Source organism: Triturus cristatus, chromosome 5_2, assembly GCF_964204655.1.
Source record: "Triturus cristatus chromosome 5_2, aTriCri1.1, whole genome shotgun sequence".
Taxonomy (NCBI): Eukaryota; Metazoa; Chordata; class Amphibia; order Caudata; family Salamandridae; genus Triturus; species Triturus cristatus.
Genome location: NC_140588.1, coordinates 951,983,210 through 952,055,298, shown reverse-complemented (window position 1 = coordinate 952,055,298; position 72,089 = coordinate 951,983,210).

The window sequence follows — 72,089 nt, the reverse complement described above, 5'->3', positions numbered from 1 at the left end:
ACCTATATTTCCCCTGCCTTTACACGACATAACGGTTCTTGGTACTAACCTTTTACCTAATTACGGTACTGCTTACAGGACGTGGGGTTTTCCATAACAACTAGCCTCATTCATTATGCATGAGGATTCTTGGAATCTCAGCAGGACTACCATCTCCTGCATAATAACTATGTATAAGGAGCATTCCTTCCATCATCCTAAGTCTGACATGAAACAGCAAGGTAGATCCCCTGAGGGTGCCACTTTGGGTATATAAACACAATATCTTTGCTGAGGCAGGGGTAGGAGAAAAAGGACTTCCATGCTGACAAACTGATGCAAGACGCTGAGGTTCCTGCACACAGACATTCCAGCTCGCAGTGGTCTGACACCCCTCGTGGGATGTCCATCTCGAGACCAAGACAGGGTCCCACAGTCTCTCACATCAGGTAATGGGGTCGACATTATCCTAGAGGGATTCTTGGCTCTACACCTACATACATGCTAGGTACACTTAGGTACGTCTAGTTAGGGTCGCATCGCAGGGGTACACATTAATACTGTCATGTATTTTTATACCTGCCTGTATTCATTGTTTTAGCATTATGGTAGAAATCTACCATCCTTTTACTCTGTTGGTGCTTATAATCATTTATATCAGTTTCTGTCTAATGGTTGTTTCAGCACACCTATTTTACACTACAATGGCACAATGACGCTGTTTCAGTAAATGCTTATTGAAAAATTGATAGTGGTAGCAGTTAGTTAGCATTGTTTGGTAATTTAGCCGCCTGCATGACGCGTCCTCTCACATGACTTCTGTCCTAAAGATCCTTTTGTAGTTTGTATAGTGAGTGAATACTAGCATCGAACCAATTTGGTGTATGTAATATGCAAGCGTCCATCTATGCATTTAAGAAGAATAAATGCAGAATTAGTAAGTGGCCCATGAAAGGGGGTTGGATTTGAGACACAGAGATGATTACAAATGAGATCGGAACTTAGAAGTGAATATAATTTTTTTGCAATTCATTCCAAAGTCTGGAATAGGCGGGGTAGGTATGTTTAGGATTAAAGAATCGAAATGGAACTGTGGAATAATAAAGATAGGATGGTCCGCGACTGCGATACTAGTCTACTACTAGTCGATCTGATTTAGGAGAGGTTATTTATTTAACACAAATCATTTTTTGTCTCTTTAATTATGTATCACATGATCAGCATCCAAGGGCAAGAAGAAGAACACTGGGTCTGCTGAGGCAGGTGCGGGAGTCGGAGGGGCATCTCTAGGACAGCAGGAAGCGGCCTCCGGCACAGATGGCTCTGCTGGCCCCAGTATGTCCTCCTGGTGTTATATTAATATTTCCTTAACTTTTACCACTCTATTATTTCCATTTCCTAATTTTAATTTGCCCAAATCCTCGTTTTTTTTACATCAAATCAAACAGCCTCTGACTCTGTATTAGTCTGTCTGTAGCTTGCTTTCTTCTGGTTTTCCACTCAGCTTTCCCTTCCCCGGTTGGTTTCTCCAAAGAGAGTAAGTGAGGCGAGTCCTTGGTGACTAAGTGTATGATCGCTTGCGGAGGTCTTGTTATGTTTCATACGGGTACCCCAATATAGGCTCCGGTAGTAACCAAACCTTTAACCTATATTTCCCCTGCCTTTACACGACATAACGGTTCTTGGTACTAACCTTTTACCTAATTACGGTACTGCTTACAGGACGTGGGGTTTTCCATAACAACTAGCCTCATTCATTATGCATGAGGATTCTTGGAATCTCAGCAGGACTACCATCTCCTGCATAATAACTATGTATAAGGAGCATTCCTTCCATCATCCTAAGTCTGACATGAAACAGCAAGGTAGATCCCCTGAGGGTGCCACTTTGGGTATATAAACACAATATCTTTGCTGAGGCAGGGGTAGGAGAAAAAGGACTTCCATGCTGACAAACTGATGCAAGACGCTGAGGTTCCTGCACACAGACATTCCAGCTCGCAGTGGTCTGACACCCCTCGTGGGATGTCCATCTCGAGACCAAGACAGGGTCCCACAGTCTCTCACATCAGGTAATGGGGTCTATATTATCCTAGAGGGATTCTTGGCTCTACACCTACATACATGCTAGGTACACTTAGGTACGTCTAGTTAGGGTCGCATCGCAGGGGTACACATTAATACTGTCATGTATTTTTATACCTGCCTGTATTCATTGTTTTAGCATTATGGTAGAAATCTACCATCCTTTTACTCTGTTGGTGCTTATAATCATTTATATCTGTTTCTGTCTAATGGTTGTTTCAGCACACCTATTTTACACTACAATGGCACAATGACGCTGTTTCAGTAAATGCTTATTGAAAAATTGATAGTGGTAGCAGTTAGTTAGCATTGTTTGGTAATTTAGCCGCCTGCATGACGCGTCCTCTCACATGACTTCTGTCCTAAAGATCCTTTTGTAGTTTGTATAGTGAGTGAATACTAGCATCTAACAAATTTGGTGTATGTAATATGCATGCGTCCATCTATGCATTTAAGAAGAATAAATGCAGAATTAGTAAGTGGCCCATGAAAGGGGGTTGGATTTGAGACACAGAGATGATTACAAATGAGATCGGAACTTAGAAGTGAATGTAATTTTTTTGTAATTCATTCCAAAGTCTGGAATAGGCGGGGTAGGTATGTTTAGGATTAAAGAATCGAAATGGAACTGTGGAATAATAAAGATAGGATGGTCCGCGACTGCGATACTAGTCTACTACTAGTCGATCTGATTTAGGAGAGGTTATTTATTTAACACAAATCATTTTTTGTCTCTTTAATTATGTATCACATGATCAGCATCCAAGGGCAAGAAGAAGAACACTGGGTCTGCTGAGGCAGGTGCGGGAGTCGGAGGGGCATCTCTAGGACAGCAGGAAGTGGCCTCCGGCACAGATGGCTCTGCTGGCCCCAGTATGTCCTCCTGGTGTTATATTAATATTTCCTTAACTTTTACCACTCTATTATTTCCATTTCCTAATTTTAATTTGCCCAAATCCTCGTTTTTTTTACATCAAATCAAACTGCCTCTGACTCTGTATTAGTCTGTCTGTAGCTTGCTTTCTTCTGGTTTTCCACTCAGCTTTCCCTTCCCCGGTTGGTTTCTCCAAAGAGAGTAAGTGAGGCGAGTCCTTGGTGACTAAGTGTATGATCGCTTGCGGAGGTCTTGTTATGTTTCATACGGGTACCCCAATATAGGCTCCGGTAGTAACCAAACCTTTAACCTATATTTCCCCTGCCTTTACACGACATAACGGTTCTTGGTACTAACCTTTTACCTAATTACGGTACTGCTTACAGGACGTGGGGTTTTCCATAACAACTAGCCTCATTCATTATGCATGAGGATTCTTGGAATCTCAGCAGGACTACCATCTCCTGCATAATAACTATGTATAAGGAGCATTCCTTCCATCATCCTAAGTCTGACATGAAACAGCAAGGTAGATCCCCTGAGGGTGCCACTTTGGGTATATAAACACAATATCTTTGCTGAGGCAGGGGTAGGAGAAAAAGGACTTCCATGCTGACACACTGATGCAAGACGCTGAGGTTCCTGCACACAGACATTCCAGCTCGCAGTGGTCTGACACCCCTCGTGGGATGTCCATCTGGAGACCAAGACAGGGTCCTACAGTCTCTCACATCAGGTAATGGGGTCGACATTATCCTAGAGCGATTCTTGGCTCTACACCTACATACATGCTAGGTACACTTAGGTACGTCTAGTTAGGGTCGCATCGCAGGGGTACACATTAATACTGTCATGTATTTTTATACCTGCCTGTATTCATTGTTTTAGCATTATGGTAGAAATCTACCATCCTTTTACTCTGTTGGTGCTTATAATCATTTATATCTGTTTCTGTCTAATGGTTGTTTCAGCACACCTATTTTACACTACAATGGCACAATGACGCTGTTTCAGTAAATGCTTATTGAAAAATTGATAGTGGTAGCAGTTAGTTAGCATTGTTTGGTAATTTAGCCGCCTGCATGACGCGTCCTCTCACATGACTTCTGTCCTAAAGATCCTTTTGTAGTTTGTATAGTGAGTGAATACTAGCATCTAACCAATTTGGTGTATGTAATATGCATGCGTCCATCTATGCATTTAAGAAGAATAAATGCAGAATTAGTAAGTGGCCCATGAAAGGGGGTTGGATTTGAGACACAGAGATGATTACAAATGAGATCGGAACTTAGAAGTGAATATAATTTTTTTGCAATTCATTCCAAAGTCTGGAATAGGCGGGGTAGGTATGTTTAGGATTAAAGAATCGAAATGGAACTGTGGAATAATAAAGATAGGATGGTCCGCGACTGCGATACTAGTCTACTACTAGTCGATCTGATTTAGGAGAGGTTATTTATTTAACACAAGTCATTTTTTGTCTCTTTAATTATGTATCACATGATCAGCATCCAAGGGCAAGAAGAAGAACACTGGGTCTGCTGAGGCAGGGGCGGGAGTCGGAGGGGCATCTCTAGGACAGCAGGAAGCGGCCTCCGGCACAGATGGCTCTGCTGGCCCCAGTATGTCCTCCTGGTGTTATATTAATATTTCCTTAACTTTTACCACTCTATTATTTCCATTTCCTAATTTTAATTTGCCCAAATCCTCGTTTTTTTTACATCAAATCAAACTTCCTCTGACTCTGTATTAGTCTGTCTGTAGCTTGCTTTCTTCTGGTTTTCCACTCAGCTTTCCCTTTCCCCTTATATATTTTGTGGAATGCCTAGTAGTAGCACTGTAATACTCAGAGAACCCATTGGTCCTAGGCTACTACTATTACTAGTAGTAGTAAGGACTCCTTACTACTAGTAGTACTGGTAGCACTAATCTGCTGTGCAGATTGGAAGCCCAAATAAGGTATTCTATGCAGGTTTGTTGTGATGAGAAGGCTTTCTTTTACTGTCTCATGCTCAATCAGTAATTGGTGGTCACTCACGTTGGACACCCCAATGTGGTGTATTTCACTTTTTCTAATCCAGGCCTAGTACTTTTTTTATTAGCCGTAGTTCATGGTGAATACTGAACAACTGATTACCGTACACCATGGCCGGAAAGAAGTATAAGGAGCAGGATAGCACCATTGTTTTCAAACTAAGACCTCATGTTCGCCCAATTGGCCACTCTTTCTTCTTTTCAAAAAATGAGATGCACCAATAGCTCTAGCCACTGAGTCAAGTCCTTTGGGTTGTCCTCATCTTGAGAGGCTTTTCAAAAATTGCCACCAACAAAATGTCCAACCGGACATTTTATTTTTGATAGGACATACTGTCTACTCTATTCTTGTATCTGAATTGTAGATAGTGATGTGTGTGGTGTTTGTGTTATTATGTATTTTCAATCTTTCTAATATAAAAAATAAATAGGCATCTAAAAAATGTGAAATGTTTTTCCAGGCGTACCGGCCACCAGTGTCGGAGCTAGTGGCAAGGGCCATGCCACTCCGGAGGGAGCAGATGCTGCAGCTGCAGGGTGTGTTATGTTATGTTATGTTACTGAGACTTCTAAAGCTCTCTATTACCCTAGGGTGTCCTGGCGCTGAGGACACGCTAGGGTAACAGAGCGCTTTAGAAATCTCAGTAACATTACATAACATAACACCCCCTGCAGCTAGTCCTAGAGTGAGCCAGCAGCAGTGGCGGACGGTGGTAAGTCATATTCCTTTCTTATTGAGAATGATGAATACAGTTACACTCGCTGCAAGGGTGTACACTCAGTACACTGTATTTCTGCTGAGTCTAAGTTGTTGTGAACACTGAACAGTTGGAGAAGGCACCCTATACTTAACATAAGCATTAGTAGGGGTTGAGTAACTAATGGCCTATATTCTATTCTATCTTCAACTCAGCAGAGAAAGTTTTATGACAAAGACAAAGAGTCAGACGACATGTAATATATTACTGGCAGAGAAGGATGCGTTTGTGAAGGAAGGGGCCCCAGGATGCATATAGGTGGATGATAGGATGCATGATTGATTGAAGGATGGGTGAAAGGTGAAAGAAAGCAGAAAGGATGCCTGCCTGGGTGGGTGAAACTGTATTGGTGAAAGGAATCCTCCGAGGAGCTTGAGGGGTCAAACTCAAGTGTAAGCAAGGACGCATAGGTGGTGGTTAAATGACAAATGTATGTTGTCGGAGAAAAGTTTATGTGATAGCCATGCTTGGATGGCTGGATGCCTGGATGGTATCATAGTAGGTGAAGAGTTAGACTGGATGAAGAGACTGTAAAAGAAAACCGTGCCAGAGTACCAAAGCCAAGGGTGAAGAATAAAATAATGCTAGACGAGCAATGCAATGATTAACAGGCCCTGGGAAGAATAAACAAGCATTTGCAAAGCAATCGCTCTCGCCTTTGGGAACTTATATGTATATAGCTATGCAGCACAATAGCCTGGGTGCTGAAACATCTACTGTTCTTTAACATGGAGGGAAAGTAAGCACCAAACTGCATGAAACGCCAGATATAGGAACACATGGAGAGAAATATTGCCTTTCAGCAGGAAATGGTATAGTCCAAAGCTCTGTTTTTAATATAAAAGCAGGGCCTTCAGTGGTCATATCACTGAAAATACAAGATATGAAAAAAATATTACTGTCTACGGGTGCTCGTGGAAGACAATTTCTATGGACTGGAATCTAGAGAATGCTAAAATGATTCTGGTATTTTACTGAACTCTGTTGGTCATTTTCTATCAAGAAAGTTAAATCAAGGCAGTTGCCAGAAAAATTAAAAAAAGAAAGGCCCTCAGCAGAAAGCAATTCTGGTATTTTACTGACCTCTGCGAGTCGTTTTCTATCAAGACAGTTAAATAGAGGCAGTTGAATAGAAAATAAAAGTTCCTAAGCGGACGCAGACAAGTCCTAGGCCTGATCTCCAGAGCCCACAGAGTACATACAAATATAGGTATATACTAAAGAATATATATTAAAGTATGTACTAAAGTATGTACAAGAGGTCTCAAATGCTTGACCTAAAAAGGATTGGTTTTTATCAAGGTTTTTGATTCAAAGATTTGAGGTTGTATTTCAGAATAGAATACTCCATTGACTCACAGTAGTTTACAAGCACAACGTATATATTGTGCATGACTATGTATTATGTATCCTACCAACCCATCATCAATCGCCTCCCTCCGACTGCAAAGCCCACTTCCGCTCCAGTTCCTACCCATGTCATTTTGACCATGTGAGCCATGGGTGGCCTGTCGGCTGCATAGTTAACTACTTACAAATCAGTATGTCATCATCATCACGTGAGTGACGTGACGTCGTGACGTATATCATCATCTTACCTGGGCATCAGTTTTTGCAATTACCCATTTGCTACTATGCAGTTGTCATTTTTCTCAAAATAAACAGTATTATTTTCATATTCACCTGTGGAAATCCCATTGAATGTATAGGCTAACAGAATACAATATTGTGCAACTGAATTAGCATTTCTCTCTCCCATGACAACAGTGACTCCCATTTGAGCAGATATTCTGGATGTTATTGTAAGGGCAATCAATTTCGAATTTTGGGCTGAGGTAACTACTGAAAGCCATGAAGCTTTGACAACATAGGGGCAGATTTACAAGCCCCTTGCGCCACTTTTGCGTCACGTTTTCCATGTTAAAAGTGATGCAAATATGGCGCAATGGGCTTGTAAATCTGCCCCATAATGTTTAAGGAGCACAGCATGTGCTGCTTTTAATGTGTCATTGTTACCTTTCAAATATGGGCCATCTGCAAAATGGAAATTGTTGGGCTGAATCAGACGTTCACCATTAAAGTCTAACCTTGGCATCATGCATGTATTCATGATATCTAGACACTCATATTCAGTTTCATAACAAACCATTTGATTTACTGGCATTTCTGTGACGTTAGGGTCAAAGGTCATTGGGAAACACATCACAGACCTTTGAACACATTCATGTTTTTAAACAGGCACTGAGAGAGCGCAGCCCTCCCTCTCACTGCAAATTGGTGTATTTTCTTTTAAATAAACTTGCATTCCTAGTGCCGGGGCGCAACACTTTCTCTCTTTCAACTCTAGGAATGTTCTTGTGCAATTGTTGTCCAATGGAAGCGGATCAGACACATCCTTGTGTGTCAGCCTCAGTAAAGGCTTAGGCACTAGGGGAAGGTTTAGTAACCACGCTCTACAGCAGCTAACCATTCCCAAAAACATACTAACCTTTCTGAATTTGAGGTGGATTCATCTGGTGAATTATTTCCACTTTCTCTGGTGACACCTTTCTACCTCCTTTTCCAATTATATGTCCCAGACATTTATTTTCTTTTCGACAGTACTCCTGACTATCTTCATGTAATGACACTGTGTCATGAACTTGACAAAAATCAATAACAGTAAGCCATTCTTTGGCACATGGAATGGGAAAAAATATATTGGCTGGATTCGTTACCACAGGAAAACATGGAAAAGTTATGCTATTAATCTCCTGCACTAATCTGTTCTTTTCATTTAGTTTCTGTGAACCTGTGATCAGAAAGTTACATAAACCTTCAATCAATTCCATAAAAAATCCTTTACTCAGTCTACCTCCAATTATGGGTAACATTTCTGTAACTGATGGTGTTCTTGAATACATGTCATCTGATTCTAATTTGAATAAGACATGTTTTGCACATTTTATTAATCTGACATCTTTCTCTGTGAACTCCCTTACTTCTGTGTTTATTATTTCTTTCAAATCAGAAGGCAATTTTTCAACTGTCTTTTCTGAAAACAATGCTACAGCTGTCTCTTGTTGGGCCATTTTAAAATGTACATCCTCGTCAGCAATCTGATAATTAACATCATCTGGTGTACAGTAATTTGTGCTGTTTAATTTGCAAAACAATTGTTTTCCTGCTAGGCCTGTATCGCAAACAGCAAATTGGTAACTTTCCTCAGACGGGCCTATTTTTTATGCAAATTCTTCTAAAACTGGGTTTGTAATTTCTCATTTTACAATTCCTACAACGCAGTCTGGACCTTCCACTGCTTTCACAACGGACTTGGTAAATTCAGACTTGTTAGAGATAAAACTATCATTTTCAAATACAGCAACATGTTGAAATGGGTTCTGATTTTGTTTCTGGAAGGAATTCACATTTTCTCTGGACACCTTATTTAAATTAATTTGAGCATTTTCCATATTTTGTGGAAGCATCTGAGCTTGAAAAACTCCTGCCATTGATACCTGTTTCTGAACTGACATATACATTTGCTTGGCTTGCACATTTTGCACCTGCATTTCTCTCTGTGTTTGTGCATTTCCACTTGCTGCATCATTTTAAAATGTTCATTTCTTCTTCCAATGTTCGAATTTGTTAAAAAGATGGCAAAAGGACACTTTTTCCAGCAGTACAATATCCATACCTGAATTTGCACAAACCAAAATGCCTTTACTTCCATTCTGTGCTCTTTTAATCTATACCCAATCAACACCCTTTGCTGGCACTCTGCCCTTCAGGAAAGTAATCACGGCTACGTTTTTCTCCATAACAACAGAACATGATGGTGCATTCATGTGAACCCTTTTCATTGTCTCCTCACCTGGCCTTTGCACAGCAACTTTATATTCAAACCACAATTCAGTTTGCATGGCAATGTCAAAGGACATTTCCAAATTAATGTATAACTCTTTTAAATGTTCAACAAATCCATCAACTTGTGGGTACCACAGCATAGGTTTGTCCCTCAATTGTGGGAATGTGTTCAGAAATGCGGTAAGTTCACCTTTGTTCCGTGGCACATGAACATGCACTCCTCCCACCTTTTCTCTCAATGAGTAAGCAAACGCTTCTCCCTCATCCTGTTTATTATTTTACCTAACAAGGTCTGGTGGTTTCTTTTTCTTCTTAAGTTTTCTTGCCCATTTTTCTCCTAATTTCTCAAACCCATTGCATTTAAAATTATATTTTATTATTTCTGCAATGTGCAACTGCATTCCTGTTGAACACATGTTCTCATTTGCTTCATCATTCATATGTACCCTGAAACGTTTCTGAAATAGAAACTTCCTGAAACATCAAGTTCATATTTTTTAGCCAAATCAGTCAGTCTATCATGTGTAGTTACTGTACATGTAGCTGTTTCCTTACTCAGGGAAATTAATTATTTTTCCTGACACTGGTTCACATTTTCATGATTTAAACAGCAGGGACTGTTAAATTCTTCATGTTGAAATGTTGATTTTAAAACACTAAGCTGGTTCTCTTTTCCAGGGTCTGGGTTAATTTGTTCCCCCATGCTCTCTATCTTTTTAAGCAGTGCTGCTTCCTCAAAGCAGGTTAGGGAACTCCCATCTTGAAATATATTCATTTTATCCTGGGCTGCAGATGTTGTAAAGACCATTTCCCCCCCCACCTTTCAGTGCTTGGACTGTCTGGGGTAATTTCTGTTCAATAATCTTTGAATTCTGAGATTCTGAAACAAACCCTGACGTAATTACTATTTCTGTCGCTCTTTGAACCTTTTGAGCAGGGACCATATTAATTGGGACAGTCACAATTGTTCTAGGCACTGCCTGTGCATCTGTAGTTTTTAATTTTTGACTGAATCAGTCACATTTTCAGTAACACCTGGAGATATCGCTGTCAGTGCTGAATCAACAGATAGTGGGTAAATCTGAAAGGCCTGCACAGTTCTTTCAGTCTATGTTTCTCTCTGCTCTACAGAAGCGGTAGTTACTGTAGTACTTACTGGTACACTCTTTTCATTATTTTTAATGGGAACCACATAAAGTGGCGGACACTCAGTTAACAATGCATACATAATTTCATCCCCTGAATCATTATTTATTTGAAGCTTTTTATCATCATTAATTCCCTTCTCCTGCATCTGGAGCTTTACCTTTGTATCCTCACTTACGTTGTTTCTTGCTGTCTTTTCCCACATGCTTAAAGCTTCAAATAGTCCAGCTCTAGATGGTGTCTTTATTTCACATAACACTTCCCTTAATTTGTCAATAATTAGCAATTCAAAAGTACCATCTTTTGGAAACTTCAAAGGACCCTCTTTTTCAGTAATCTTGCACCATTGGTGAACCCACATACATGAATTTTGTCCCAAATTGGTAGATATAAAATGCACGGGTGTTCCTTCAGGAGCATCACCAATTAAAAACACATTTTTCACTATACCTTACAACAGTTTCTTTAAACCTTCAAACAATTTCATTTCTACAATAGTTGAATGCAATTTATTTTCTTCAATGCTGTCAGTTTCAATTGTAGTCAGTTTAACTCCTACTACTGACCCTCTCAAACACAATATTTTTCTCAGTTTTCTTAATCAAAATTCTGTTAGTCACAACATAAAAACATTCACTACTCTGCCTGTTCCACTAAATAAAGGATACATTTATTTTCACTGCGAGTAACACATTCAGCTTACTCTTCATAAAGTAAGAACACTGCTCTTCAAACACTGCGAGTAACTCCCTTCCGTTTACCCTTCACTAAAGCTCAGAAGAACCTGCTACTCCTTCAGTGTTACCCTTTCTAGGTGATATAACCCCAAAGTTTCACCAGCAAACTCTTTGCTATCAATCACTCTCACTTTTACACAGAAAACTAGTCCCTATTTTAACACTGCCTGCCCTGCGTAGCTTCTCACTGCTATTCCAGCAAACGAGTAACCTCACTGCAGTGTGGCTTCCATTTACCACCAGCAATTCCTTCTGGGGATTTCCAGGTATCACTGTTCCTGTGTTTTCAGACAACATAAAACACAACACTAACTTTTCATGTTAAGAACATATAATCAATAATCAAAAATTCTGACCTATGAAATTACCAATATAATCAATAAAACCATCAAGTCAAAAATGAGCAAAATTTTCACCAACAGTCAAAACTCTTAGTATTTTCAACACTTCAAAAATACATCCTAGCACATTAACAACATTTCACAACCCTATTGATACTCACACCATTCCAGCAATCGCCTTCTTGCATCACCATCCAGTACTGCTTTGCCAGTCTTCAGGTTAATTGGAATCAGGAATATCTTTTGAGAATCTGGACATTTATCTAATTTGGGCAATTATTTTTCTAGTGCTATTTAGGCTTTAAACTAAACTATGCTCCTTTTGGTGATGGTGTTAACCATCCTCTGCTACCAGAAACTGATCCAGCTGTTTTCACGGTAATTTCTCAATGCAAAGCCTCATTTACCTCTAGTTTACCGCTTTCAAGGCGATGGACCTTTGCCACCGTGTATCACCTTCAGGACACATTACATAAACATGAAAAATCAAAATGCAATTAATATTTAAGCCATAAAAGAGAGTTGTGAGTATTTTTAAAGGGTTTTATTTTCTAGTTAAAAGTTAAGGTTCTCTGACCCTTTATTCATTAGGCAAATATCAATCAGATTACAGAATTGAAAATAGAAAAAATAGAATTAATACAGAACATATTACAAACTGAATACAAGGCATTCCATAAAGGAAGGGAATGAGGCATCAAATATCAGTCGGAATTCTTTAAAGAGTTCAGGAAAATATAAATCAAGATTAAGTTCTGCAAGTCTAATCAATAATTAATAATTGGCAAAAATCTACCATAAAGAGAAATAAATGCATAAGATAAATATATCTTTTCAAAACCAGTTAATTAGTCAAAGCATACACTTAGAGTTTTAGCATCTAAATCTAAAGCTGTTCCATCAGCTGTTCTCTCTGCCCTGGTCTGTTCAATTTGTCTCTGTCCCTCTCCATTGTCTGACAGAGAGGCTGCTCCTTGAAAATGCCCCTCCTTCACAAGACCAAAGAGGAATGTGATCTGCCTTGCCAAAAATATGACGTGCAAGGACTCTCTGAAAGAAATATGAGCAAGGCCCCCCTCCTCCCTCTGTCTCTCCTCGGACGCAATCTCCTCCCAGGCTGCACCAGCGAAGTTCACGTACCTAACCTATATGATGTCTGTGTCAGATCTGCTTCTTCTCCTCTCCTCCTATCTCTTCTAGTCCGACACGCCCACTTAGGGGTCATTATTTATACTCTAAATCTTGGCTGACTGCACTAATGATGTTGCAGTTTCAGTAGAAACTCGCACTGTGATTGGTTAGCATAGGTGACATGAGGGTCTCACCATCCTATTCTCATTGCAAATCCAACTCATACCGGTTTTAACAACGGAAGCGTTAAGGCTTAATACAGTCATATGTTTCACCATCAATAATTATACAAATATTGCAACATTTAATAGAAAAAATGTATCAGTCTATTTCCTTCTCGCTTTCACTTTGCATGTAGGGATGACACTCTCCCTCAAACACTGGTACATTGGCACGATGACAGGAGTGTTCAGTTCATTGTGGCCTTGACCCATATGTCTTCACTTGAGGCACTTGGCAGTTCATGCAGCTGGCATAATCTTCTGCACATGCATCTCTCATTCAGCACACTGCTAACAATTCTCAGCCATGCTGGATTCCCAGGCAGCCATTTTATGGTGGGCCCAAAAACAAAACAAACACAAAAGACTATTAATTTATTAAATAAAACCCATTATGTGTACCTCCCCATACTAGTACCCTGTATTAGTTATTACCTAACAAAAGCTATTAGTTTAAAGCAGCTTTTCTATTATTTGTGCACATCACGCAAAAATGTGCAATGTACAACATAGCATAAACATGTTCTAGTGCAAATTTTCGAAGCGCAAATAATTAATACATACTTATAGCAACATGCTGTAAAGTTTTAAATAGCTTTTCATGCAAAATGCGTTTACCTCACATGTAGTATTGGTGCATGGTGGATTAATTAATACACATTATAAAAATATGTGTTATGAACTGTATATGCATTGTCTAAATATGAAACAAAGCCAAAGTCTCTTAAGACGGGAACAGCGAGTGTAGATCTTATCTTCAAAGCTAAAGAGGAAACTGAAATCACGAGTTTTCTTCACTGCAAAAACACATGTTAATTCAGCACAATTATGTGCTACTTTAAAAGTTAAAAAAAAACATTCTCTAAATTAAATGTACATTCTATAGTGAGGTTAAATCTACACTAAACACGTTTACCACCCTTGTTTTATCAATTGAGCATGGTTTTAAATGAAAGCATTTCAGACTGAAGGCATTTTGACCAGGCCTCATTTCTTGTCTTTCACTTTGCATGCATCAAAAGTGCCATTTTTAAAAAGCATCTGACTAGACCTCATTTCATGCTTCATGAGCCATTTGTTTTCACTTGCACCAAAATATGCGTGCCATTATAAATGCAGTCTGTCTGAAACACAGAAATAAAGCAATGCCTGAATCCAGATGAAATCTGAGCTACATCAATATCATGTGCCTTATTGTAGTTGTCAGGGTGAAAGTGAAATTAAGCATTTGCCATTGATTTAACAGAGTATGGCCGTAACGGAAAAATAGATAATTGGGCAGTACAGCTGCCCCATCTGCAGAGTGCAGACAGTAGTAAATAACGTGAGTCTGCGACACAAGTGTGTCTGTCTAGGGCACAAGCTGACTGAGCTGGAATGCCTACAAGATTAATTGGGCTAAACAAGAGAGAGAAGAAGAGTACTTGTCTACTCCATAGTGCCTAATGCCTGAAAGTCTAATCATCAATCATCAAATCCAAATCTTAGGGGCCCGAGGAAGTGAGGATACCACAAATGCTATGTACTGCTAGTGCTACTCTGCGGCTATAATTTTATGTGCATACTTTTGTGTTACTGTTTTGAAAAGAGTATTGGTTACAAGCGTCTTTTTTCTTTCTTGATGTAGCTACTCCTTCGCAACCCAAAAGGCAGGAGTTAGCAGCAAGGGCATGGCAACTAAGGGTGGGCGGAATTTGCGAAATTAACCTTCGCAAATTATCGCGAAATAGCACAAAATCTCCACAAGCATGTAAAACTTTTGCAAAGATGCGGAGATTGCTTTTCACGCTCATTTGCGATGTGTTTTTGCGTGCTCGCGGGGAAATATATCTCCAACTTGCCCATGTGGACACTAATGGGCGCAGCCATCTTGCTCGCGATGCTAATTTCCTGTTCGCGATCGCAATGACGGGTTCGCGATCGCAAACTCTCGCTGGATAGCGCAACCGGCTACCAAAAATCCAACATCTTGTGGCGCACGCGAACGGATAGGAAAACTCGTCGGCGAACGCAGGGACCCGGTAAGTCGCAACCGCGCGTGCGAGAATGCATTTTTAAAGCGCAAACAAGAAAAATACTTCTGTTTCGTGGCAGGTTGCGAAAGTTTTGACATTTTCGCGCTCTCCGCGGAACGCGAAAATGTCAAAATATCGCAAATTCCACGAGCGGAATGAAATTTACCTCCCAGGCCTAATGGCAACGCAAGCTGTAGGCCATCTGGGACGAATATCGCCGGCTGGTTATCCTGGTGGAGGAGGAGGTGGCAGCTGCAGGTTCCTCCAATGCCTCTGGCCCCAGCCAGGACCCCGTGTCTCCGGCGGTATGATGCCGTGTTCTGGCAGCCACCCACCACATCTCGTCATCATCAACCACTTCTGCCCACCCCTGTTGTTCCTGCAGGAACTTTTTTCACCACATGCTCTTCCGTATGGCGCACCTAGAGGCCAGGCTGGAGGAGGTCCTGGAGTGCACTAGCGGCACGCCCACCTGCCGCTAGACCTCAGTCTTCTTTACCCTTGCCCCTTTTTAGATCTTTTTTTTGGTGGGTGGGATGTTGGGAGTTGGGGAAACTTTGGGTGCTATTCTTGGACATTTATTTTGGACTTCTTGGAATGACATTTTGGAGTGGAAAATCATGGGCATTTAATTTACTGGACATTGGTTGGGGTTAGGGAGAGGAGTTGGTCATGTGTTGTGGGTTTCTTCTAGTTTATTTTTTTTGGTAATAAATTATTTATAGTTTTACAATACATATGATGCAAATCTTTCCCGGGGGTTACTCTTTTACGTCGCCTTGTTTGTTTCCTCCTTTACTTCAGGGCCGCAGCCAGTTTTTGAAATCTGCCAATCGTGTAACACATCAACAGATAGATGCTGTACCCTCCCTTGTCCTACTACTGTCAGTCTCTCCTCCTAGTCTAAGCATTCTGCAACTAAAACCCCTATGTAGTATGTACTCGGAAGAATGTGGAAGTGTGATTTAATTAATTTCCATCGTATATACCTTATAGCCTCCCCCACACTTCTTGTCTTACCTGTGATTGATGTCTAGATGAAGCGATGGCTGCATGGTGTTGGTTTGGTTTCCCAAGGTGCCATGGTGGGTGGTGGTAGCAGTAGTAGACAGTTGCATTTGCAAAAAAAAGAAAATGAGACAGTCAGTCACCTGAGGGAGACTAGGGAACGAGTAGCAGAAGTACGGTACACATGAAGAAGACTGCCAAACAAGAAACCATGATGATGATAAGCAATGCTGAAGTAAATAATGGTGGCAGGGATAGCCTAGTACAAGTTCCAAACTGAAGTTGACTCGACCTTTAGTGCTAGAAGGATGATAAATCGATGCCGGTAAATAATAATTATGATGGATTATGTTCCTTTGGAAGAAAAAATTGAATAGTGAATACTGACCATGGGAGGGCTATCTAATCTATATGTTGCCAGTGTGGGCTATATATACTTAGAGCAGAAGAAGATCCTCACCCTGCCTTGAGTTAGTGATGCTTTTACCACATCCGCCCCAGTAAGTGTGTGATCAATTAATGGTGTAAATTTATGATTTAGTTACACCTCAATATAAATCACACAGCCCAGGGGAAGAGGGTTAGGGTTTGATGCATGGTTGGGAAGGGGTATTTGAGGGAAAGGTTTGACAAAGACAAACACTACACATGGAAACACACAATCTTGGCAGACGACCATCGTAAATCTGTTAAGGGACTGATGAGGATGAGTAGTACTAGACTAGTTGTAGCACAGGGCAGCAGTATATTATTAATTATTAATATTGTGCAATTGCCTTGCCTGTCTGCCCCTAGAGAGACCCAAGTTACATACATTTTATGTTCTGTTCTACCGGGCTTTCCTTTTAAAGCTAGCAAAGACAATTTAAAAATATCTGTAGTAGTCAAATATAAGCAAACATAATAAATAACAACACACACAGTTATACAGATTGAAGAGAAAAAAATAATCAAATGAAAAGATGATACTATAACTATGTTATGGTCAAATTGGGAGTTGCATCTCGGCAGTCGGCATTCCTCTTAGTCCTTCCTTCTATGGACGCTCCATCGGTCAATCTTGGGTGCCTGCCTGGCGGATGCAGATTGGTAAGGTAAGTGTGAGTTGTTTTTCCCAGTATAGCAGATGGTAAAGGCCTGCCGGTAAGTGTAGATAGAAAAACAAAAGGCATATTGAAAAATCAAGGAGAAAAGTAAAATTAAACTACATACTGAGGAGTGCAACAACAAAACTTTCAGAGGTGGCATGGCTAAATCATGTCTAATCTGTTTCCAGCTTCTACAACAAAAATAGGGGCTGGCTCGCGGCACACACCCAACCTCCACTTAGCTTAGATTTTGAGCAAGACAGCACTGAGCACACATACACGGCAACATAGCATTTTCCAAATTAAGTAACTAAATCAATGCACTCTGTTGGTGATACCACTACACTTGCCTCCACCACTACACAGACATGTAGGTCTGGTGTTGTTGTTTACTTGTTTACCTTTTAGGCCACCTCATGAAATGCACGAGTTATTCCATCAATCATCTCCAATCCTACTGACTGATTGCGAGTATGATATGGTCATCATGGTGTCCAACTCTGTAGTGTACCGAGTGAGTCCAGAATCCAAAAATGCAATGAATCGGCCTGCAGTAGTACAATTTTGTTATTGAACAACAAGAAGGGAAAAAATTGACTTGAGTCACTTTTTTTTTACAAAAACAAGGGCTTTCATGGTTTAGTACTAGTGTACAGTACACTAAGAAAGGATAGGAAAGAAGAAGAACAACAACTAAAATAGAAATGTAACGGACCCTGATTGGCATTGTGCATCACGTGGGATCCTGCATTCAGGGAGCTACAGCTGACAATGGATAGAAGCATTAAGCCAAGAGGAACAAAGGAAAGAGAAACACATGCAGGCCTAATCAGACCCCCCAGGATATAGCGGCATGGATTCGCAAATTTAGCGGCACAAATATGGAAATTTAGCGGCATTTTTGCGGCACTTTATTTTACTCATAATGATTCATTTTCAGCTTTAAATCATTGGAAACTCTTTTAGCAGAGTATTCCACTTTGAATAGGGAACCTGGAATATGGAACAGAGGAAGCAGCCCACAGGTGAAGGCTGTTATCCTTTGGAAATGCAATTCTCCATTTGCTTTAGTATAGCAGTTATCACACCTTTTGACACATTGCGGGACCCCTGTTTTTCAATCTGCAGATTATGCAGATGGTGGATTTTGTGGCAAATCCATAACTATGCGAAATTCGCAGCGGCCGCACAGTCGCATAATTCCAGTGGCACTGACTATAAGTCCCAGAATTCAATTGTAAAAAAACCTGGAACTGGAGCATCACACATGGACCTGGGAAACCTGACAGGATTGATGGTGGCAAACTAGCTAATTTACTGTGCAAGCTATGTTTTTGTCAATAACACTTTGTAATATGTTCATTATGTAAAAACCAAAACGATTATTTCCCCGTTTTCAACTCTTGCTCTTTCTCATTGCCTTTGTTTCCTTCACCCTTTAATCTTTCTCACGTTTTGATGTTGTTTTCCCTTGTAGCACTCGTCCTGAAAGTACAGAAGAGAATTTAGCACTAGTGCTTCTTGTGCTGCAACTCTTGTATGTGCAAGGGAAACCTGTACTGCTGTTGCCAGTGCTGTGCTGTTACTGTGCGACTGTGATGCAAGCATGCACTGCTGCAGACTATGCCTATGTTATACCGGTTAGGCGTGCAAATTGTGCTCTACCTGTTGTATGGGTGTGTCTGTGCGAGAGGTAAGCTTGCATTGCTGTTGCTGCTTGAGCTGGACTTGTTTTGTGTATGGGGTCAACCCTACTGCTGCGGGTTCTATACCTGTTCTCTTTAAGGGAACCATGTACTGCTGCTTTGTAGTTCATGTTGTGGAAATATGACAGAAGCCTGCATTGTTGCTGCTTTGACACTGCCTTTTACTGTACTGTGTGTTTAAGACGCTTGCACATCTGCTTCTTTTAACATACCTGTCGCTATGATAGAAGTTTAATGGCGCTTTTGTGTGCATGAATGAAGCTTGTTCTGCTGCTTTTATAATGGGTGTATTGGGGAAGCTTGGAATGAGCAGCTCATGGTATACCTGTGTGGGTGAAACCGGCATTATTCCTCACCAGAGTGCGAGTTCATGAGGGTGTGCCTGTGTGTGAGTGAAAGGTCGAGAAGAAGTCTGCACTGGTGCCGTATGTTTTGTACTCGTTCTTTCTGTGCACGCTAGACTAGTTTTGAGAGAGGAACGTTTGCACTGCTGTTAGCTGTGTAATAATGTAGCCTTTGTTTGCATCACGAGTATGTCACCTCCTGCGACCCACCCCCTCCTTCACCCCCCCCTTGCTGCTCCCTAGCACTAACCAAGGTTTCCAACAGGGGAGTAGGCCCTTTCTAAGAGCTAAAATTAAAAATAGAAATACTTTTTGTTGATTTCGCAGGCACTTTTGTAAAAATTGCGGCATTTTTACAAAAGTGCCGATTTCGCGGGCACTTTTGTAAAAATCGCGGCATTTTTACAAAAGTGCCGATTTCGCGGCAAGCCGCGAAATCGCGAAATCCTGGAGGGTCTGCCTAATGCAGAAGCACACTGGCTGCCTTCTCAAAAATGGCCACCAGCAACATAGCCAAGCCACAACAACAAGAAAGGGAAGACAGACAATGCAGGCCTATGGCAAAAGCCTTCACAAGATGGCGGCCAGCCACATGGTCAGTCACTCACAACAACAACAAGCAGGAGGCCTGGAAAACAATGAACTCAAGCAGGCCTATATGGACACAGACTTTACACAATGGCCTCATGCCACATGGGGAGGCTCAGCCAAGGCAAATACTGGCCCACTATTACAAGCACACTCAAACACTGGCCAGACCAAGGAGGCATGCTAAACAACACAGCTTTAATACAACAATGCCCAAAACAAAAATCCACAGGTCTAAAAAGGTTTGCAAGTTTCATAACAACCACACACATCCAACAAAGGCATTTATTTAACACACATGAAAAAAGTGAAAACCCCCCAAAAAACGCACTTTGCATTTCAATCCAATGCCATCCATGCTCTAAATGATGTTTAAATTCAACAGACACCACAGAAACAGTTGTTTTACACACCCATGAGTAGCTCTGGGCCTATTGGTTGGAAAACCTAGGCCACATAGTGAATAACTTCAGATCAATAATATTGCAAATTTATTAGAAAATGTAGGGAACTGTGCTACATTTTTTGCTGCATAAAAGAAGAAAAAATTGCATGCAAAACAACAACCAGCAAGATGGCATGGCCACCAATAAGAAGGTTTGCAGGCCTAATGCATAAGCACACTGGCTGCCTTAACAAAATGACAACAAGAAAGGGAAGATCGACAATGCAGGCCTATGGCAAAAGCACACTGGCTGCATTCACAAAATGGCTGCCAGCCATATGGCCAGGGTACCACAACAAGAAGCAATAACCCAAGAGGAACAAAGGAAATAAGACATGCAGGCCTAAGGCAAAAGCAAGCACACTAACTACCACCACCACAAAATGGCCACCAGCCACATGGTCACTCACAAGCAACAACAAGCAGGAATCCAGGAAAACAATAAACTCAAGCAGGCCTATATAGACACTGACTTTACAAAATGGCCCCTGGCCACACGGGGAAGGTCAGCCAAGGAAAATGCTGGCCCACTATTACAAACACACTCACACACTGGCCAGACAAAGGAGACATACTAAACAACACAGCTTTAATGCAACAATGCCAAAAATGAAAATCCACAGGGCTAAAAAAGGTTTCCAAGTTACAACCACACACATCCAACAAAGGCATTTATTTAACACACATAAAAAAGTGAAATACTCCAAAAAACAAATTTTGCATTTCAATCCAATGCCATCCATGGGCTAAATTCAACAGAAACCACAGAAACAGTTGTTTCATGTACCCATGAGTAGCTCTGGGCCTACTGGCTGAAAGGCCTACTGTCAGGAATCAGACTCACGTGGTGTCTGCAGTGCACCATAAATGGCAAAAACCAAAGAGACAGCAAATTCTTGTGAAGCCGCAAATGGTGAATTTATATCGGGACATATAATGTTTCTATATGCAGTTAGACCTTTCAAGATGGCCGCTGCTCTTGCCGTCATTAGCTGTGCATCTTTGACATGACGGTTGAGCGCGCGGCAAACTGCGCACTTCAATCGAGATATCCTGAGAGAAGCTAGTGTTTCCCGTCAGCTCCTGTATCCTGAGGAAGACGGCCCTAGAACTTGAAGAGAGATATTTTCAGAGTAAATTACAGAGCCGAATCTACCGCTAGTAGTCAGAGTCAAGTTAAGCGGTTTTCGGTCACCCTAGATTCGGACAGGGTAGTTGCGGAGTTTTCCAGAGGCTGAGATATTCGTTTGTTCATCTCTAGAGGAAGCTGATTCCTGAGTGGCGGAGTACAAGATTTTCCTGTGAACTATTAGAAGCCGAGACTGAGCCAACGACTAAAGTCAGTAAGCGCGTGCAAGCGCAGTACTCCAGTTTCCTCTCCTCCCTTTGGCGACCTTTCCTTTTCCTTTCCGCCCTATTTTCCCCTTCCCTGTGCCTTTTTGCGCGCTCCTTTTCCAATTGAAGTTGTGGATTCTACCTACGCTGTGTGACTCAACCTTGACATTCTACGCTACAGAGTCTGCACGAGAGAGAGAGAGTTATCCGTTATTCCGCTACTATGTACATACCTAGTTCATTGTAAAATGTTGGAACCTTGTTCTCAAGTTTGAAGATATTGTAAAGTCTGTAATAATCAAAAAGAGAGTACAATGAATATCATCATATAGAAGAGTAGCAAGCCTGCAGGAGTATAAGGTAGGAGTAGAGGGATATATATAAAGTCATTAGGAAGAATAGAAGAGTAGGATGTCTTTGTAATCCCTTTTACCTCTATGCATTAGGTGTATCTCGTTAAGATTTGCCAGTGAAGAACCACACCCTCCAGAAGACTCAGCAGAGAAGGCAGAATCATCACCTTGAGGTCATACACCTTCCTGAGGCAGTCTCTTCTCTTCCACTTCCCCTTTCCCCCGTGCTAGTGCCGTTACCTAGTCTGGTGACTGTACTGATGCAGGGGCATTGGGAGTAGTCATCATCTCTGCTTCTGTGGAACTTGAGGTACATTCTGACAGATTGAAGTGCCCACGAGTTTATTTCCACCCAAGCAGAATGGCGGAAGGTTTTAGTTTAAAATCCTTAGGGGAGATGTTAGAGGCTATTCAAAGGGAATTAGGAGCAGTAAGGGAGGAAACGGTTTTGCTAACACGAAGAGTAGATGGGTTAGTAACGGGAGCCACTCCTATAGCTCAGACCTCTTCCCCCAATTTGTCTTCAGAGTCCAACCCTAGAACAGTTGCACAAGTGGTCCATTCTGTTTCCCCTCTAATTCCATTAGCTCCGCCTGAAAGGTATTCTGGGGATGCACAAAAAGCGCAATTATTCTTGACACAGTGTTCCCTTCATTTCATGTGTCGACCTGCGTTATTCCCTGACGCGCAATCCAAGGTCGCTTTTATCCTCTCTTATCTGAGCGGGGATGCGGCTAACTGGGCAATGCCATTGGTGTCCAAAGATTCCCCATTTTTGTATGACCTGGAGCGTTTTAAGGCCGAATTTTTGAGGATTTTCGACAGAAGAAAGATCTCTCAAGTCACAGACAATGAACTTCTAGAACTTCGTCAAGGAAGTAAGGATTTGATAACTTATTTAACACAGTTTAATAAGTTGGTTGTGGAAACAGACTGGCCAGAAGAGAAGAGAGCGGCTCTCTTCTATAGAGGATTGCGAGAAGAAATTAAGGATACATTAGCACAAATTCCTAACCGACCTACTGAATTATCCACTTTAGTGGATCTGGTCTTAGAAATTGATTTTCGTTGGACAGAACGGAGAGGTGAAAAAAGAAAAGAATTTCGTTTCCAACCTCCTAGATTTGATCGAAGTCGACAAGAGACCAATAAGGCGTCTCCTTCTGATGTGGAACCAATGCAAATTGGAAGGGTAAGAGGCCCTTTGAGTAAAGAAGAGAAGGAACAACGAAGACTGAAAAGATTGTGTATGTACTGTGGAACTTCAGGACACTTTGTAAAGGAGTGTCCAAAAAAGCCTAAGAACTTGGTGAAGGGAAACGAGCAACACCATCAGTAGGTGGGAGCACACTGATGGTGTCAGAAGATAAGATGGCTCCGAATTCCCATTATGTGATGAACACTTTACAAACCATGACACCTCATTTGATTTTGCATATGACTATTCAGTTTCGGGAGCAAGAAATTACTGGAGTAGCTATTATGCTAGACTCCGGAGCCACAGGAAACTTCTGCGACATAAAATATGCACGAAGAATGGGTATAAAAGGCATCAGTAAAGTGAGAAGGGAATTGGTTCGGGCAGTAGATGGAACTAATCTCTCCTCTGGGCCCATCACTCAACACACGGAACCTTTGAAGTTGATTCAAGCAGACGGCCATAGTGAAATGATTCAATTCAATCTTATTGATGCGCCTCAATTTCAGATGATTTTGGGGCTTCCATGGCTCACTATCCATAACCCTACTATAGATTGGGAAAACCGAACAGTATTCATGAATTCCCAATATTGTTTAGAACATTGTTACCATGATTCAGAGGAAAATACCGAACCCTCACAAGCATCCTTGTTATCCGGCGGAGGAGAATCAATTTGTGTCATCAGTACTACAGAAATTCCCTCCGAGTATCAAGAGTTTAAAGAAGTCTTTTGTGAAAAAGATGCGGAAAAATTACCTCCACATTGTCCATATGATTGTACCATCGAATTAGAACCGGGAGCGGTTCTGCGTTGATCAAGGATCTATGCCCTAACTGAAGGTGAAAATCGCTACCTCAAGGAGTATTTGGATCGATATTTGGCTAATGGATTTATTAGACCTTCACAGTCCCCAGTATCCTCTCCTTTATTCTTCATCCCCAAGAAGGAAGGATCTCTTAGGACCTGCATAGATTATCGTGCCCTCAACCGAGTGACCATAAAAAATCGATACCCGTTACCCTTGATCTCCGTCCTCCTTGATCAAGTAAAGGAAGCTCAAATTTTCACAAAATTAGATTTAAGAGGGGCTTACCATCTGATTTGTGTAAAATGGAAATGGAATGAATGGAAAACGGCATTTCGAACTAAATATCGGCTATTTGAATATCAAGTCATGCCGTTTGGCCTTTGTAATGCCCCAGCCGCTTTTCAACATTTGATCAATGATATCATGGGAGATTTGATTGACAAGATAGCAATTGTATATTTGGACGATATCTTGATCTTCTCTAAGATTCCTCAAGAACATGCTACACACGTAAAGAGGGTTTTGGAAAGACTGCGTCTTCATCAATTTAATGTGAAACTGGAAAAATGTGCCTTCAGTGTGCAAACAGTTGAGTTTCTCGGATTTGTCCTTTCCTCAGCAGGAGTGACCATGGATCCGAAGAAAATTCAATCAGTTATTAACTGGCCCTCTCCAAGAAACGTTAAGGAGATACAGCGATTCTTGGGATTTGCTAATTTTTATCGCCGCTTCATTCAAGGATTCTCACAGAGAATTATTACTATCACCAAACTCTTAAAGAAAGGTCAAAAATTTCAGTGGACTGAGGAGGCAGAGATGGCTTTTGAGTTTCTCAAGAAGAGTTTTACTACTGCTCCCATTTTGCTGCATGCAGACCCTGCAGAACCCTTCTTTGTGGAAGCAGATGCTTCAGATTTAGCCATTGGGGGAGCGCTGTCTCAACGCCACCAGACAACCGGACAACTTCATCCAGTGGCTTTTAGTTCCAGGAAGCTTACGCCTGCTGAGATTAATGATACAATTGCAGAGAAGGAATTGCTGGCGGTTAAAGATGCCTTTGAAGAGTGGCGACATTATTTGCTGGGAGCTCGTCATACCGTTACAGTTTACTCCGATCACAAGAATCTACAATTTTTGAAATCTGCTAAAACTTTGACCCCTCGTCTCTTAAGATGGTCTCTCTATTTTGCAGACTTCGATTTTGTGATTACCTATCGCCCAGGAAATAAGAACGGAAAGGCAGATGCATTGTCTCGAATTCAGACAGAAGTTCAAGAGCCTCCAATGACTCAAAAAACTATCATCCCAGAAGCCAAGATCATCTGTACACTTGATTTGGTTAATTTCAAAGAGGAAGTAAGGAAAAGATTGACTCCAGAAGAGATACAGCATTGGGTTCAACAGGATTCTGAAAGAGAAATCTTCGAACAGTTACCCTATGTTCAAGGTGCCCTGTATTTACCAACTACAGAACTTCAACACAAAGCAATGCAAGCATGCCATGATCAACCTTTGGCAGGACATAAAGGTGTTCTAAAGACTCTCAAACTCATTCAACAATATTTTTGGTGGCCAGAGCTTCGGTCCAGTGTCATACAATATGTGGCAACTTGTCAAACCTGTGCCCAAGGGAAGGCCATGAGACAAGCCCCATCAGGACTTTTGCATCCCTTGCCCACTCCTTCCCAACCTTGGCACACAGTCACTATGGATCTCATAGTGGATCTGCCTTCAAGTCATGGACATAACACTGTGTTAGTTTTTGTTGATACCTTCACTAAGATGAGCCATTTCATACCTTTTAAAGGGGTTCCTACCGCTAAGGAGTTAGCAAAACTTTTCAGTGAGCACATTGTCAAGATACATGGAGTCCCAAAAATCTTGATTTCAGATAGAGGGTCTCAGTTTGTGTCTCATTTTTGGAGAGCCTTCATGCAAGGGTTGGGAGTAGAGACCAGATTCTCGACCAGTTATCATCCTGAAACAGACGGGCAGACCGAAAGAGTTAACCAGGAGTTGGGACAATATCTGAGAATGTTCCTTCTGGATCAGGAGGGAGAATGGTCTGATTTTTTATGAATGGCAGAGTTTGCATGTAATAATGCAAAAAATGTATCTACTGGTTTTCTCCTTTTTTCCTAAACTATGGTAGACATCCAAACCCTTTCATGGGACAGGGAGACATGGGGGTTCCAGCAGTAAAAGACCTCATGCAAGATCTTGTCAACACTCGCAAATCGGCAGAATCCAATTTAGTCAAGGCTAAAGCGAGTTATAAGAAACAGGCAGACAAACATAGAAACATGGCACCAGAATACAGGGTGGGTGAGTTGGTGTGGTTATCTACACGTAATCTCCATCTCAAGGGTAATCGAAAATTCCAGCCACGTTTTGTGGGACCTTACCTGATTGAAAAGTTACTAGGTCCTGTCACCGTAAAATTAAAATTGCCCTCTAATACAGGTATTCATCCAGTTTTCCATGTCTCTTTAATTAAAAGATGCACTCCAAACACGAGAATAGTGACACCTCCAGCGCCCCTAGAGATAAATGGACATCCTGAATATGAGGTCAAAGATATATTAGATTCCAAAAGAACTAGAGTTGGGCTTTACTACTTAGTGGATTGGAAAGGTTATGGTCCAGAAGATCGTTCCTGGGAGTTAGCTACGAATATTCATGCTCCTCGACTTTTAAAAAGATTTCACATTCGATACCCTTTCAAACCTGGGCCGATGAATCGGCCTTTGAGAGGGGGTACTGTCAGGAATCAGACTCACGTGGTGTCTGCAGTGCACCATAAATGGCAAAAACCAAAGAGACAGCGAATTCTTGTGAAGCTGCAAATGGTGAATTTATATCGGGACATATAATGTTTCTATGTGCAGTTAGACCTTTCAAGATGGCCGCTGCTCTTGCCGTCATTAGCTGTGCATCTTTGACATGACGGTTGTACGCGCGGCAAACTGCGCACTTCAATCGAGATATCCTGAGAGAAGCTAGTGTTTCCCGTCAGCTCCTGTATCCTGAGGAAGACCGCCCTAGAACTTGAAGAGAGATATTTTTAGAGTAAATTACAGAGCCGAATCTACCGCTAGTAGTCAGAGTCAAGTTAAGCGGTTTTCGGTCACCCTAGATTCGGACAGGGTAGTTGCGGAGTTTTCCAGAGGCTGAGATATTCGTTTGTTCATCTCTAGAGGAAGCTGATTCCTGAGTGGCGGAGTACAAGATTTTCCTGTGAACTATTAGAAGCCGAGACTGAGCCAACGACTAAAGTCAGTAAGCGCGTGCAAGCGCAGTACTCCAGTTTCCTCTCCTCCCTTTGGCGACCTTTCCTTTTCCTTTCCGCCCTATTTTCCCCTTCCCTGTGCCTTTTTGCGCGCCCCTTTTCCAATTGAAGTTGTGGATTCTACCTACGCTGTGTGACTCAACCTTGACATTATACGCTACAGAGTCTGCACGAGAGAGAGAGAGTTATCCGTTATTCCGCTACTATGTACATACCTAGTTCATTGTAAAACGTTGGAACCTTGTTCTCAAGTTTGAAGATATTGTAAAGTCTGTAATAATCAAAAAGAGAGTACAATGAATATCATCATATAGAAGAGTAGCAAGCCTGCAGGAGTATAAGGTAGGAGTAGAGGGATATATATAAAGTCATTAGGAAGAATAGAAGAGTAGGATGTCTTTGTAATCCCTTTTACCTCTATGCATTAGGTGTATCTCGTTAAGATTTGCCAGTGAAGAACCACACCCTCCAGAAGACTCAGCAGAGAAGGCAGAATCATCACCTTGAGGTCATACACCTTCCTGAGGCAGTCTCTTCTCTTCCACTTCCCCTTTCCCCCGTGCTAGTGCCGTTACCTAGTCTGGTGACTGTACTGATGCAGGGGCATTGGGAGTAGTCGTCATCTCTGCTTCTGTGGAACTTGAGGTACATTCTGACACCTATTGGCAGACTACTGGGCTAGTGAATTAAATAAATATTGCAAATTGATTTCAAAAGTTGGAGAAAATGTAGATAACTTTGCAACATGTTTCCTTTATAAAAGAAGAAAAATTACTTACAAAGAAACAACTAGGCCCCTACTGAAACTACAGGCCACCCACCACAATAAATTAAAGAAAACGATGAAAAGTACCAAAACATTTAGGTGCAATGCCCCAATCAAACAAACAACACAAATTTTCCAACTTACTTGTGAAATCTCAAATTCAAAAGTCCTCAAATCCAATGATATATGATGCAGCAGACACAAAGATGGATCCTTCCATCTCCAAATCCACATGAAAAGAGAACATGAGATGGACAAAGCACTGGGAGGAGTCTGCTGGACAGGAACAGGTAGTTGGAGACACTTGGGCACTTCCTTTCTCTTAAAAAAAAAGTTAAAAAACGAAAAAGGACTCCTTGCTCAAAGAAGTACACCCAACTGTCAATCTGAGGAGTTTTTTTAATCCAAATCATAATTTCGAGAAGGTTTTGATGCTGCTCGAGAGAGATTCTTATCCAGATTGCAAATTTTGCATGTTTGGGATTGCAAACTTCACAAAACTCCCGCCGGAAGTCCGATGGTGCGCCCAAATGACATGTTCGCAATCGCACACTCTCGTGGGACTTTGAGGCCTGCTACCAAATCTCATGGTGCTTGTGAATAGGCCTGGGCAAAAATTTCGTTCCGTTCGCGGAAATTGCGATAATTTGACATTTTTGCGTTCCGCGGAGAGCGCGAAAATGTCAAAAATTCCGGTTTCCGCAGCTTGGCGATAATTTGTTTCTTGCTCGCGCTGTAAAATGATACATTCTCGCGCGCGCGCGATCGCCTTACCTGAATCCCTGCGTTCGCCGACAAGTTTTCTTGATCCGGTCGCGTTCTCCATGAGATGTTGTATTGTTTTTAGCCATTTGCGCTGTCTCGCGACAGTTCGCGCCCGCAGTGACGTCATGCGTCGCGCGATCACGTCTTTCTTCTCGCGATCATGCACCGCGAGAACAACTCAAAACAAGATGGCCGCGCCCGCAAGCAACCACATGGGTAAGTTGGCGACCCGCAACCATGCAGAAAATCTCGCGAACATGCCGGAAAAAAACTTCCGCATCTTCGCGATATTTCTGCTTGTTTGCGATAATTTTAAACATTCTCGCGATAATTTGCGAAGGTTAATTCCGCAAATTCCGCCCACCCCTACTTGTGAACGGATGGAAAATCTCGACGGCGATCGCAGGCATCCCAGTAAGTTGCATTTGCATGCCTGAAAACGCATTTTGAACGCGTGAACACAAAAAAATCTCCGCTTCGATGCGGAGCACAATGTTTTTTGTAACTCCGCATTCTACGCGGAATGCGAGTTGTCAAAAATACGCAAACTCCGCGAGATGAGTTTTATGACCAGGGTTAAAAATAACACAGTTAGAGGCAGTGTTTCCACACACAAGCCCTCAAGAAAAACACAGAATACTAACAATCTGCTTGCCATTGGGGAAAGCTCCCCAGATAGAGGATTGTACCTCTTGAGGTACAGTCATGCAATGAATATCTTCACTACTGGGTTCAGAATGGGTTTAAGGACTTGAAAGGTTGCACAACTAAGCATAAATTGCTTTGGAACAGGAAGCTGAGTTGAAAAATGAACTACATAGAGCTCACATGATACACACACTGACTCATCAACGTGATCACGTTCACGTTGAAGGGAATTCATAGGCTGATGAAATCACAAAAGGGGCAGTACGAACTGCTGCCGTAGCTTCAGTCACTCATTCTAGCACAAAAATAGATGGACAAATAATGGTAGCTTTCATTGCTTCACGCGAAAGCAGCACAGCCTTACCAAAAGATTTTCCACTCAAGTACTCCTACAAGTTAGATGCAAAAAATATTACACAGGCTCAAATTCCAGGAGTGGGGGATCGAGTAATACCAAACATGGATCGCACATTAGGCTGAATTCTAGCTGCACACGAGCATCTAGGCTACGTTCTGCACACGCAGGAGTTACTGCCACAGTTTCTTTACTGAAACAATGCTATAAACGGACAAAGGATTTCATCTTAAAGTGCGACATCTGTCAGCTGATGAAGGGTTCCACCGTGGCGCGTCCGGCGCAGACACCATTACTAATATCGGACGGACTACTTGCCTGTGTCTATTTGGACCACTTCAGCCCCTTACAATCCAATGGGGCTTACAAGTATATCTTGGTGGCAGTGAATTCATGCTTCAGATTCCTGTGGGTTTGGCCTCAGAGCTCGGCTGGCTCTCAGACTGGTATAAAAGATTTGCTTACAAGGAAGCATGGGAAGTTTGGGTGTTGCACTGCAGTACTCCTCTCTGTACCATGCCAAGGGAAATTCGGTCGTGGAGAGGAAGAACCGAGACTTAAAGCAATCTTTAACAGCAAGGATATTAGGTTCGGGTGGTGTTGGGCCAATCACCTATATGGGGTCAGAGAGCCCTTAACAATATTCCAAGAAGTTTCCTAGGAGGTGTCACTCCTTACAAAGTCCTATTTGGGACAAGAATGTGGGTACCTGATCTCGACTATGAAAGCACAGTGGCGGATGAAAAACCAATTGAGATCAATAAACCTTTGGCTGTTTAACAGGATCTCAATGAATTCCAGGCACTACAAAGCAATGGGCAAGTAAAATGCACTGCCACTGGGGAAGTCAAATCAGTTACGGCAAGACCTGCCTGGATCCCTAAAGTCAGGGATCCAGTCAGAGAAAAGATTGATGACAAAAAATAATTTGGCCCATCATACAGAAAGCCTGTACCCGTCCTGGCTGTCGAAGGAACAAGAACAGTACTTCTTCTGCCTCTTGCTGGAAAAAAAGAAAAGGGATCTGTCTTCATTGAACTGATCAAACCACTCCAATTCTGAATAGTAGGCTTCATCGGCTCCTGGGTAGCGACACTCTTCTCTCGCTACCATACAGAAAGTTCAGACAGAAACACTCATAACTTAGTAAGTAATGGACTTTCCAACAATGAAATGGAACTCGTTCCTGTTGAAACAGAACATCAAAACACAAATGAAAGACAAATATCAATTTGGCCTAACACCGATATCTACATCAATATGCCTCTACAAGAGACGTCTGCCAGTTCAAAAAAACCTGCTGAGCTACCAAAAATTGATTGAACTGCATCTGGCTACTTCATCGATTTTGATACCTTCTCTCTGGATCACAGTGAACCTGAAACAATGCCAGCTCAAGTTTCACGTAAACAATACCTTCATGACTGCTAAATTTTTCTGAAAAAAACTAATAACTAATAACTGGAATATTGTTTTTTCTATTCTGCATTGGTCTAGTGTCTGTCTTTTGCTTACTCATGAATGGAAACTATCTCCCAGAATGCTCTGCAGTATCAAATGTGAACTTGATCCCGAAACTTCATATGTCATCTCATTGTGAACTAAGAGACCTGTCCTTCGAGAACATTACAGCTGTTCCAATTCCTGATGGTAAAGTTTGGGACAGAGTTTCATATGATGTATTTGGTCCTACAGAACCTTTGAAAATACTTCATATATTCAAAACTTCTTTAAATGATATCAGTACCTCCAGTACATTTTCTGACAATTGGGATTTTGAAACTGTAAATAATATGTTGTCTGATTTAGAACAATCCACTACATTTTCAAGCATTGAAATGCTAGAGGACACAACTGATTATGACACAATGTATTGTTACCAACATTATAGTCATCATTTTTTACATAAATCCAGTATCCCACAAAATGTTTTTACATAGCATCAATGGGAACATTGCCCAACACTGAAAGGTACTTTAAGAATATTTCCCAGAAATGTTCTTATTTTTCAGGGTTTAACACTTCAGACCCGACATCTTATTACTATAAGGTTGCACCAACAACTACACAGAAAAATATGGTAACTAACACCAAACAGATTTACTCTGCATACTTTATTTCCCAACTGTCTGAATAGGGTTTTAACTTATTATAGGACACTATAGACATAAAATCAGTCTGGGGTTCAAAGGAATAGCAAGTTCAGGGAACAGAAACACTATTTTGTGTGTGCCTCATTCTACACCAGATCACATTTCTGAACGACACTGTGCAACAGAATTCCTGTCTTGGAATAGCCAAGACCAAAGACTTGAACACACTGTGGATTCCCTCTCCATCAAACTTTGAGGGGTGGCAAAACTTTACAACACATGGTGGGGATACAATAGATGACATCATACATTATAATTCATCAGACCCCAATTGAAAGGGATGGTTAGTTTGGCCCACAGCCACAAATAGTTGTCAAACAAGATTCAGGGGTACTTCCAAAGGGTTTAGTATCCATAGGCCAGACCAACGCTATGTACAAAGTGAACATCTGGGGGTGGTGACATCATATAATGTTGGGGAGTTATGCCCCGATTGGCTAAAACCTCGACACTGTCCCAGGTGAAACAACATTTATTCTTACTATCAGAAGACATGGATCTAAGGGACTTTTATTGGGCCCCCGAAAGCCACATCAGAAACGTTTCTTATACGCTGTTTATAATGAAATCTGGAAGATCTCTCAGCTGCGGGGAGACTTCGTGAAAGTGATAGAATTAACCTAGAAAAAGCGTTAGCTGTAGATGATAATGGTATGACCACATTAACATCCAGGATTTATTCACTGGGCAACATTGTATCTTCTGCTATAGATGTACTAGACCAGGATTTGTCCATACTACAGCACGGACAGTCTCAGCTACGTTCTATTATGTTGTTAAGCTGGACGCTACAATCATAGCGTTCTGGTTATGTCCCTTGGCGATTTATTAACAGTACGTCCTTGTTCTCTACATACCATCTAACTAAAAAACAGATAACTCTGCACAAAGGGGAGCAAAATATACAATGCTGTGTGTTGAAAAACTGGACCAGTTACCTTTCACTGTAGCTGAGTCACCATCCACAGAATGGTTAATCTATGGCCACATAACATTACCGGTCACAACTTTCCAGTTTCAGTATTGCCTAGAACAACAACAGGCAGGCAAATATAAAGTTATGGGTAGGGAATTCATCAAAGAAGTGTTTCTAAGCGGTACAAACTGCAAAAACTCTTTATGTGGATCACTCATCTGCCAGGATATCATGCTTCACAGTTCAGTTGCAAACCTATCCTGTCATTTGAAAGGATCCCATGGCTGCCATGATTAAGTTGCTCTCAAATGGGAGTTACTTGATGCTGAATGATCAAGGCTGTTGTGGGATGCTTCCGGGTATCGCATATCTTGTCTCTGTAAACTCCAGGGTTACTTGTTGTATGCAAGTATTGTTTCCAATGACCCACACAAAACAGGGATGTACCGTTATGGCCTTCGTTGAATGTTTCCTTTATGCAGTTTGATACTCTGAGCCGAGTCAAAGCCATGCTTTTACAGAAAACCGTGCCTAACCTCCGCCCGAGAGACTTTTGATCTTCAGGTCACAAGGTCCTCAGCTGAGATAAAGACACTTGTACAAATGAACTGCCCTTTCCATTTCACAGAAATGGTACAACGTATCTTTAACATGTCTGATATGAAGGGTATAGTACACCTGTTTAAGACCATAGGTTCAGGACAGTTAAGCACTTTTCAGACATTCTTCGGAGTGATTCCAGCCTTCATACACTTAGTATTCAGAAGCATTTTTGAAGGCATTCCGCTAATCCTGTTACTAATAGCAGGAATCCTGATTGGAATTTTCCTGCTACCCAATGGACATCCTAGTCACCAAGGAGATGGCAAAAATGCTCCTGGAGTGCCAGTACCGTGATCTCATTGGTACTCCATCTGAGCACACCTAGCCTTCGTGAACTGAGTGAGTCTTGGTGCCTGTCATTTAGACCAGTTTGGATCAACTGTGTTCTGCCTGTCCTCCGATGCCTGTGCTGCAGACAAGAATGTGTGTTGGATCTCTGTCTAACACTTCCATCAGTTGTGCCCCCGAACATGGAGGCTTTACTGAACCCGATAACGGCCCATGAACTGCTGTGTCCTCAGCGTATTCCCATATTGATGTCTGCATTCTTACAGCCACCACAGGATGCTTCAGCTCCTGTTGGAATGGATACCGGCTCCTCTACAAACACTCAGGCCTTGGATGTCATACAGGCTTCACCAGCATCCGCTGAGGGCAATACAGATGATCATCTGTGCTTGATTGACCTGATCTGTGAGGTGTTGCAGGGACCGTCGTCTGTGACGCCAAGCAACAGCGATGCTGCGTCTCCCAGCCAGGACACATAAACATTTGGCTCATCGGGTGCTGGGAAAAATGTGGCCTACTTCAAAACAACCAAATTTTGAATTTTCAACAACTAACTCTATTCTTCTTACTAAACAGCACGGCTTTCAGACACTCATAGTTTTTCAAACTATATATATGAGCATATTTTAGTAAGACTTCTATCACTTAAAATACAATTTTAGCATTTAAATTCTTTTTTAATTCATTCTTTTTGGGGGCACCTATTAGTTGTTTGCGTATTCTAGAAGTACATTTAGACCTTTTAGTATGCTGTCTAGTCAGATGAGGAGTGGGTGTTATGTTTCATACCGGTACTCCAATATAGGCTCAGGTAGTAACCAAACCTTTAACCCATATTTACCCTGCCATTACACTATATACCGGTTCTTGGTACTGACGTTTTACTTAGTTACGGCACTGCTTACAGGATGTGGGCTTTTCCCTGAAAACTAGCCTCATTCATTATTCATGAGGATTGTTGGAATCTCAGCAGGACTACCATCTCCTGCATAATAACTATGTATAAGGGTCATTCCTTCCGTCATCCTAAGTCTGACATGACACAGCAAGCTAGTTCTCCTGAGGGTACCACTTCGAGTATATAAACACCATATCTTTGCTGATGCAGGGAGAGGGGAAAAAGGACTTCCATGCTGACACACTGATGGAAGACGCTGAGGTTCCTGCATGCAGAAACTCTAGCTCGCAGTGGCCTGACACCTCTTTTGGGGTGTCCATCACGAGACCAAGACGGGGTCCCACAGTCTCTTACATCAGGTAATGGGGTTGACTTTATCTTAGAGGGATTCTTGGCTCTACGCCTACATACTTGCTAGTACTCATTGTTTTAGCACTATGGTAGAAATCTACCATACTTTTACTCTGTTCGTGCTTATATTCATTTATATCTGTTTCTGTCTAATGGTTGTTTCAGCACACCTATTTTACACCACAATGATGCTGGTTCAATAAATGCTTATTGAAAACGCCCCACCATTTATTCTGTGTGTCTTTCTGAGACACAGTGAACACGAGAGACTGAGCAAAAAAGTATCGCACTGTTTCCATGATTCCTGATGGGACAGTGTTGTCATGTTCCATAGTTGCCAAGAACTATTCCCTCCATGGTAAGATGTGTTTACAGTGGCACTGTGAGCTAGCTGGTATACAGGCAAACATATCTGGTGGGGGTGTCTGGAATCAGTCTGGACACCAATCCCACAGTCTATGTTGTCTAAACACGCAGATCCTATATTGGTTTATATAACATGTCAATCTTTGGTCACTTTCTGCCCAGTCGGGCACCCCAAAGGTGTTGAATTTGGGTGTCAACACTTTGCTGATGAAAATGTACTCAATAGTCTATATGTTCATGAATGTGGGAAGGATGTCATGTTGCGGCTCCTTTGTTTCTTTTAGAATTTGCAAGGAGACTAGCTTGGGGCAGTTAAGGAGGCTCTTGAAAAAGAGGGCCTCAAAGATTGATCTAGGTGTTTTGATTTGACGGCCCACACACCTGGTTTTGAAGTCTCCATCCATGATTAGCATGTGAGAGTAGTATTTTTGAGCAACTCTTCCCTTATGGTATTTAGGGCTTGTAATGCCTGTTTTTTCTGATGCTGCACAGTGTTGATGTAGCGGTTTATGAGCAGCAGTGAGAGTGGTTTTATATTGCACTTTATTCCTTTGATGAGCAGAGCTTGTAACGTGTGTGAGTTAGTGCCTATTGCAGAAACCTCTATTCTTCGATCATGTTTAATGTAAATTAAAAAACCTCCTGACGAATGGCCGAAGATGTTACATTTCATTGCTGGGGAGTGACATTCGTAGTAACCTGGCAATGTAGTTATTCCTGCTTACCAGGTCACCTGGAGACATAAGATGTCAGGTTAATTAGTTTAATTTAGGGTGTCTATCTGACTTGCCCTGACAGGGTGCGTACCTCTGCCAACCAGAAACCCAATTGTTAACAGTAGTTGTCAGAGTGACAGCCTTGAGCTCCTTGAATTCCACACAGAACAAAAATCGACTGATGAAGGCAGCAGGTCTGAGATTTGCTTCATGGCAATTTAAATAACGCCCATGCGTTGTGAAGTCCATTGCCAATACCACCATCAGTGGAATCTGGTGACACCGGACTGCAGAGTTACATTACTTAGAAAGTGTCACTGCTTAAAGGAATATTTTATTTTTTTAAACATACTCATAAAGGCCACATAACAGAAACACTGTCCGGGCCAATGCGTTACATCACACTGTGTTGCTCACATTTTTTCTCACTAGTAGCTCAGCATTGAATGCACAAAGCCGTCACAAGGTAAAACAGTCACATGGCGAGAACGGCTGTGGCTTGGCCTATTTAATATTCATGAGGTGGCTCATGACGTTGCAACAGATTTATAAATGGCCAAGTACCAAATGAGAGTTCGGCTGACTGACACTATATGGAGGGGCATAGTTCTGAATAGAAATGAAGCCACTGCCGCAAAATATGAACAACATTTTTTTTATGGAATGAGCCGCTGCCTATTTCCAGTCCTTAGCATTTATTGCATATTGATGCCCTTCACATATTCCAACCAAGCGGCCTGTGAGGCTCTTTCATGTGGCATCATACAGTGGAATCCCGCTGAGCTTATAGATTGAAAAGAATTTCCCAAAAAGTGTGAAAATGCCTTAACCTCAGTTTTTGAACAACAGGATGACTAATCCTGCTCTAAAGTTCTGAACATCTGGGAGGCTTGATGTTAAGCATGAAAGAGTTTTTGTCGGTGACTACGTCTGCAAATCCTCTGATGGTAGTCTAAAAGAGACTATGGCCGAATTAACTTTATTGTTCTTGTAATGGGAGAAGATGTCCAATATGTTATCCAACACAAGTATGCTCTGAAAAGTATAACATGAATTTAAGAAGGCACATTACCACATCTTGCAGAACATAAATACGCACATTCGAGAACTTTAAAGTTAGGTGAAAACGTCCTTTAAAACAAACCATTTTAAACAAACGTGGGGGCATATCATCAAGGCGCCGTGATAAAATTATCGCCGCTTTAGCGTACGTTTTTTGGCGAAAAGCGGCGATAATTTTATCGCATGATCAGCAAGGTCACGCTATCGCGTGAATCCATGCCTCAGCGCCTGTTTCCTTAATGCCCAGCATCTCACCGCTAATGAGATGCATAGTAGGCGTTCCGCAGTTCCTGAGAAATGACGCTATCATGAGCTACTCCTATCAGCAAGCAGGGCGCCAACCCGCGTAGTGTGGATGAGAATATCGCTAACCGCGCTTATCGCAGCTTTGTTTACATCTGCTTCAGAACTGACTTACCCATTACATCCAACGGGAGGTGGATTGTAAGTATGAGTCCGCCCTGCACTATCAACAAGGTTCTGATTATCACCGTCATGTTATCGCTGGGTTTCCAGCGATAATTGCACACTTTCGCCGCTATTGCTGGATTTCCTATTGCATTGGAGATAGGCGTTGCTGATTGCGCACTATCTCTGCGATAGAATCCAGCGATAGCCGGCGTTAAATTGAAATGCGCTAAGCGTGCTTAGAGATGTTTATCGCTTCTTGTTGCTGATATGCCCATGGGGCCATATTATCAAGGAACGGCAATAACATTTTCGCCGCTTTAGTGGCTGGAAACTGCAGCTAAAGCGGCGATAATGGCTTGATAATATGCCCTTGTGAATTCCCATAGAAACCCAGGTTCTGGTGTGAACCTGGGCTTCTATGGGAATTCACAAGGGCATATTATCAAGCCCATTATCACCTCTTTAGCGACAGTTTCCAGCCACTAAAGCGGCGATAGTATTATCGCCGTTACTTGATAATATGGCCCAAAGCCACTGAAATTCAATAGTTATAGTTATCTCAAGTAACTGTAACTCGTGCCCTAAGTTAACAATATCTCAAGCCCTGGCACGCACAGTGTAAACGTCAATGATGTCACGTCAGATTTTGCAGTGATGTTATCAATGATGTCATAGAAAATAGATGTCATCAGTGATGTAATATGTGATTATGCTGATGTATTTAATTTAGCATGGCGTGGGCGCCAGTTATAGTTGCTTTAGGGCACAAATTACCGTTACTTGAGATACCAATAACTCGTGAATTTCAGTGTTTTTTTCAATGAAAATAGCATGTTTAAACTGACATTTTCATCTAACAGAAATGTCCCCTTAATCGTTGGTTTTTTCAGCATAAAGTAATATTTTATTAGCATAATTAACACCAACCTCAGACATGCAGGGCCTTCAGCTGTGTGGCCAGACCCTGCGTCCAACCGCCTGTGGGCAGACAACCCTACACCGAGCATGGGCAATGAGAACTGAAGAAGGAATTACCAATTATAAAAGGACATCTCTGTATTATGAATAATTGGCAAGTTCTTATGTGTGGTCCTGAAGTGTACGTGCCATGTCACATTATTATTGCTTTTTAAATATCTTTTATTGGTTATATGTAAATCATATTTTCCAGATTGAATGGAAAGACACATTGAACCAAATACAATCCCCCACTCTCCATTTGTAATAATAGTGCACAACTAGAATATTTGTGGTAGACAAAACACTACAGATAAACTTTTCCGGTTTGGTACGGTAACGCATGCAATGGTTTCAAAAGCTATTACATGAATTCACTTACACAGGTTAGTCCACGTTGGGTCCGGTGTAGGTCTGGTCCTGGCCTAGCTATATCAAAGTGTTCCTACCATGCGCCACAGTTCCTTGAATGTTTTTTGGGTCAACACCTTGCATTATGAACTGATTCATCAGCAAGGAAGCAGTAATCCATACCCCTCAACCATTCCAAGAAGGAGAAAACCTCTATAGACTGACACTGAAGTGTTATGTTTGTTTTAGACACTCTACATCCAATACAACCTAATAATATTTACCCCTTTATGGCCATCCCATCCTGGAAACACCTACAGCAGTACCATTTGAGGATTTTTGTTAAGTAGGAAACAAACCACTGCCTGTAACGTATCGAAGATACAGGATCAGTATCTTACAATGACTGTACACTCCCAAATAGCATGCATTACGTTGACCCTATCAGTCCTGCAGCACACGTAGGTAGGGTTTGGTCTATGGTCTATGTTCCCTGGTTTCTTGGGCATGATGTAGACCCTGTGGAAATGCTTAAACTGGATAAGGTGGTTGGGGACCACTAGGAAACTGGCTGCCATTTTTGCCTCAACCCATTCGTCCTCTAACAGATCTTCCAGGTCATGCACCCACTTTTCCCACAAAGCAGTGTAGGGGTAGTTATGTTTTTTACCAGTGCTTCCTAGAACTTTGAGACCACCTTATCTATTATCTTTTTCATGATTAGATTAGACTCTGGAGGCCTGAAGTCTGGTAGGGAAGTGTTAGACCTGGCATCTTTGGCATTTTTTTTGCCTGTGCCTCCTATATTTTTGCTGCGTGCTGGATTTCATTATTGCTAGTCTAGATGCTTTGGGCACTTTGACATTGCTGATCAGTGCCAAAGTGCAAGTGCTCCCTATTTAAATTGTGCATATGGATTGGTGGTTCCATGATTGACTTGCTTGACTTACTATTAAGTCCCTAGTACAGTGCACTGTGGGTGCCCAGGGCCTTTAAGTCAAATTCCGCTAGTGGACCTGCAGAACTGATTGGGCCACCCAAATAGCAGACTTTCAAAGAGGGTCTTAGACCTGCCACTGCAGTGTCTGTGCGCAGTTTTCACTACCATGTCGAATTGGTAAGTACACCTATTTGCCAAGCCCTAACCTTCCCTTTTATGATATGTAAGTGACCTTTAAGGTAGGACCAAGGCACCCCTATGGGCAGGATGTGTTGTATATGAAAGGTAGGACATTTACTGGTGTGTGTGACATGTCCTGAAAGGGAAATACAGTGTATTTCGTTTTTCACTATGGAAAGGCTATCTGTCCCATAGGATAGAATGGGAGTTTATTTCTAACATCTTATAAGCATAACTTACCATTGGGACAAGGTGGAAAGCTGGAGTTTAGTATGCCTGGACTCAGAATATAAAAAAGCATATTTTAGTAAAGATGATTTTTATATTGTGTCTTTGAAAATACCACTTTTAAAAAGTGGGTATTTGCTTGCTTAGCCGTCATGTGTGCCTCTGCTGTTTTGTGGATTGACTGTCTGACTTTGAAGTGACAGGGGCTGGCGATGTGCATTCTCTTCAGACAGCCACTTGGGGGTGCGGAGTGAGGTGTGTCCTGGCCATTCTGGATGAATCAGGGCTGGGCTGAATAGACCTGGGCTGCATTTAGAGTAAGGGAAGGAGATTTCCTTGCACCTCAATAGGCCTGGCCTGCCTTACACAATGCTGTATCCACCTCCTCTCAAGAAGCTGGACCAGAGAGGACAGAACTGGTTTGAACTGATCACAGAGCCTCTCTGCCACAAGATAACAAAGAGAAATTGAGTATAATTACTGGGGCCCTGACCCCAGAATTTTAGAAAGTTGCTTGGATCAAGGAACCTGCCAAGAAGAAGAGCTGGGAGACTTTGCTGTTTTGGCCTGCAGTAGCTGCTTCTGTCTTGGGCAGAGAAAGTACTGGACTGAACTTTCTGTAACTTTTTCTGCTTAGCGTATTCAAGGGCTTGAAGTAGAGTTTTTCCCCTGTTCAGGAAGTCTCAGGAACAGCAAAGACTTCACCTTCCTCTGGGTACCCCCTCTCTGGCACCATGCATTCCAGTTGCCACAGAAGGAAACTACAGTCCCAAGCTGTCACTAACACCACTGCTGACTCTGTGATCTCTAGACACTCTGTAGAGGGCACAGCAGCACTTCGTACCTCAACCCCAGTCTCACCGAAGACCGCCGCTACAGAGCCGCTGCTTGTACTATGACCTGAGGGCACCACACTCTGCACCACCTTGGTTCACTCTGCCGCTCTGGTCTCACCGACGACGCTGCTGCAAGCTGACATCGCCGCCACTGCATGCACCATGGTTTGGTGGCACAGCTCGTAAGTCACACCATGCACAGCCCCGTCCCACACCGCAGCCTGAACTCACCGACACTAGCTCCCATTGACCAGCAACCCCACCTTCACAGTAACCTGTCAGCACCGCAACAAGCACCGCCCCACTTTGCACCGCTGCCCCGGTCTCACTGCCGCCACTGGATGACCGTCACCGAGTCGCTGCCTGCACCGCGACCTGAAGGCACCGCACGCCGCACCGCTCTACTCCAATTCACACCACAACCACTACGGTTGCCACAACCGGCCCACACTGATGCTATCTGCCGGAACCAAAGGTATTGTTTACAGGTCTTCTGACACAGACGCTGGTCCGCACAGACGCGGTTGACCAAAACTGTTGAATTTGGTTCTTTTCAACACCAAGGTAGCCCCGGACTGAGCTATTCTTGCAAAATGTTTGATCATTGTTTGTTGGATTTTTATTGTTTTGGTCTTGTTTGGTTTAGATAAAGATGACCTATTTTTCTAAACTGATGTGTTGTCCATTTGTAGTGTTTTCACTGTGTTACTGTACGTGTGCACACAAATGCTTTATACACTGCCTCTGATATAAGCCTGTCTGCTCATGCCAAGCTACCAAGGGGATGAGTAGGCTTTTTCTAAGGGCTTAACTCCATTATCCTGACTTGAAGCGAGGGTCCCTACTTGGACAAAGGTGAAAACCATTGCCAACTATAGACCCCCATTTCTAACAGGCGGTGAACCTATCGTTGTGTGTGCCTTAGTTGAAAGTAAATTAAGAACTGCCATTTATGGAGCCCAAATTCTACTGTCAGTGGGGCAGAAGAAAGTATATGGTCTAAGGCCCAGACACCATGATCTTAGATAGCCCAATTCTCTCCTATGCCCGGAACCCGCAAAACTTTGAGACCTACGTGCCCTGCCTTTGGGGTGTTTCTATTGTCAGCCTCCCATTCCAGTCCATCCATTTCAGACCAAGACATGAACTTTCCAGGCCTACAGCTGTCACCCGAGGCAATGCCTGGAGACATTTCAAACCATACAACTGACCACATTTATCAAGCAAGACAATTTCTATTCTGTTGAATGTTGATTGTATGGTTTCTTGTGGGTCACTCTAGGAGGGCATCTGGCACATTTGTAGGTATTCAATAAGGTTTAAGTACTAAACAACCAAGTGGAGGAATCCTGTAAGGGTTATATTGCAAAGTATGTAGTATTAGAGAGACAACTATCATTGTAAACAAAGAGTGCCTCCCCATCATATTTAATGAAAGCTTGCTCCACATGGATGTGTGCTCTCTAATTTTTTGCGTAAGCAGGTGACAGTCAGCTCCTAGCTATCTTGCTGTCCTCTAGATAGTGACACCCCAAGATAGCAGGCACTTCCCTGCATAACGTTAATATTTGGCTAATTGGGCAACCCCCCTTTCCACCTCCCAACCTAAGGGGACCGCCATCAATTTATCCCAATTGACCATGAGGGCAGAGTATTCACCATATACCTGTAGAATTTGTGTCAGTTTTGGTAATGAAGGTCCAGCTTCTATATCATCCACATATAGGGAGATGCGATAATCTCAGTCGGTACCCCAGCAGGTGCCTCACACCTGTGCATTATGCCTACTCCACTCCACAGTTGCTCCACAATGCAAATAAAAGAAGTAATGGGCAACCCTGTTGAGTCCCTCGATTTATTGGAAATGGAAGTTAAACTGTGGCCTTTGCCCTCATCTTGGCACAGGGGGAACCGTATTATACCTTTATTCACTCACAGATATAGGGCCCAAAGCCCATTTTTTCCAAAACTTGATGAATCAATGGCCACTCAATAACTTTTACAAATTCCAACAATGCTAATGCCATTGGGTCCTCCAGTTCATCAGAATGGGCCATCACCCCCAGCAAATAGCCGATATAGTTTCTAGTGCTTCCTCCTTTTTAGTGCTTATTAATTAGGAAGTACACCACCTTAACCAATCTATTAAGCAGAGCTTTGGCCACTATTTTGGTCTCTGTATTAGTTAAGGCAATCTGGCTGCTTAGGCAGAATCTTGAAGTAGTTTAGCTGGCTTCGGGATGACAGTAATACTGCTTCACAGAGATCTCTGGGCAGTTCCTATTTCTTCAAGGCTTCATTGAACATGGCCAGTAGGTATTGAATTAAACAGAAGGCATTAGCCTTCATAAATTCAATGGGGAAACCCTTTGATCTCATAGCCATTCCCTGAATGGCTTCTGTCAACTTTTCCTGAGAGAGCGGATGATTCAGCTCTGGTCTGTTGGAAGTGGACAGTTTTCAAAATATCAAGTCCTGTTCAATTGTGTGTTAGTGTTCTACTGTGTTGTATATACAACGTTGCCCCTAGGGCTGACAGTTTTGGGTATGAGTCTAGCCTTGATATCTTTATTGGCGAATGAACAGAGCATCTTACCTTTCTTATCCCCATACTTGCAGATCCTGTGCTGTAAGGCAGTCCAAGCCACCTTTGCTAGGTATAAAAGCCTTTGTTTCAGATCTGCCCTGACAAAGTCTACGTGGTGCTTAACTTCCTCTCCCGGAAATCCTAGACACAACTGTTAGAGGACTACTTGCTTTTAAGAGGTTGTGTTTCCTTTCACCATCTATGTTCTAGCCTGAAAGATGTGATGATTTAAACCCTCATTACCTCCGGGCCTCCCAATGTACTCCACATGATGTCTCTGGGATGGAATTTTATTCATTAATACCACCCCTAATAAAATCTCTGAATTTCTCAGCCAACAAGCACCAGGGGGTGAGCCTTCATTGTCTCTCTTCCCATGCAGAAAGGTGCCCCACTGTCATCTCTATTGGTGCGTGGTCCAGAAGGGAGCAGGGAAGTATTCTAGCTCCATTCACCCACCCCTTGGTATCGCATTGGAACAAATAAATAGTCTAACTTTGAGGTGATTTATGGGCATGTGAGTAGAAGGTAAAATCCAAGAAATCTGGGTTCTGCACCCTCCATGCATTGCTAAGGCCAAGAGAGTTGACCCCTGTCCAAAAAGGGATATAGAGTCACGACGAAACCCAGCATCCTTAGAATCCTGAATGGGGTCCATCAAGGATTGAAGTCCCCCACCTATGATCATTCTGCTCTCAGGGGACACCAAGAGTACCTTGGATAAGTCACTTAGGGTGATGTTGTTCAGGGTGGGGACCAATGACCTGCTTGTGAACTGTTTCAAAGCCTTTCTCCAAGACCTCAACCTAATCTAAGCCTGCAATTGTCCGATCCATAAGAGAGGAGCCAACCTAGACCTAATCATTGCCAACGAGAACACTTTACAAGTTGACTCTATTCTCCCTTGAGATTGGACTGACCACCACTGCGTCACCTTCTCCCTAAATATGAAAGCAATAACATACAAGGACCAACCAAAGAAAGCCAGACACTGGATCTGCAACACTCGTAACATTAACTCAAATTCTCTATCTAATGTCAGTTAGGAAACCTTGCTCCCACCTTCCACTATGACCGATGCCCAAGACCTCACCAATTACTGTTTCAAATCCATGTGAGAAATCATGGACAGCATAGCCTCTAAACAACTAAATAAACACCTGTCCAAGCGTTCCAACCCCTGGTTCAACAGTGATCTTAACAAAGACCAACAACTGCTTTGATTTGCTGAAAGAGCATGGAGACACGCTCCCTCCTTGGCCAACCTCAAACTCCTATGTCAAAGATGCAGCGCATACATTAGGTATTCCAAAGCAGCTTTCTTTCAAATCAAATAGACACTACTACTAATGGACCTAAGAAACTGTTAGAATTTATCAGAAACCAATCTACCTGTAAAAGCGATCCTGCCTCCACAAACAACAAAGCACCCCCAAACTGTGAAACCTTTGCCTCCTTTTTTACCCAAAAAAACATTGTTAATCACTAACGATTTCCATACTGCTTTCAATCTTCTTTCACCCCAATCTCTCCTTCACCCCTCCACAATGGACCACATAGCTCACCTGTGTAACTGCCTCATCTCTCTCAAAAATAACGCCCCCTGGTCCAGCTTTATAACTCTTTTTTGACCACCTCGAAATATTCTAACCACTTTAATGATCACCCCACCTCCAGACTCCTAAAGGAATCCATTCAATTCCTACTCCCACTGTGGACTAAGATAATTAATGCCTCCCTCACTCAAGGCTACCTACCTGACTGCCTCAAACTTGATCATGTTACCCTTATTCTAAGAAAACCCAACTCTGACCAGTCCGAACCCAATAACTACAGCCCCATCCCAAACTGCCCTACTCTAGCCAAACTCCTAGAAAAAGGTGTGCACCCACAGCTCCACAATCATATTGAACAGTTCCAACTCCTAAACCATTGTCAATCTGGCATCTGATCAGGTCACTGAACCAAAACCGCCATGGTCCACTTTGTCGACGACGCCCTACGCTTGCTTTACCTGAATGAACCTTGCCTCTTGATCTTACTGGATCTTTCAGAAACCTTTGAAACCTTCAACCATGCTACCCTGCTCGGCCTTCTAGAACATAGGATGGGCCTCTCCGGCACGGTGCTAAAATGGTTATCCATCTTTCTTCACAACAGGTCAAAGCGCGTCCTAATCAATCACACTCTATCCGAGCAGGCTCCTCTATTGCTGGGCATCTCCCAAGGCTCAATGCTCTCCCCGACATTACTCAACTGCCACATGGAGCCCTGAACCGATATCCTCAAATGCTCCCACATCTCCTACTATATATATGCTGACGACACCCAACTCTATGTGAGAATAACCTCCTTCAATGATATCCACACCCTCAATAACACACTAACATTAACACAACAATGGTTTACTTGCAATCACCTCAAACTCATTGCCCTTAAAACTGAATTCTTACTAATTGCACCTCCCACTACCAACTCTAACATCAATGACTGCCTCCCCTTCTCTCTACATTGAATTGCACCTCACATATTGTTGATTCTACCAAATCCCTATCTATTACTTTAAACAAATACCTCTTTATGCAAAAACACATGAGCTCCATCACTAGAAGAGCCAACCATCAATTGCACATCCTTCCACAAAAATTCAAGAAAAACAAAACCTACAACTGATCCTTCTCTGGAATGGCTCCAAATATTTGAAACTCCCTCCCTTCTGAGATCAGATGCAACCTATCCACATCCATCTTCAGGAAAGAATTACAAATATATATTTCCAACAAATTCCCCTCTCACTGAGGACTCAGCCACGCCCTGTTCCCTGTCTATACCCCGACCTCTTTTTGTCTACTGCCTCTTGTCACTCCGTAACATGCCTGAGTCTTGTGCCATGTTACACTACATCCCTCATGGAAATCTATGCAGCACTACCTTGGGGAAAACTGTGCATCTACTCTCTCCACTCACACATCTCCCTATCATAACTACCTCAGAACCTGTGTACATTTAATGTATTCTTCTTTGATTTACTTTAATTATGTATTTTAATTGACACCGTATGTAACTCTGGTACCTGCTGCTGTTCTGTTTACATAGCCCACTGTATTTTGTTTACTCTTTTTTACTGTTGCCATATATTTTTATCTACTCTCTATGTACCTCATGCTATTGCTGAAGTGCTTACTCTATATAGTACTAAGATGTCATGAATGTAAGCGCTAAGATGACATTTTGTTTTCTACCTCAGTGGATATCTATGCATCTACTCTCCCCTCCCTCTCATCTCCCTTCCTCAACTACCTCTAAACTGATGCGTTCACATGTCCTACTGTCTATTGGATTCTTCTTCTTTATAATGTGGCTATGCATTTTTGCCTATGCATTATATAGCTTGTATACTCTTGCACTTCTTTTTATATATCCCACTGTATACCGTTTACTCCTTCTACTGTTACTATGTAGTTTTTTATCTAATCTCTAGGTACCTCTTGCTATTGTTCTTTTTCTTACTCTGTAAAGCACTCGGATACCCCTATATAAAACTCATAAATAAATAAATGAATAGACAATGACAATAGTTCAGCTCTGCCGCTCGATTGTGTTAGAAATTGTAACATACCTTCCCAATCTGTCTGCCCCCACCTCCGAAATTACCATGGGAAATGAACGGTGCAACAGAATAGCAAGCCGACATCAAAGCACAAATCCAGCATGGTAGGCCTTATTGCAGCCATTAGGGCGTTGGAAATTACAATTAGTCCCTAACACATGGGTCTCTCGGAGAAGAGGTTTCGGGGACAACTTTTTCACATATCATATAATTGCCCCTCACTTAAATTTGTTTTTCAGTCCATTGGAATTTCAAAAAATCAATGTGTATTGTGGGTGACGGTGGATAAACCCAGCAAGCCCCCAGAATGACTAGTGTGCCTGCATATGCTGTGCTGTTAACAAAGGAAACTCCCCTCCCAACGTCTTCCCCACCCCACACTCCTAAGCATGACACTTCTGTTGTACATGTAACTGAATATACTGTGAATTTAAGACAAAATAACCAAAGCAGAATAACATAAATGCAACTATTGCTGGAGGGATATCCATCTCAGTGTATGAGCCTAGTGTATTCAAAATTGTTTGTCCCTGGGTCGATTGACACACAAGTCATTGTTGTGATTGTGGCTTTAGTAAAGTCAGATTTCCTGTTGACCTTATATGTCATCGTCAATGGTTCCTGTCATGGACGAGTCCCCTTCTCAAACAGCCCCCTTCTTGCATGAACTGTGTCTTCTTCTGTTCCTCCTTTTCACACCACGGTCTTTCAGTATGGACTTTTTCACCTGACTCTGGTCCCAAGAAGACAATCGAAGGGCCACGAGGCACCACACCTCTCCTCTACCCAGTCCCAGGCTGACACTTGGCTGTCAAGATAGGACTTACCCTGTGAAATAATCTTTAGATGGGTGGGATAAAGCTACATTTACTAAAGTTGCATGGCCCTAAGTTTCTATTTCACTTTCAGAAAAGATCTTTATTGGAGATATACTTCTTCAGTGTAGTCATGGAAGATCATGACTTTTTTGGGGACTACATTGAAGTTCAGGGTATTTGTCAGCAGCTTAAAAGATAATATCCCTATTAACATTGTTAAGTACATTGATGATCTATGCACTTCTCCAGTAGAGCCGTTAGTACTTTTAATCATTTAAGCTCCTGGGTGGTGGTATGCATTCCAACTTCTAAGGAGGAAATACATCTTTTAGTCTCCTTTGTGTGATCTGATAAATTCCGGAAGTCTTACTGGAAGGACAGAGACTTCCACACCCACTACTTCAAATTTCTGTGTGAGTTTTTAATAGCTTGTAGGATGGCAGCAGGCAAGATCACTTCACCTGCTATGGCGTCAGGGCCCCTCAATGTACCCTGTACCTCCTTTTCCGAGGAGGGGTGGGGTGTTAATTTGCTAAATGTGCCAAATTTCATATTTCTGAGACCTTTTCTAGGCTCCAGACCTACTTGACTACCCTCCTGGGCAGCAATGAACCTGGTGGTTACACAGACCAACTTAGACAACCTCAACTATTCCAGGTGTAACCTGAACTCCACTTCCTTCCAGACAGGGTGCTCCAGATCATTCCCTAACAGACAGTCCATAGGCAGGGCAGAGCTCAAGGTCAACTTTCTGAAGACCTGAGACCCACCACCCATTCAAACAGAATCAAAGCTACAGGGGAGTTCCTTTTCCAGTTGTCTGCTACTACAACTTGATCGAATCTATTGGGGATCACTTGCTCTGAGGACATCAGACGACACATGACAGTACTCATACTGGCTTCTGTGCCCCTCAGAGCCTCCTCCCTCTGCCCATTGAGGGTGGCCCACTGCCTGTACTTGAAAGTATTGGAAAGCATGTGGGCTTTGGGCACAATCTCCTTGTAACCCAGAGACACAAAGGTAACCTCACTTATCCCCTCACACTAACTGGGCCCATCTCCTCCCAAAGCACCATGCTTGCCAACCCAATGGTTCGCCCACCAATGGGGGCGTGCCGCTTGAGACACTTGGGAACCCCCGTTGGTGTGCCCATGCTGGTAACCACCATAGCACTTGGAGAGAAACTTGTCAGTGTTTTTAACAAAGAAGCCTTTCTTTTGGTAGTGAGATTGGGACTGGGACCCTTTCCCCTAAGAACTACTTTGGGAACCTTGAGAGAACTCTTTCTTGTTTTTATACCTGCCTTTCTTCTGGTGGGAACCTTAACTACCTTGAGGAATACCACCCAGGACTGGTTTGAGAGTTTATGGCTGTCCTCGAACAACTGACAGTATTTCTTAGGGGTCAGCACAAATTTGAAAAGAAGGATAGTCTTTTTGGGGGCATATTTGGTCTGCTCCTCAGTCCTTAAGTGTAAGAAGTGTGTCCCTCCCCACGCTAGGCATGTACCTCCACAAGCTACCCTCCACCCCCAGTATTCCACTGGGACTTGGTGTACCCTCGCAGCTATTTTGTATGCAGAAAAACATTTATCAATATCATCTTTCTCCACGTAAGGGGCACAAGCTCCTTGGGTAGGTGGACGCTCACATCTCCAGTGGACACTGCTGGTACGCTATCACCAATATTGCTTGACTCCACTTGTTTGGCTTTAATGACTAGCTCTTTGTGACTGAGCTCATGGGCCAGTCTCTCTCCTAAATAAATAAATAACCTGAATCTTCAGGTTATGAGAACCTAACCTAGGGGTGTCAGGAAGGCACTTGTTCCCCGAAAGAACACCCAAGGAAAAGAAAGGGACAGGACAATTCCTTTCTTGAGTCCCCTCACTCACCAGTGTTTCCCCACGGTGACATGCTTCATCATTGGGGTCCTCTCAGTCCTCTACGGGCTGAGGCGTGCTGCGACTTGCGGATTACGTAGGAGCACTGAACAAGACTATGTGTTGTGCAAGTGTCGTGGTGTGGAGTGGTTTAAAGTGAATTAAAATAATCAACTAGTGGGACAAATAAATTTTATTCTTGCTCCTAGCTAATTGGTTAAAAAAGTGGGTGGTATGCTAGAATAAACTACTTTAATGGGTAAGTGTACCTAGCATATGGTCGACTAGTTTCGAGCTTCCCTAGCTCTTCCTCAGGACTACACTGGGACCGGCCCAGTGCAAGTACCACTCCTAGAGGACCTGATTTGGTGCAAAAATAAGTGAAAAAACATACAAACGCTGCGCATAATTAGCATGCGTTAAGGAAAATACATACGTAATGTACGTCTAATGAAAATCTGTAGGATGAAAAACAGACGTTAAAGGAGAAAAGGCAGATTATGCTTATTGTCATAGGATAAAATGGTGGTTACACTATACACCAGTGTCGCAATGCTCAATATTCACGTATTCTTATTGTGCCACTGTGTAGTTCTCCAGACAGTACATCTTTCATGCTAGCGTCTGGCTATATCGTGAATAAAAGTGATCGTGAATGCACGAAGTGCACATTTAATAACACACACAAAAAACAAAAAACGCGTCTGACAAGACAAATTACACACAAGACTAACAGTAGTACGATAATACATACATTTTAAAAGGCAAAACTGTGCCTCATGATCGACTGAGGGGGGGTTGGACACTCGTACACCTAGAATAAAGGTACAAGCGATATGGTAAAAAAACTGGAGCGCCGTCTTGTTTGTAGACCTAGCGCGAGTAAAGAGAAATACGATGGAAACCCATCTGAGTTAATGATGGAAAAAGGGCTTCCCACTGCTACGTGGTTACTCACTTGTACTCTTCAAGCCACCCACCGGAAACACCTACTGGAGACCTGCCTCGCCGACCGCATACTGTGTGGTTGCGAGCCGGGTGCCGAGATATCTACCTGGGTGGGGATTTGAAAAGCAAGGAAGGACTTGCCGGTTGCGGTCCTCTTCCGTGGCCGCCATCTTGGAGCAGGCACAAGTCTTTAATGCAAATGGAAAATGGAGAGAGAGAACTCCATTGTTAGCAGAGAATTGAGAGTTATTTTTCATCGGCTCCAAAATGCACAAATTAACGGACAAGGCTAGGGAGCCATTGGGCGTTGTGTCTCTTAATTCAGAGTGAAGAGAAGGGAATAGTTCGGCCATCTTAGGTCGGGGAAAGAGTATCTGACAATACCATACTTACTTTAAAGTGAGTGTCAGTCCTAAATATTGCATTTAGATCGGGGAGAGAGTATCAGACAGTACCAAACTTTCTTTTAAGTGGGTTTTCGTCCTAAAAGTTGTGTTTAGGTGAAAAACACCAAATGACCCATTGGTACTTCAATCAGTGGTTCTTATAAACCCAAATTATACGTGTAATTTGGAAAAAATGGAAAAAATGAAAGAGACTGTTGTCTACGTTACAGTAGTGATTATAATGTCATATGAAGAGGGCCCCAAATACTGGAGGCTATTTGCATATCTCTTATCCCATGAAAACATAGCCAGCTTAATTTTTCACTAAGTTCAAGGGACGAATGTGTTCTGGGTAACACATTGCCAAATGAGAGTAGCCATTCGTCAAACGATTGCTGAAAAAGAAAACTACCCGTGTGGCAACTGCAGCGTATGTCACCTAACCACTGCAACTAAAATTGTTACCTGCAACAATGGCGTGACGTGGAATCTGCGATCTTTCACGAATTGCAACACTACCGGGGTAGTATACCTCATTACTTGCCTGTGTAATCTCCATTATGTGGGAATGACCACAAGGAAAGTGAACACGAGAATGGTTGAACACCGCAGCAATTTCAGATGCAAACATAATAATACCAAAATGACGACTCATTTTTTGGAACAACAACATACACCAAATGACTTCAGTTGGGTCATTCTTGAACATGTCAACAACTATCCCAACAGCGAAAAAAACCTGCATGAGAAAGAACAACGTTGGGTGTTTAAACTGCGATCAGATGACCTCGGCCTGAATGATGATATACCATGGGGCCACTTTACCTCAAACTGAGTTTTTCTTTTTCAGCAATCGTTTGACGAATGGCTACTCTCATTTGGCAATGTGTTACCCAGAACACATTCGTCCCTTGAACTTAGTGAAAAATTAAGCTGGCTATGTTTTCATGGGATAAGAGATATGCAAATACCCTCCAGTATTTGGGGCCCTCTTCATATGACATTATAATCACTACTGTAACGTAGACAACAGTCTCTTTCATTTTTTCCATTTTTTCCAAATTACACGTATAATTTGGGTTTATAAGAACCACTGATTGAAGTACCAATGGGTCATTTGGTGTTTTTCACCTAAACACAACTTTTAGGACGAAAACCCACTTAAAAGAAAGTTTGGTACTGTCTGATACTCTCTCCCCGATCTAAATGCAATATTTAGGACTGACACTCACTTTAAAGTAAGTATGGTATTGTCAGATACTCTTTCCCCGACCTAAGATGGCCGAACTATTCCCTTCTCTTCACTCTGAATTAAGAGACACAACGCCCAATGGCTCCCTAGCCTTGTCCGTTAATTTGTGCATTTTGGAGCCGATGAAAAATAACTCTCAATTCTCTGCTAACAATGGAGTTCTCTCTCTCCATTTTCCATTTGCATTAAAGACTTGTGCCTGCTCCAAGATGGCGGCCACGGAAGAGGACCGCAACCGGCAAGTCCTTCCTTGCTTTTCAAATCCCCACCCAGGTAGATATCTCGGCACCCGGCTCGCAACCACACAGTATGCGGTCGGCGAGGCAGGTCTCCAGTAGGTGTTTCCGGTGGGTGGCTTGAAGAGTACAAGTGAGTAACCACGTAGCGGTGGGAAGCCCTTTTTCCGTCATTAACTCAGATGGGTTTCCATCGTATTTCTCTTTACTCGCTCTAGGTCTACAAACAAGACGGCGCTCCAGTTTTTTTACCATATCGCTTGTACCTTTATTCTAGGTGTACGAGTGTCCAACCCCCCCTCAGTCGATCATGAGGCACAGTTTTGCCTTTTAAAATGTATGTATTATCGTACTACTGTTAGTCTTGTGTGTAATTTGTCTTGTCAGACGCATGTTTTTTGTTTTTTGTGTGTGTTATCAAATGTGCACTTCGTGCATTCACGATCACTTTTATTCACGATATAGCTAGACGCTAGCATGAAAGATGTACTGTCTGGAGAGCTACACAGTGGCACAATAAGAATACGTGAATATTGAGCATTGCGACACTGGTGTATAGTGTAACCACCATTTTATCCTATGACAATAAGCATAATCTGCCTTTTCTCCTTTAACGTCTGTTTTTCATCCTACAGATTTTCATTAGACGTACATTACGTATGTATTTTCCTTAACGCATGCTAATTATGCGCTGCGTTTGTATGTTTTTTCACTTATTTTTGCACCAAATCAGGTCCTCTAGGAGTGGTACTTGCACTGGGCCGGTCCCAGTGTAGTCCTGAGGAAGAGCTAGGGAAGCTCGAAACTAGTCGACCATATGCTAGGTACACTTACCCATTAAAGTAGTTTATTCTAGCATATCACCCACTTTTTTAACCAATTAGCTAGGAGCAAGAATAAAATGTATTTGGCCCACTAGTTGATTATTTTAATTCACTTTAAACCACTCCACACCACGACACTTGCACAACACATAGTCTTGTTCAGTGCTCCTACGTAATCCGCAAGTCGCAGCACGCCTCAGCCCGTAGAGGACTGAGAGGACCCCAATGATGAAGCATGTCACCGTGGGGAAACCCTGGTGAGTGAGGGGACTCAAGAAAGGAATTGTCCTGTCCCTTTCTTTTCCTTGGGTGTTCTTTCGGGAAACAAGTGCCTTCCTGACACCCCTAGGTTAGGTTCTCATAACCTGAAGATTCAGGTTATTTATTTATTTATGTATACAATGGGAGGGTGAACCTAACCGTTAAAAACCTCTCCTTCCCCCCTCTTTTGATATATGTTAATTACCAGTCTCTCTCTTGCCATTCTCTCCTCAGATAACAGATTTAGCTTCGACAGCTGTAGTTTGAGCTTTCTCTCTTCTTTCCTGTCCTCCAGCTCTTCTGCGGTCAGACCTCTGGTAGACACACTGCTCCCTCCTCCATCCTGGGTATACTGGCCATCTGCTGGGGTTGAGTCAAAGGCTCTGAAGGCTACCTGAAGATCAAGTTTGACAGCCCTCTTGTATGCTTTGAGACCCTTTTGCTTGCGGAGCTTCAGTAGCTAAGACCTGTTGAGGGTATCAAAGTTTCACTTCTCCCCCTCCATTGTGCAAAAGGGAAGGTAGGGTACTTACATTTAAAAAATGGAAAAAAAAACAATTGAAAGCTAAGATTAATTTAAAAAGAGGTCAAATCTGGTGTCAAATAATTTATATGGGATTTTTGTGTTACACAAATCATTGTATGGTACTCTAGAAAATCAAGTTCTGATCCACACCGCTGATAACCAATGTGACAACTTGGGATGTTTGTTGACTGGGATGTGATCCCTTAGTAAAGTAACAGCCACAATCCCTAGCAGAAATTAACCTGTGCTTAATCCTGGACAGGTTGGACCAAAGCAGTCAGGCTTAACTTAGAGGCAATATTTAAAGTATTTATGCAGCACACAAACAGTAATAAAGTGAGAACACCACACAAAAAATATCCTACACCAATTTAGAAAAATTTAGTAAATTTTAATAAATTACATGACACCAAAATGACAAAACTTTCAATCAGTAGAACCGGAGTTATGAATTTTTGAGGTTTTTAGTAAAAACAGACACCTAAAAGATCAAAGTGGCAACTTCGGACATCTAGTTACATAGACCACGTCAATGTAAAAAAATATGGCCATCTGCGATGGTGGCATGGTTCAGATTCAAGAAGTGGATTGGGCATGGTCAGCGCATACCTTTGGAGGTATTAGAAATTTCAAGAAAAAGTGTTCTGAGAAGTTAAAGTTTAGAGGGGCACGGCTGCAGGCGGTGTCCAAGGAGAGAGTGTCATCATTGTGGAGACTTGGCTTGAAGCCATGATGAAAACTTCTACATTTGGACTTAGGGGTAAATTTACTAACATTTTGCTCTGGGTTTAAAATGCATTTTTTGTTATTGTTTTACCAGCTTAGAACTTGTTTTGAGCTTGTAAGTTGCCTAAAAGCAACAAAAAGCAGCTGAAAAAGGCTGCTTTGCATAACTTAGCCTCAAGGGGGTGTTACATGGGTGGCATATGGGTGTTCCAATGCAACTGCCCATGCTTTTTGATGCAAAACCCGATCTATCAAAGATTTGAGACAGGGTTTTTGAGTAAAACATGAACATCATGTGAAAGCAAGTGTTTAAGGGAGAAATGTTTTAATTCCATCTTTATTTTTCAACTTTACCTGTGTGCTGCACTGTACAGCACACATACACACTCGGAAATGTTTTAAAAGTTATCTAGGCATAGTATTTTGTAATGGACGGGCACCTTTCCAGTACAAAATCTATGCTAGACTCACACCCACCCTTGCACTATGGTTCAAAGTATGAGCTTGGTGCTAGGCAGCAAAATTCTGTGCCGGCTCTAGGGAGAGTGGAAGAGAGAGACATATCTCTGTTGATATGACTCTCTCCTGTTCATTCCTTCTCGCACAACACAGCTTGGCATTTTTGGCTGCTGCACTGTGTTGCATGCACTGTTTTGCATGAAAATCTAGTATTTGTCACCTAAAGTGGCAAGGGTATGCCCAGATGTGGGTCCCATGCTCACCATGCCACTGAATCCTGGCAATCCTGGCTGATGAATGGTAATACCCCGAACAGCTCTAGGAGACTTGTTTCTGGTCCAGGAAGTTCCTGGCCTGGCAGTTTGGGCTGGACTGTTCCCATGGAGAGGAGGGTCGAGTCTGATTTGCATATGGCTGTGTCCCAACTGGAATGGAGTGGTAAGCAAAAAAACAATGGATTTAGGCCCAAATCTCTAACTGGGGGTGAGAGTTTGACATTGTTCAGCATTATGTCTATAAAATTTTCATTTTGCACTTTTAGAAAGTGGTAATTTCTCTCTTCTTAAAGCTCTGTGTCCTTCCAGCCTATCTCCAATACATGTCTGGGGTTGGTTACAGCTTGACGTTATGCATTTCCTCTAGACAGACACACACAAAGGAAGGTTAGATTTGTCTGAGTGCTCATCTGTATCCTGATGGCTCATCTTGGGCAGGATGGGGGGAGGAGCTGAAACTTACATCTGAACAGGCAGTGTCCTGTCCCCACACAAAGGGCTGATTACACTCCATGTAGTGAGTCTGGTCTAGGGCTAGGAAGAAAGGACCTCTGTGCACGTCAAAGCCCATCTTTGAAGCCACCCCCACTTCAAGTCACAACTGGATGTAGGCACTGAGTATCTGACCTCACCAAATGAAATACTTCTGGACCTGTAAAGAAACTCTGTTAGGAAGAAGAACTGATGTGCTGCTTCAAAGACTGTCACTCTGCTGGACTGCTGCTCTGGAAGAAATGTTTTTCTGCTGTGCTACCCTGCTGCCTGCTATCCTCTGTTCCTGCAGAGGAAAACTGCACTCTGTTTTAACTTAGAGCGGTCTCTAAGGTTCTAGTTGTCTTGCCCCCTGTTTTTGAGACTCTGGGATGTCAAAGTCTCTGCACATGCTCCTGTGTCTGGTCCACTGGAAGTGAATCTGGGTGCTTGATCCAGTCACAACGATGTATCTCCTGTGTGTGGGAAGCAGAACAGATGCATCGTCGCTGTTGCAGGAACAGAATTGGTGCATCGTACTCTGAACCAGCACATATCCTTACAGACATGGTGCATCAAAACCGCTGCATCGCTACCACTGCAGTGTGGGAAGATCGATGCATCCCTTTGACTGCAAGGATAAACCTGCTGCATCGTCTATGGAACCACCCTCCACCCCTGCTAAACCACAACTCCAAGCAGCCTCCGCTACTGGGAGTAGTTCTGCCACCATTTTCCCGCCATCAGCCCATTGAACTGGGTGCCTCCCCCCGCATTGCTGGTCTATCAGAGACCCTCCACCCCTGCAACACCACAACGCACAGCAGCTTTCATCACCGCCTTGCTCTTCCTTTGCTGCTCCTGCACCAATCTTCTGCCCATCTGCCTCTCTGCACCTGTTATTTTCTCGGCTTCTAGCCTCCCTGCAGTACACCCCTGGCCTGGGGCAGCCTGTCCCACTAAACATGGCCTTTTGTGCCTGCCTGCCCACCCATTCCCCGGGCAGGCCCAGCCTACCTCTGTTCCCGGTCCCTTCTACTGCCTACAGCCTACAGCACCACCGGAGCTTGCACTGCCATTACCCCACGGGCAAGACATTCCCCCACGTGTAAGACTTCCCCCCACTTTGCCTCCTGCTCCCCATCCTGGATTCTGGTACATCCCCCGTGGAGGCCAATGTAGCGCTTCCCCTTCCCTTCTCTCCAGCTCCCTGAACCACACAGAGCACCAGAACCCCAACTCTCACGGACCGCAGCTGCTTCACATCAGACTAACTTTGAGCACTTAACCCCAAATGCCAGGACAACAACAACTACGGGAATGCCTGCCCCAGGACCAGCAAAGGTCCTTACTCCAATCAGAACTGCTGCTTCACCTGTGTCACCGAGGATACCACCCACACCTCTCCAATCAGCCACACAGGGTCACACCCACTCACCAATAAGGGCGACGCCAATGCCTTCAGAAAGATCAACCACCTGCTGATCAGCGCACGCTCACTCAGAAAACACACCACGGAAATCTGGGACACCATCATGACCAACAACCTGGATGCTGTTTTCATCACAGAAACTTGGCTGAACCCTGCATCTTCTCCGGACATCATCACAGACACCCTTGAAGGCTACAAGATCATGCACCGGGACCGATCCAACAGGAACGCCGGAGGCAACGCAATAGTCTTCCAAGAGAATTTCAAATGCTCAACCACCACAGACGTTCCACCTCTTTCAGGAATCACCTCTACTTCCTACTCCAAACAAACAGCAAAACCCCAAACAGAGGCACCTTCGCCTACAGACCTCTGGAACCCCTCCTTGCCTTCTGCAATGCAATACCCAATTTCATTGCCCCTTTTGCCATTGACTTCAATCTGTACATATTCCTAGGAGACCTCAACTTTCACCTTGAGAACATTGATGACCCCAACAGGGCCGACCTCCTAGAAAGCATGGCTAACCTTGGACTCAAGCAGCTTGTCACCAACCCCACCCACACCACAGGGCACAGACTCAATCCCATCTTCTCAGCCTGTAACAGAGTAACATACACCCACACCAAGGAGCTCACATGGACCGATCACCACTGTGTCCATTTTATCATCTCAGAACCCCAAACACCCCTGCCTCCACTGCCACAGAAGCACGGCATAACTTGTCAAAGTTTTCACAGCAATGATGGACCAACGCCCTCAAATCCTGCCTACCCACCATCACCGAAGACAGAACAAGCTGCGGAAAACTTTGCAAACTGATTAACTGCAAGTGCTGATGAAGTTGCACCTAGGAAATCCACCAACCCCAAGAAATGAATACAACACCCCAACTGGTTCACAGCAGAACTAAAAGCGAGAAACATGACTGGAGACAGAAGGAAAGAACATGGCATGCCAGTAAGACCCTCTAGGACTGAAAATGATTCAAAGACACCCTCAAATGTTACCAACGCCTGTTGCAAAACACCAAGAAGACCACCCTAGCCACCTGCATCAATGACAGCTCCAACACCAGCAAGGAACTGTTCCACATAGTCAAGGAGTTTGCCAACCCATCAGCAAACAAAAACACCATTACACCCATGCAAGCCGTTTGCGACACTCTCGGAATTGTTCCACAACAAAATCAACACTATCTACAAAGGCTTTGCACCTCAACCCCCCACCAAAGATGACATCAACCTCCTCACGCTGACCAACACCCACCCACGCTGGCTCTCCTCATGGAACACCATCAGCAAGAAGGAAGCAGCATCCATCCACTCCGGATGTCCAGCAGAACTCATCAAGGTGCTTAACTCCTTGATCACCACAGCCCAATTCCACCAGAAAAGGAAACATGCCGATGTGAAGCCATTGCTGAAGAAACCATCCAGGGGCCCAGGAAAACTACAGAACTACCGACCTCTATCTCCGCTCTCCTGCTCAGCCAAGGTCATTGAGAAAGCTATCATCATCCAGCTAACAACACACCTGAAGAACCACAACCTTCTGGACCCCTCCCAAGATGGCTTCAGAGTAAACCACAGCAGAGAGACAGCTCTAATCATAGCCACAGATGACATCAGAATTCTGCTAGACCATGGATAAACAGCAGCCTTCATCCTCCTTGACCTCTCAGCAGCCTTTGATACCGTATCCCACCAAACACTGATCAAGGCTCCACCTGATCGTAATCCAAGGAGCAGCCTTCAAGTGCATTGCTTCCTACCTCACAGGAAGGATACAGAAAATCATCATCCCTCCCTACTCCTTGCTCCCTAAGAACATCGCCTGCAGTGTACCTCAAGGCTCACCATTTAGACCAACGCTCTTGAACTTATGCATGATACCCCTGGCCAACACTGTCAGAAGCCACAGACACAACATAATCTCTTACCCCAACTCATCCTCTTCATAGCAAATGACCCAACAACCATCAAAGACAGGTTCCAAAGATACAGTGGCCATCTGGACAAACAACAACCGTCTCAAACTCAACACAGACAAGACAGAGGTTCTCATCTACGGGAAAGGCAAGGACATCTTTTATAACAACAAGTTGTGGCATCTGAGCTGCGCCCTACCCCCAAATGCACCAAACATGCTTGCAACCTTGGCATCATCCTCAACAGCCAGTTATCCTTGAAGAAGCAGGTGGCTAAGACCTGGAATACCCTCCCCTACATCTCAGAGCATCACCATCGCTCCAACAGTTCAGGAAGTACCTCAAGACTGGGATATTTAACCAATAGGAACAGACAGTGTGATCCCACAGCAGGACCCTATAGTGCCTCAAGACCCTCATGGGTGAAGCAGATGTGCTATACAAATCCTGATTGATTGATTGATTGATGCCTCTCGGCTCCATTCATCGTCTTCAGAACCATACATTGCCACCACCGTGTGAAGAAAATCGATGCATCACTTTGACTAAGGGATCAACACCAATGCATCGCTCGACTGTACCTCGCATGTCGCTGTTGTGACCAGGATCAAAGGCCTTACGTGGCTCTGTATCCGGGTCACGCTCAATTGCAGTCAGTCTGAACTCTTGACTTTGGTCCCGACCAACACGATCAGACAACCCCCTTTGGCACTTATTGCTTCAAAACGTTGTGTTTACATTTCGGGCCATATGTAGATCTTGGCGGACAGATATCCCGTCCACTGTATTACGATCTCCATAGGATATAATGAGATCATAATACGGTGGATGGATAGCCATCAAGTTGGTGATGGAGTATTCTGCTCCACCAAGATCTAAATCTGGCACATAATCTTTATTCATATCTTGACTGCTACTTATTAGATTTTTGTCAGTTCGGTCTTGTTTTATTTATAAAATCATAATCTATTGTTAATAACTGTTATGGAGTCTTTTTGCTGTATTTTCCCTGTGTTGATGTTTGAAGTGTTGCACAAATAATTTACACATTGCCCCTTAAGTTAAGCCTGACTGCTTTGTGCCAAACTATCGGAGGGTGAATGCAGGGTTAACTTGTGGTGTGCACCTGACAGTGGTTGTAGTGTCTGTTTGGACAGGGTGCATACCTCTGACAACCAGAAACCCAATGTCTAACATTCTAAGGCTGACTGGTCCAACACCAGTGTTATCTACTTTGCCCTGATGTGTAGCGCCATGCCCCTTGTCCTTCACCATCTCAGCGGAAGTAGTTGGGGGAGCTGCTCTCCAGGTCCTATGCTCCAGGAAGGAATTGTGCCCCCTTAGGTCCATTAAGAAGGCACCAACTAGCAGAAATACCAAAGAAGAGAGGTGATGTCACTCTTCATACCGATCCACTTCCAGTGCACCAAGTTCAGTCGTTGATGTCCCAATGAGAGGCAGAAAACACAGCCAGTGCTGTCTAATTTGAACCAAAGCTCATGAACATTAGGGGTGCAGAAAAGCAGGTACTCGGCAGCCCCCAAACGTTCCCCCGTGAGGAGTGAAATGCTGGGCATGCCCCTGATGTGAGGGCGATGGTATCATCCCAGGTTGCTGCCTCTCCCTCTTGACTCTCTCAGGGGAGTAAAAGTGTTCTCAGAGACACCATGGTAATGATTTTTCCAGTGTGAGGATGATTTTTAAGGATATAGTATTGTGTCTGACACAGAGCTAAATCAAGGTGCAGCTGCCATCTTGGGGTTGCCAGTCCGTGCCCCCTATATGACATTATTATTGACTTCCTATGATCACAACCTGGAAGATGTTTATTGGCCATTGGGCAAGTACAGGTATGACCAACTTAACAACTTGATTGGGGAGAGCAGATAAGGTTCCTCAACTTACATGATGAGGATAAGTGCCAGGCACTCAAAAGAACATGTCAGAGGCTGTCAGGGATTTGATTTATTGTTGTGAGTTCTGGCAACTTTTCACCTAAGTGCGAACACACAAAAAACGGTGTTATTTTTAATACTTTACTTTAAGCTAGTGCAGAATCATTCCATTCTCGTCATGCTACTCAACGTTAATTCACTGCAACCTTCCACCCCCATGTCTTCCAGTGCCACAGAGTATCAGTGATACTGGGGATAAGACTTGGTGGTGAATCCATGATTTTTTCAGTCTTTACTGCTTGGAGCTGAAGAGCATCCTGAGAAATTAGGGTGGCTACCTGATCATTGCAGGGATTTTGTTTTGGAAGAACTTTCGGGGAAGGTTCTTCTTTGTGTTCAGAAGCATTTTGGAATGTGAATCAAAGTCCACTTCTCTGCCACAAACTCTTTAATACAAGAAAACCATTCAATTGGATCCACCAATTCCATCTACCTTATACATGCCTATCCCCACCACTTACCACGTTTTCCATTCCCACATTCCCACTCTTTCTCAGTTGTATTTCCTACAAATTCACTGATCATCCACTTGCTGCGAACATAAACCATCCCTGTATTGGCCAGCCATGTGCACCATTACTTGCCCATTACTTGCCCAACATCATCCACTCTCACACACAAAATGTAAGCTCTTTCATTGTCTATTTCTCTCCTATCCTCCTGCCCTACTGTCCTTGTCACAATAACACCCTCTTCTACATCCCACCCTTCACCAGCCTTGAGCAAAAAACATATCCCACAACCTATATGCCCTTTATTCAAATTTGGATAACTTCAACTAAATCACTGCCCAAAGAAATTAAGTTAGTCCTAACAGTCTTCTCCAAAATAGCCATGAGAATCAGACCTTGAAATGGAATTGAACCACTTACAAAAATATATATTTTGATGAACTCTTACCTAACTATACCTCTAAATAAAAGAAAACACAATTAGCAACGATGAATATTACAGAATCTCCTTCAGCCTCTCGGGCATCAACTCCTAAGCCCTCATTGAACATCCTGCTAACACCCACATGTCTTCCCGCATCACCAGAAGGATTAAATATCATCATTCTGCACAAAGGGGATAAACCAAAACAGCCTATGCAAATTAGAAATATCTTATACCCCCACTGGATTCGTCTCTAAATGGCCTCCTCCAAAATTGTAGTTCCTCAGTAAAACACGGTATTCAAGTGGCTGATCTAATTTTAGAAGACATCATAGACCTCATTCTCCTAATAAAAACATGGCTGATGGACTATACGCAACCAGCAATAGAGCTAATAATACCAAAAGGATAATCCTTGATACAACAGATAGACCCAATAGAGCTGTCCGGGGCATAGTGGTCACCCTCAGAGATTCTCTAACCTGCAGAAATGTCATGGAGGAAAAACAGTGATCATTTAACATCCTTTTGTAAAAAGTGTCACTCGTGGAGGTGAGCCTCGAACCCCGTCTGGTTTGGCTCACTAAACAACATTTCCCATACACCCTGAAGCTCTAGATGTGGTTTCGGCCACTTGGTACCATGCTTCCGCGTGCCGTCACTAATTGTACGATGACCTCCAGCTGTTGGGAGGCACCGCTCGTTTTCAAAAGCACTTGAGCTGCTCCCGTCCAAGCCAGCATTGTACCATCCGGCAGGGAGCGGACTCAGTAGGTTCTTCTGAGTGGTGGTCCTTCTGAAGAAGTAAGGAGCAGGGTGAGGGTCCGGTGACCCGAGGAGTGTATCGTACCTGATACAGCACTGGTTGAGTGCCTGGGAGGCCTAATGATTGTGTTTGAGTTTTACCCCCGGCCAGCATTTGCCATAACGAGATGTGTGGTTATTATGCGATTGATTGTTCACTTGATTACAGCTTGACGTACACGCTGTTGTGTTTGGCATACTTAACAAAATAATATAAAAAAAATAACCTGCAGAGGAGAGTCAACATGTATTTGTCACCACGAAGAAACAAGCGGTGTTTTTAGGGGAGATTGTACTCATGTGATATACAACTGACCATCATATTATTGTGACAATATTGATTGATTTTTTTACAGATTACTTTGCAACTTGGTATATGAACTCCTTATACTACAACAGCTGTTTGATGTCACATTATTCAGAGGTTCAGTAGCTGTCTCGCAATTTGGGGACCCTTGACAAACTGAAATACGTATATAGGTAGCTGGCAACGACTTAGCTACCCTAACCTGTACTCGAACCTGCTGTTGAGCTTGCACTCTCACTCAGCAGCCTGAAGTGAACCTGGATATTAACAACAAAGATAATGATGTTTCTTGTCTTTTTCATCCCCTTTATGTTGCATGCCAACCTAGTCCTTTTACATTTACTTTGGCTCGTTTCATGTTGTCCTTCCTGTTTATGTATTTTTACTTTTTAGTGTGTGACTGCGAAGGTCACCACCCCTCCTTTTGACCGAGTCTCTGGTATCCCCAAAAGTCTAGTGTAAGGAGTAGGCGTGTTTTTAACGTTAGTCACGATTAATTGTAGTGGACTTAGTTCACTGTGTGAGTTATAGGTTCCCATACTCAAAGAAGATGGTTCGGTACTTTAACAGAGACTGGATGTAGTTGTGGAGAATTTCAACCACAGTTAACATTAGTTTGTGTTACCCCCCTCATGACCAGTAAGGTTTGTGTATTTTATTACCCACTCACACTCACGAGATATAAGTTTATCTTTTGCACGTGTTGGGTGATGATTATTAGCATGCAAGGATGCCTGTGGCTAGAGTCATGACTTTCACCATGGTGTGCATTTTTATAAATAATTGCGTTTTGCACACCGTACATTCTCCTTGACCTGTCTTCCCCAGTTTTACAGGTGCTTGATGGTTTGCGCTTAAGAAATATTCCAGGTAGAATTCACTTGAGCACACCTTCGGTGTACTCCCCCACATCAGCATATAGGGATATAGGGGACACCCGATAATGTTTCTGTAGGGATCTGACAGCCCTGACGGTTCCCCCAGAACTTATAGGTTCCTTATGAGGGCAGAATTATGTTGACTTACTGCAAGATGGATAAGAGACATTATTCTCTGTAGGGTCCACCAACATATTTGTTTTTAACATATCTCGGTGTCCTCACTAATAAAGGTGATAACCGAGGCACCTGAAGGTATTTTTAATTCTACTGGATCCTGCTTTTGTGCTGTAAGTTTTATGTAAGAACTCGCTCCTTTCGCCAAGTCTTCGCGGAGGTTGAGTCTGCCCTGGTAGTACCATCTTACCAGGGTGGGTAGAGGATGCCTATGATGAAGCATGACACAATATTGTGTGTGAAGCATCCTCTTCCATTAAGAATGGCCTTCTAGACCCCCTTGAATTATGCATGATTGACAGCATTTAGGGGCACATGCATGAAGCTAGGCAATTGCGATTCCTTAATAGCGATTATTAAGGAATCGCTATTAAGAAATCACAATTGCCTATGCATGTAGGTTTCGCCAAAAAAATAGCGATTCCTACACATTTCGAATAGCGACTTGCAAATTGCGATTCGCTATTAGGAAATGCATTGCCATTCATCCCTTTGAGCCTTGAGGCCCATAGGAATGAATGGGAAACCATTCACAATATGCGATTACCAAAAAGGTAATCGCAAATTGCGAATGCAATTTCAAGGGTGATAGGGGGCGAAAAGGCCACCCTAAATCACCCCCAAAACTGGCATGTGTGCACAAGGCCTTAGACAAATGCAATTTCTAGCTTTTTTCGAAGGATTTGCAGATTACCACCAACTTGAAATTGGTGGTAATTTGTGATTCCTCAATGCTACATCGCAATCTCAGATTGCTTTTTGCATTGCATTTAAGAATCCCAAATTGCGATTCCCTAAATGCATTTGCAAAATAGGTAATTGCAAATTATGCAATTACCTATTTTGCGATTTGGTTTGGGCTTGATGCATCCAAAATGGCTAATTACCTGTTGCAAAGGGGCCAATTCGCTGAAACTGCCCCTTTGCGACCGGTAATTAGCTTGATACATGTGCCCCATTGATCTCTATATCTTACCATGGTTTCTTTACCGCATTGTTATAGGCAACCTACTTCTTTTGTGTTTGTTGTATTGTGCTTGGGGACAGTAGAGTTGCCTTGCCTTCCACAGACTCTCTCTATAGTGGTCTAGGTGATCAGCACAGAAACAGCCACTCTGAAGATCATTGATGATAATCACATGCCCTTAGGGTAAGGAATTCAATTCCACCAGAGATAGGATTCACCACATTCTATGAGCTGTTAAAAAAACAAAAACATAAAAATCTTTTGTTTGAAAGCCATCTCTCTCTGTGAAGGATCTTTCCCATTTTGCCATAATTTCCAGAATTATATGCCATTTATCACTCCTCCCACTTGGCAATATCGAAACCAGTGCACAATCACCCACACATTCCTTGAATTTCTCTTTTATGCACTTGTTAATTTATCATTTTTTTGCAATGTGCAAGATATGACCCCCTGCAGAATTAGCATTTATTCTATAACCTTGACTTAGATCATTTACCAATACACTAATAAATCTTATTTATTCCCAGTGTGTTTGTTCACTTTTTTCCTTACTTTTTTGTATTTCTCTACCCTGCAATTTTGAGGCACCCTGTTGCCCCAGGGCTTTGTTTGCTCTTTAGAAAACTAAATAAATAAGTGAACTAACATGAAATAAAATTAATATTGGTAAACATCATCATCCTATTTGCCTTTTATAACCCAGTGGCGCAGCAAGGTCAGGTGGTAACCGGTGCGGAAAATTTCTTGTCACCCCCCAGCTTAACAAAATGGCAAAAAATGGGCTTAAAACACAGATTTTTGCCTTTTTGTCACCTCCCTCAGTGATGACACCCGGGACGGCCCGCACCTACCGCACCCCCCTTCCTATGCCACTGTTCTTACCACCTGTATGGGTATAAAACGCAGAACTTATTTCCTTTTACATGCTAGCCCCTAAATCATAGCAATCTGACATTGAATGAGTTTTGCTGAATCAGAGATAACTTATTTCACCTCATCCATCGCACATGACATTCTATTCAGTATTTCTATTGCCCTCAAGACCCTGGCCCCACCCATTTTAGCCCAAAAACTTTAGTGTGCTGTTTTTCCAGCATAGACCTTTAGGGGCAAATGCACGATTGCTTTTTGCGGTCGCAAAGGCGCAGATTCGCAGAAAATGCCTCTTTGCGACTGCAATTTTTGCATTTGGGATGCATCATCCCAAATGCAAAAATCGCTATTTAAGTAATCGCAAAATTTGCGATTAGTTAAATTGCTTTTGCATTAAGGGAATCGAAAATTGCGATTCCGTAAATGAAATGCAACAAAAACAAAAATTAGCGATTTTGCTATTAAGAAATGCAAATTACCATCAACTTAAAGTTGATGGTAAATTGCGAAAATTTTAAAAAATACACAAAAGTGCATTTTTCAAAGTTCTATGTTGCACACACACATGCCCTTGGGGCATGTGTGTGTGTGCAACTTGTTTTTAATTGCACTTTCAGGGGTGCATCAGGGTGTCCTTTTGGCCCTCCTATCACCCTTGAAATTGCATGTGCAATTTGTGAGCACCTATTGGGTACTCACAAATTGCACATGCAATTCCCATTGATTCCTATGGGCCTAAGGCCCATAGAAATCAATGGGAAGCCATGGGAAGCCATTCCTTAATTGCGACTCACAATTAGGAAATTTTAAGGAATCACATTTTTCATGCATTGCATTTTGCTATTTCTAAATAGCGAATCGGTAAAATTAGCTTTTTAGAAATCGCAAAATGCTGGATTGATGCCTGTGCCCCTAAACTCTTTAAATCAACCATAGCAAGATGTCAATAATGGATTTTTTTAAATTCATCCTCATTTTCCTTTACAGTCACGTAGCGAAAAGCTCTGAAGGGTTGATTCACCAAAGCATATATGAGTAGAGGAAGCAGGAGTACTGAAGTACCCTTTATAGGTACTCTTACGCATGTTTGTGAATTGACCCGAAACCTTCAACTCCTAATTAGTAAAACGTGCACGGTCCTTTCTATTTGTACCAATTGTACATTAATATTCCCAGAACATTCCCATTCTACTTAGACGTTTGTGGGCCATTGCACAAAGGTGTGCAAGAGTACGTAAAAGAATACTGCAGGAATACTTACTTACATACCTCTAAATGCCTTTCTTTCCAAGGGTCTTATAGAGTTTACAAGATAAACAACCACTTCCATCACAGCTTTTTAAGCAATATTTGCGATTTCTCCCCATTTGATAAGGTCTGTCTTAGTGCTGTGGGTAGGGTGAACCAAAATAAATGTTGAAAGAATTTACCAACCTCAAAAAACGGCTTACAAAGTATGTTGTTTGCTACAGCGTGTGCGTGCGTCTGTTATTATTTCATGGATCATGGGTATATGGAGTGGAAGGACATTTAGGAATGCAAAAAATTGCAGCAGCACTTCACAGGGGATACACGAGAGGTGTCACTAAAGATTCAACTGGAACCAAAGCTCACTTCCTTTATGAAGAAGGAACTACGAAAAATAACCACATTTCAAAACAATACATTACACAAAACGCTTTACCAGAAAAAAGAACACGTTCATCCCAAACTACCAGATAAGAGAAAACCTATTTCCTTGCAAAGTGTATATTCTATTAAATGTCTCTTACATTGAATGGTACCACATAATGCTCAGAATTAGAGCTATTTTTGCAAAGTCGAATAATAAAAAATAACACGTCTAAGCACTTAAGAAAATTATGCTATAAAACAGGAAATTGTCAGAGAAATGCGCAATCATTTGCAATCATGTTTGACTTTGTAGTTGCTCACAATTTGTCTTTGAATATGAATTGCTGCTAAGTAAACTACTTTGAAAGTGGCTGGTTAATTTTGGTCTGTCCGACTCTAATTCCTTTTCAGTTCCTTCAAGCTCTTCACTGATGAGCAGAGAAAAATAAAAACAAAAACTGTCGAGAAACACGGAAAGAAACCTTTCCAGATATACATAAAACGCAATTTTTCTTTCCACTAGTTGAACAATGAAAGTAGGATTTATTACAGAGATTGAACCATAACAAAGTAACGAATTAGTGAAAAAATAACATAAAGCTGGTCACACGGCAACCTTCGGCGTTAATCAAAACTTGAAAACCAGATTGCAAGATCAATATTTTACTTGATGAAACACAGAGGCAGTTTCCAGTGACAGGACATGTTTTTGTATAAGAGGCACCATTGGCAGGAGTGATCGAAAAGAGCTAAATGCAAAAATCTATAGTCTTCGGTGATCTCCAATAAAGTGGCCCCTTCGGTGCTTGACAGATTACAGCAATGCTCTGCACGCGCATATCAAAGTTCACCTTCCTTGTCTCGTGCGGTGGGAAGTGCCATCTGTTTGCGTTCTCGAAATAATCGGCGTCACTGGCTTTCGAACAAGTCCCATGGAAGCGCACATTCATCACTGTAATTGTGACAGACAAGCAAGAAACAGGTAAGGACAACGGTTCCAAAGACATCCCCTTCGCATTCATTTTTATACATGACAGTAGCTTGTGTTTTTTATGGTGGTTTAACAGTTGTTATTAATAGCTTATTAAATGGCACTGCATTTACTGTCCCCAAAACGATGGAAGTGTTGAGAACGATTTGCTAAAATTCCAACTTGTGACCTTCAGGTTGTTGACGGAGGTAAAAGATAACACCCGCTTTCCTGGTACACAGAAACATGCATGAATGCAGGTGCACATGCAAGTACAGCCACAGGCATGCACATGAACATGTTTGGTACTTTTCATGTGCAAAAAAGCAGTGGTTTCAAAATCCCTTTGAATGTTATTTCATTTTGCTGGTATGGAAGGCTCAATTGTCACTCCTGCCACATAATCATACAGGTCACAACATAAACTGCACACTCACATACTCACTCAGCAACCCACACCGCCACTCATGCACCCAGTTAGAGACCGTTACACCATCTTTTACACCCATTCACACAACACCAAAACCTTTCACACATCTACTCACTGGCCTATAGAGGCACTCCCACAATTTCTTAGATACCCATGTAGCCAGTTACATGCCTATTGTGACGCCGCAGCACATTCACTAATCTTGATGCACTGTAAAAAAACACTCTCAGACCCACTCAAACACCCAGATAGGTACTCTCATACCAGTTTATAGATCCACACAGACAGTTATGCACCCACCCACAGACCTTAACAGGCATGCATACACCTACTCCCAGAGGCATACAGACACTCTCAGACCCACTCACAGACCCACACAGCCACTGACACATCTACTAACATACCCATGAAGGCACACACACCTACTCACATACCCATGCAGGTAGTCACACATCCACTTCCAGGTCCACACAGCCACTCATGCAGACATTCACTCTCTAATAGAACCACTCATACCCACTCACTTACCTACACACACACTCAAACACATACCCAATCACCCATGCAGCCACTTACATACCCATTCCTGCATCCATACATGCACTCACACAGCCACTCACACAGCAACTCACACCCCTCTGCAGCCACTCACACAGCACTATCGCATCCATACAGCCACTCATACACTTGCTCACTTTCCAATACAGCCACTCACTTACCATACAGCTACTTACATAAACACAAACACATCCTTACAGCCAATCACATACCCACTCCCACACCCATTCAGCCACTCAGACATCCACTCACACACTGATGCAGGCAGTAACACAGCCCATCAGATGAGATATGTTAGAAATAGTATGACTAATTAATAGGACAGAAAGAATAGTAATTTAACTTAAGCTGTAAGTTAGTATATAATTGTAATCCTCAAAAACATTTACGAAACACTTACACTCATAGGGCGATGTAATCAGTGATGTCATTTGAGATGTCACCAGTGATGTCATCAATGATGTCACTGACCATGTCATGAGGGATGTAATATGTGTGGTCAAAAGCAGTGCATAGCGGGGGTATAAGTTATAGTTAGCTCGGGTAACTATAATTGCTGAATTTCACTGGTTTTGTATGAGTGAAATCTGAGCCCAACTGTAACGTCCCTGTGACATTTGTTTTTTCAGTGAATTTCCAAGTTTTTTGAAAAATACAATTTTCTTACTATAACACCCCTGTAACCTTTTAAAAAAAATTCTATTTCCTAACTATAACATCCCTGTAACCTTTGCTTTTCTCAGTGAATTTCATGTTTTTTAAAATGTTATTTTCTAAATGCAACCACTAACCATTGACAATGAGGGTGTGAGTGAGTGGCTATATAGGTAGGTGAGTGTGTGTATGTGAGTGGCTCTATGGATCTGTGAGTGGGTGTGTGAGTGGGTTTGCAGGTATGTATGTGGCTGTATGGGTCTGTGAGTAGGTGTGTGAGTGACTGTATGTGTGTGTACATGGCTGTATTAGTGGATGTAGGACCGCCTGTGTGGATCTGTGAGTGTCTGAGTGGGTCTGTGAGTGGGTGCATAAGTGTCTGAGTTAGTCTGTGAGTGGGTGCATGAGTGTCTGAGCAGATCTGTGAGTTGGTGTGTAAGAATCTAGTGGGGTCTGTGAGTGGGTGCATGAGTATCTTTGGAAGTCTCCCTTAGTCTGCTTGTTTCTGACCTTTATTCTGCCTCTTTCTGCACTTTTCCCTCCTTTATGCTGCCTCTTTCTGCTCGTTGCTGACCTTTATGTTACCTTTTTGGCTAATTTCTCACCCTTATTTTGCCTCTTTCAGCTAATTTCTGACCTTTATTCAGCCTCTTTCTGCTCGTTTTCACCTCTATTTTGTCTCCTTCTGCTCATTTCTGATCTTTATTCTGTCTCATTCTGCTAGTTTCTCACCTTTATCTTGCCTCTTTCTGCTTGTTGTTGACCTTTATTTGTCTCTTTCTGCTCATTTCTCACCTTTATTCTGCCTCTTTCTGCTAATTTCTAACAATCATTTTGCCTCTTGCTGCTCATTCCTGATCTTTCTGCTAATTTTTCACTTTTATTCTGCATCTTACTGCTCATTTCTCACCATTATTCGGCTTCCTATTGCTCATTTCTGTCCTTTATTTTAACAATTGCTGCTCATTTCTGACCTTTATTTTGCCTCTTTCTGCTCATTGCTGACTTTTATTCTGACTCTTTCTGCTCATTTCTGACCTTATTCTCCCTTTTCTGCTCATTTCTGACCTTTATTCTGCCTCTTTCTACTCATTGCTGGCCTAAATTATGCCTCTTCCTGTGCATTGCTGAACTAAATTATGGCTCTTTCTCCTCGTATCTGACCTTTATTTCGCCTCTTTCTGTGCGTTACTGACTTTTTTTCTGTCTCATTCTGCTAGTTGCTCACATTTATCTTGCCTCTTTCTGCTTGTTGGTTACCTTTATTTTGCCTT